Genomic DNA, 60,948 nt, shown 5'->3' with positions numbered 1-60,948 from the left:
TTTTCAAAAAAGAAAATGGGGTTGCAGAGACAGCATAATGGCTATGCAAAAGACTCTCATGCCTGAGGTTCTGAGGTTTCCAGGTTCAGTCCCTAGCACCACCATATGCCAAAACTGACCAATGCTCTGGTCTGCCTCTGTCTTTCATTAAAGTGAATAAAGTAAATGAGAAAGTGGACACAATATTATAAAAATATTTTTGAGCTGGGGAGACAGCATAATGGTTTTGCAAAAAAAGACTTTCATGCCTGAGGCTCCAAGGCCCCAGGTTCACTCCCAGCACCAGCATAAGCCAGAGCAGATCAGTGCTCTGACCCCAGTCTCTATCTTCCCCGCTGAATCTTTCTCTATTTATATTACTAAACATAAATATTAAAGAAATATTTTCAAAGACCAAAGATATAGAGGGAGCTGTGGAGTTAAGGAAAGTTTTATGGCTCTAAGGTAGACCACCTTATGCTAATTACTGCTGGGAAGAAACCTTTGTAGAACAGACTGGGACCTTCACAAACTACCAGCCTCACCCTCAATTGATCTGGGATGCTGTCAAGCTTAGTGGGAGTTTTAAATTGCGGGTTTTTTTTGTTTGTTTGTTTTCTTCTAAACTATCTTTACTTATTTATTGGAGATAGACACAGCCAGAAATCGAGAGGTAAGGGGGAGATAGGGAGAGAGACAGAGAGACCCCTGTAGCCCTGCTTCACCACTTGCAAAGCTCCCCCCGCCCCCCAGGTGAGGAAGGGGCTGGAACCTGCATTGTTAATGTGCACTCAACCAGGTGCGCCACCACCTGGCCGCGCTACCGGGTGATTTTTAAATTGCAACCCAGACCGAGGGCCATCGCAAGAAGAGGAAAACAAACAAACAAGAAAACTGATGTTAGAAGAGTTTAAAATGTTGGAGCACAGGCCTAGTGTAGCTGAGAAGGGTCACGCTGTGTCAGCCAACAAATAAGGCTAGCGCTGCTCGCATTCACTCATTTTATTTTATTTTTTCAGTTGCAATGTCCACTGTTTCCTCTAAGAGTCTATGAGGCTTCATAGGAGTAACCCCACTTCGGGAGAGAGAAGAAAGACCCGCAAGTCTGCAGCTGCCCGCAGCCTCTGACCTTGATCGACCCCGCCCGTCCGCCCGGTCTCCGGCTGGGGAGCCGCCAGCGCGCCCGCCCGCCCAGAGCTCAGGTCCGCATTGCGCGTGCGCAGAGCCGGCTGGGCCGCGCGAGCAGCGGTCCCCGCGCAGGCGGCCACGCGCTCCCGCCCTCCGCCGGTTTCCGCTCCTCCTCCCTTCTCGCGAGCAGATTCTCCCCGGGCGGCCCCGCGGGAGGGAGGCCGAGATGGCAGATGAGATCGCTAAGGCTCAGGTCGCCCGGCCTGGCGGCGACACCATCTTCGGAAAGATTATCCGCAAGGAAATTCCAGCCAAAATCATTTATGAGGATGAGCAGGTCGGCGGGCACCGGGCACCGGGCACCGGGCGTGGGCAGGCGTCCCGGGACCCGCCGGCTTCCCGCAGATGCCGTGGAGGGCCCAGGGTCCCCGGGCGGGACCGGGGCGGCTGCGAGGCGGCCTGGCGGCGCGTGCCGGCGCTCCGGTTACGTCTTATCAGCCCCGGGCGCGGGCCAGGCTGCCGGGCGCCCGCAGGGCCGCTCCGTGGGGTCCGGGCGCGTGTTTTGGGGGAGCCGGTGGGGTGGGGGTAGGTGGGCGCGCCGGGCCCTTCGCGACGGCTGCAGCCAACTCCGGGGCTGCCCGGGGCCTCGGCAGTGTCGGGAATCTTGCAATCTCGCCCGCGCTCTGCCTGACAGGGAGTAACCCGATCGTGCCCTGCCTCACTCGGGCCCAATCTCCGCGATCTCCCGCGCTGCGCCGGCCCGCACGCCGACGAGCGGCTCCATGAGGCTGCAGGGGTCTCGGGGGCTGCTGGGGGGGATCGTGGGGCCGCAGGGGGGGGGGGCTTCGAGGGGCGTCTTGGGGAGGCAAAGGGGGGGAGCTGCTGGGGGATCGTGGAGGCCGCAGGGGGGCCGCGAGGGCCGCCCGGCTCCGCCCCAGCAGCTTGGACTCCACCCTCGTTCTGTGTGCTACGCGGTGTTAATGGACCTGCTTCCGCGATTTGCTTTTCTTAGGGTTCCCTTCCGGGAATATTTTTGCACCTGAAAACAGCGGAATGAGACTCACTTTATTATATATGACAGGAAACAAATTTTATCCCCCGGAACTGAGGAGGTAGTTTTTATATGACTCTCCCTTGTAGGCGAAATGCTGTTTTAGAAAGGCCAGCGTGTTGCTGTGACTTAGAGACAGTGCAAAAAAAAAAAAAAAAAGATTTTAGTAGATGGTTAACTGTGCTAGAGGCTCTGGCCGTCTGAGAAAGCTGATGTGAGATAGAAACAGATTTGTAAACTCCTCAAATTAACAGTCAAGAAGTAGGAAAGAAAAGATGAAGCATTCGATTTATACTATCTGTCATACTCTCAGGTTTAAAACTTCACCTGAGCTTTGAGGAGTTTGTTTTAACTTTGTCACTAGTGTAAGGGGCATTGCTTTGCTTTAGAATAATGCTTATGTGCCTTAAGTCATTTCAGATCTTTTAAAAATAAATCATTAATACTGACCTTTGAATCACTGCAGGTCCAGTAACTGAACTGTGTTACACAACCCAAATCACACTGTATTTTGTAAGGAATACCGTCAAATAGAATTATTCCTGAGACATAAACAACGATTATGTTAAGCAGCATCCACTTTCAGTATTGAATAAGAGCTAACATTTATGTGGTATGAAATTCGTTTAAATGCCACTTACCCTCTTTTTTACCATAGAGAATCTGTCTATTTCTTAAACAGTTGTGCAAAATGGGGGAAAAGAAAGGTATTAAACCAACTATCAGACATACAAAACCGGTCACTATGTAAAGGAAAACTCAGCCACCCACCCTCTCAGGAAATCCACATAGCCAGCGCTCCTGACTTAGGAAGTTGGGGAGGAGAATCAGAAATTTCCTTTGGAAATGGTGTATGTTATATATGATAGTCAGCTAAGGAATGAAAAACAGTTTTAGTTCAACACGTTAGGGTTGGGGGAATCCAGGATCATTGCAGTGGAGAGGACAAATGAAAAAAAAAACACAGTGTGACTAGAATTTAGGTAACAGATTGAAAAGGTCCTTAAGGCTTAGCATGTCTGATTTCTTCTACCTTTTGCATCTTAGTCACCATCTCAGTGGTTTTCCCTGACCACCCAAGTTAAATCAGGTTATTTTGTAATAATTTATTTCGCCCTTTTGAGGTTTCTTTATAATGTAAGACCTTCGGTTGATCAAAGACAATTTTCCCACTAGTTTGCAATTACAGGGGGTGGGGGAACCATAGAGTATGTCCGTGTCTGATTTCCTAGCATCCACTACGGTTAATCGGAAAGAGTGATAATCTTCCAACACTGATTGATATACTAAAACTTTCATTTTTTTCCTTTCTTTAGTGTCTTGCTTTCCATGACATTTCCCCTCAAGCGCCAACACATTTTTTGGTGATACCTAAGAAATATATATCCCAAATTTCTGTGGCAGAAGATGATGATGAGAGTGTAAGTAACTTTACTAACACAATATATTTTCTTGCATTTTAACTTAGGAGACTAAAATTTAAACTTAATTGTGTATATATATATATATATATATATATATATATATTTAAAGATTTTACTTATTTATGAGAAAGGAGGAGAGAGAAAGAACCAGACATCATCAGGCACATGTGCTACTGGGGCTTGAACTGGGGACCTCATGCTTGAGAGTTCAAAGCTTTACCACTGCGCCACCTCCCGGACCACTGTATTTTTAATTTCTAGAGGGTGTTACCAGAACACCAAGAAAATCATTAGGGCTTCATTGCAATATATAGTTTGATTTCAATTAGAAATATGCATATGCATGTGTATTGAGAGACATGGTATGCAAGACCAGGAATTGGTATGCTATGTGATTGAATTAGCAAAAAGTAAAATTGAGAATACTGAAATTATGGGTAAAATTCTATCTAGTGAAGTATGTAGGAGGATGATTTATAGAAAAAAAATTGGAGGTGTTACTAAAAGTTTCCAATATGAGAAATTTCAAATCAAGTAAATTATCTCTACTTTAAGTAGATATCACAAAATCCATGTGAACCTAACATGAATTTAACATTGTAAGTGAACCTTTGTGATTTCAATTGCAAACACATGTATCTTGTTTCCTAAAAGTTTAGTTTGTACTTTCTTCCATTCTTTCTTTGTCTTCATCTCTCTCTCTCTCTCTCTTGCCTTCTTTCTCTCTTTCAGAGCACTCCTCAGCTCTGGCTTATGGTGGTACAGGGATTGAACATGGGACCTTGGATTCTCACGCATGAGGGTCTGTTTGCATAACCATCATGCTATCTCTCTGCCCCTGAAAGTTTGATTATTAAATCCATAAATCAGAACAAAGTTTGGCAGTTTATTTACTGTGGCCCAAATCTAGTAGTGCTTCTGTTTTTGTAAATAAAGTCTTTCTGGAACACAGCCATTCTCATTAGTTGTTGATGACTTTTTTTTTTTGTATTACAAAGGCATTGGAGTGATTTTAACTGACTATGTGGTCTGCTTGTAAGCCTTAAAATATTTACTATATGGTTGTTTGTAGATAAAGTATGTGGACTTCTAGAGGCAGCCACCCCAAAACAAGGATGGATTGATATGGTTAGTCAGAATCTATTATTTAGTTCTGAGGAAGGAATTAGGAAGCATGTAAAAGAAAGATAGCATGGAAAGTATAACCCTGGAACCATAATATGGTTATATAGACTTTACTATCTTAGATCATAATGAATGAATAGTATACTTAATAATTATAGCCCTAGGGAGTCGGGCAGGCAGGTTAAGCATAGGTGGCGCAAAGCGCAAGGACCAGCGCAAGGATCCCGGTTCCAGCCGCCCCCCCCCGCAGGGGAGTGGCTTCACAAGCAGTGAAGCAGGTCTGTAGGTGTCTTTCTCCCCCTCTCTGTCTACCCCCCCATTTCTTTCTGTCCTATCCAACAATGACATCAGTCACTACAACAATAAAACAACAAGGGCAGCAAAAGGAAATATTTTTAAAAATTAAAAAAAAATCAGAGCAATGATCTGTTAAAAAAATAATAATAATTATAGCCCTTAGTGGCCAAGAAAAAAATAGAATTATTTTGAATAAATGGTACTAAGAAGACAGATTTAAAAAAAAAAATTTATTTTTATTATTTAATTATTTAATTTACTAGGACAGAGAAATTGAGAGGGAAAGGGGATAGAGAGACACCTGCAGCACTGCTTCACCACTTGTGAAGCTTTTCCCCTACAGGTGGGGGCCAGGGGCTTGAACCTAGGTCCTTGTGCATGGTAATATGTGCACTTAACCAGGTACGCCACCACCCATTCCCAAGAAGACAGATTTAAAAAAAATTATCTTTATTTATTTGATAGAGACAGTCAGAAATTCAGAGGGAAGAGGGTGATAGAGACAGAGAAGACACCTGCAACACTGCTTCACCACTCAAAGCTTTCCCCCTGCAGGTGGGCACCTGGGGCTCAACCCTAGGTCCCTGTGCATTGTAACATGGGTGCTTAACCAAGTGCGCCGCCACACAGCCTGCAGAAGACAGGTTTCTTAATGAAGAAAGTTTGTAAATTTTCACTATAGTCTCTGTAAAGTGGTTTTTCAGTGAGGATTCATCTAGTTCCGTGTTTTTCACAGTTAGAATTATTTTCTCAAAGGAAATTGTACTACCTGCCTGAGTTTCTAAGGCCTTGTCCCCCCCTCCCCCCAAGCCTTGTCTTTTTGTGTTTTTCTTAAAAGGGAAGAAAGTCAGTTTCCTGAATTCTGATAATAATAAATTGAAAATGCTTCCATAATCCAGGGTTGTGGTGTTACTTTTATAGTACTCCCCCCCCCCCCAATTTACGTGAAACAGTGTTTTTAAGTAATGTGAAACTATATAATTTAAGGTAGTAATACCCTGAATGTCAAAGAGAAATTCAGGTGTGTTTTCTCAGTACCAATATTTGTTTACCTTCTGTTGCCTGGGGAAGTCCTGTGAGACTGGTTTACCGAGTGTAAGATGTTCTGGTCTATAAAATACAAGGTTAGCTCCTCTCAAGAACAAGATTGCACTTTGATTCATTCAAAACAGGTATAAAGAGGAGCAGTTCAGTACATGAAAATATGATGGTTTGAAGACTTTCCCTTACCATTATTCTCTTAATGAAAGCAATGACCAAAGGGATTAAACCCATGTCTGAGGAACATCCTCAATATTTTGAACATCTTAAGGTGGAGATGGCATTATCCTTTGTTGATGGTGGGTAGAAAGAGGACTAGCTTAAACTTTAGCTGGCCAACTCACCTGTTTCAGTAAAAGAAGAAAAAGATACTGTTATTCATTTAATTTCTTTTAAAAATTAATTTATTTTTAATTTAAAAAATAAACTTCCTAAGGCCGAAATTTTGACTCTGATAAAATCTAACTTATATTGTTTTGGACAGTGTAAATTTCTCCCTCTTTTATAGGCATCTTAAATGTTAAAAAAAAAAAAAAGTAAATATAGGATACCAAGCAAAAAGGTTCTAAAGAAAATACTCAGAAGTGGAATTTTTGGATCAAATGCTATTTCTAGTTAGACTTTTTTTAGGAACTACTATTTTCCTTAGTGCCTACACTAATTTACATTCACATAAGCAGTGCCCGAGGATTCCCTTTTCTCTATATCTCCCCTAAATTTGTGATTTTTCTGTCTTTTTATACTAGCCATTGTAATAAGTGAAAGGTGACAATTTCACTGTGGTTTTGAGTTATGTCTCCCCAATGATTAGCGATACTGAACAACTTTCCATGAGTCATTAACCATGCATATCTTCTTTAGAAAAGAGTCTAGTCAATTTCTCTGCCTATTTTTTTTTTAATATTTTTTTCTTTTTATTTTATTTATTTATTCCCTTTTGTTGCCCTTGTTTTATTGTTGTAGTTATTATTGTTGTCGTTGTTGGATAGGACAGAGAGAAATGGAGAGGGGAGGGGGAAGACAGAGAGAGGGAGAGAAAGATAGACACCTGCAGACCTGTTTCACCGCTTGTGAAGTGACACCCCTGCAGGTGGGGAGCAAGGGCTTGAACCAGGATCCTTATGCGGGTCCTTGTGCTTAGCGCCACCTGTACTTAACCCGCTGCGCTACAGCCCGACTCCTCCTCTGCCTATTTTTTAAAAATTTTAATTATTTTAATAAGAGAGTGAGAGACAGAAAGGTAGAGTGTGTGAGAGAGAGAGACATTGTCACTTCCTGCTTATGCTGGTGCTAGGGATTGAATTTGGATCGTTAGAGCCTTAGGCATGAAAGTCATTTCGCATAACCATTGCTATCCCCTCAACTCTCTTTGTGTATTTTTTTTTTTTAATTTAGATTATCTTCTTTGTTTGCTGTGGGGTTGTACTCATATTTGTACAAATATTTCCCTAATGTGTCAGGGAATAAACCCAGGGCTTTTTGCATGTTCAGTACTACTGAGTGGCCCTGCCTCCCTTTATTTTTTTTAATTCTGTATACTAAGATGGGAAGACACCAAAGTACTCTTCTTACCACCCATGGAATTTTTTTTTTTTCCTTAACCTGTCCATGTTGCTTTCATTGGTGCTGAGGGTAGATTCCCCAGCCCTTACACATTAAGGTGTGCACTCTGCATGCGACACTATGCTATATTACCTGGCCCACATTTTATTTTATTTGCTAGGATGGTTTTGGTAACTTAAAAAATGTTTATTTATTTATTTATTTTCCCTTTTGTTGCCCTTTTTAAAAATTGTTGTAGTTATTATTATTGTTGTTATTGATGTCATCGTTGTTGGATAGGACAGAGAGACATGGAGAGAAGAGGGGAAACAGAGAGGGAGAGAGAAAGACACCTGTAGACCTGCTTCACCACCTGTGAAGTGACTCCTCTACAGGTGGGAAGCCGGGGGCTCGAACCAGGATCCTTATGCCGGCCCTTGCGCTTTGTGCCACCTGCACTTATCTCGCTGCGCTACCACCCGACCCCCTGCCCATAAATTTTTTTTTTAAATTTTTTTTATTTAAGAAAGGATTAATTAACAAAACCATAGGGTAGGAGGGGTACAACTCCACACAATTCCCACCACCCAATCTCCATAACCCACCTCTCCCCTGATAGCTTTCCCATTCTCTATCCCTCTGGGAGCATGGACCCAGGGTCATTGTGGGTTGCAGAAGGTAGAAGGTCTGGCTTCTGTAATTGCTTCCCCGCTGAACATGGGCGTTGGCTGGTTGGTCCATACTCCCAGTCTGCCTCTCTCTTTCCCTAGTAAGGTGGGTCTCTGGGGAAGCGGAGCTCCTGGACACATTGGTGGGATCTTCAATCCAGGGAAGCCTGGCCAGCATCCTGGTGGCATCTGGAACTTGGTGATTGAAAAGAGAGTTAACATATGAAGCCAAACAAATTGTTGAGCACCATGAATATTTTTAAAGTAAATATTAAGGGCCAGGTGGTGGTACACCTAGTAGAGCATGCACATTACAGTGTGCAAGAACCTGGGTTTAAGCCCCCAGTTCCCACTTGTAGGGGTAAAAGCTTCACAAGTAGTGAAGCAGTGCTGCAGGTGGTTGCTCTTCCTCCCTTTCTTTTTTTTTCTTTTTTCTTTTTAGTTGCCCTTGTTTTATTGTTGTAGTTATTATTGTTGTTATTGATGTTGTTGGATAGGACAGACAGAAATGGAGAGAGGAGGGGAAGACAGAGGGAGAGAGAAAGACACCTGCAGACCTGCTTCACTGCCTGTGAAGTGACTCCCCTGCAGGTGGGGAGCCGGGGGCTTGAACTGGGATCCTTAAGCAGGTCCTTGCGCCTGGCGCCACTTGTGCTTAACCCACTGCACTACCACCCAGCTCCCTCTTTCTCCCTTTCTATCTCCTCCTTCCGTCTTCTCTCTGTCTCTATCCAAAGTGTGAAAAAAGAAAGAAAGAAAGAAGTATCAGACATTTCATTTTTGATAGAATGCTGTGATAATTAGCATTCATAACAAAAAACAAAATTGGACCACATTCTCATTCTTTGTCTAAAAATCAGTTTAGGAGCAAGAAGGCTGCTCACCTGGTAAAGCATGTGAGGCCCTGGGTATGAGCCCTCACACCAGGCTTGGAAGCACAACAGCAGGAGAAACCCCAGGGATAGTGAAGTGCTGTCATCTGTCTCCCCTCCTCTGTCTTTCTCTTTCTCATTTAAAATATACACAAAAAATTGGCCTAGGAATGATGGGTAATGCATGTATAAGTCCTTTCTCACTATCTCTCACACATGCATAAAATAACTAAGTCTCTAAGCATTAAAACCATTTTTTCCCCCATATTATGGACATGGATATAAAAAGATAAGTAAGATTCTTAAAAAAAATAAATAAGGGAGGGGTTCTAATCAAAGATTAGTGGTGACACTTTACCCCCCTCAATTACTGTATGATCCATCAATTCTGGTTCTGGGTATTTATTCAAAGAGTATGAAAACACTAACATGAAAAAATAATATTCAACCCCATGATGATAGCAACATTATTATTTTAGGGGGCCCACCAGGGCTATTGCTGGGGCTCCATGCTTGCACAATTCCACCACTCCTGGTGTACTTCTTTCTTTTTTTTAGATAGAGGGTGAGAGACAGGAAGAGAGGTGAGAGACTCCATAGCACTCACTGTTCCACTGTGTAGTAGCCAGAGGCTCAAACCTGGGTCTTGGTGCTCAGTAGAATGTGTGCTCTACTGAGTGAACTTTCTCTTGGCCCCTACAGCATTATTTATAATAGCCAAGATGATGGAAACAACCTGGATATCCATCAGTGGATGAATGAATAAAGGCAATACACATTGGCACACAATGAACTATTAGTCATTAGGAAACCAGAACTGGCAAGATAGTTCATTTGGGAGGGTGTCTACTTTGCCATGACTACAACCTAGATTGAAACCGGGCCCCCTCCATACTGAGGGAAAATTTGATCTTTCCCTCTCTCCCTGTGCCTCTGTCATTCTTTTAGTCAGAAAAAGTCATCCAATGTTGAAGGCCTGATGACAATAACCACAGAAAGGAAATCTTACCATTTGCAACGAACGATTGATCTCGAGGTCATTAGGCTAAGTGAATAAGACAGATAAAGACATACCATATAATTTCACTTATAAGTGGATTAAAAATCAGTCCCACCTTTAAGATTTTCAGTGTATAGGCCTTCACTTCTGTGCTTAAATTTATTATTAAGCATTTAAGATTTTATTCTTTTGATGAAATTGTAAATAAGATTGTTTCTCAATTTCTTTCTGATAGGTCATCTCTAATTTATATGCAATGAATTTTTATGTATTGATTTATTGAGTTTTTGGATTTCTTCAGGGTTTTCTATATTTAAATTAAAAAGATTTTTTTTTTTTATTATTGGATAGAGACAGAAATTGAGAGGGGTGGGGGAGAGAGAGAGATGGAGAGATGGAGAGATACCTGCTTCACCACTTGTGAAGCTTTCCCCCTGCAGGTGGGGACCAGGGGCTTGAACCAGGGTTCTTTGCACTGTAGTGTGTGCACTCAACCAGATGTACAGAAACCTGGCCCCAGGGTTTTCTGTATATAATAACATGCTATGTGCAAATAGTAACAGCTTTACTTTGTCCTGTCAACTTGGTGTTTTTAATTTTTTTTTTAATATTTCAATGTAGTGGTTTATTTAATGACAATTTGTTGTAAATCACCTGTGCTTAAGTTTTTTTTTTTTTTTTTCCAGCTTCTTGGACATTTAATGATTGTTGGCAAGAAATGTGCTGCTGATCTGGGCCTGAAGAGGGGTTATCGAATGGTAGTGAATGAAGGTGCAGATGGGGGACAGTCTGTCTATCACATTCATCTTCACGTTCTTGGAGGTCGGCAGATGAATTGGCCTCCTGGTTAAACATGCTTTAAGGATAGTTTTCCTTCTCTAGGCAATGATTAAGTTTGCAAGTTCCAGTGTATTGAACAGTATACTTGATTTTGCCTATGTATGGAACAACAAAATGTTAAAAGCTCATAATAAAATACACTGTTGCATATTTTATCATCTCTGTATTTGACTTACTATTTAAAAAACATACTTGTTGGAATGTGTGAAAGTGACATTAGCTGATGAGATTTCTTATTTTGTCCCCCAAAGAAGATGTAACATAGGAACATTGCTAAAATATGATGACTGATATTTGAAGACAGATTATGGGATTTTTTTTTTTTTGTCTCAGCCCTGGTTTATAACGGTGTGGGGGATTGAACTTGGGACTTTGGAGTCTCTTTGCATAACCATTATGCTATCTTCCCATCCCAGATACAAGACTTTATGAATTTAAGCTTGGCTTTGTAATGTCCTTTTAGACTGAAATACTAGTCCAGATTTTCTAATCCAATTCATATTTATTTATTTTAACTTTTTTTTTTTTGCCAGCATGGTTTTTATCACTGGAGCTCAGTGCCTGCATGACTACACTTGCTCCTGCCAGACATTTTTTTCTTTCTTAGATAAAGAATGAGACAACAAAAGCTAGAGAGTCAGAGGACATAGAGTGTAGCACTACTCCACCACTCATAAAGATACCCCCTTCAGGTATTTCCAAGTGGAACCCAGATCCTCACACTTGGCTGGAACCCAGATCCTCACACTTGGCTGGAACCCAGATCCTCACACTTGGCTGGAACCCAGATCCTCACACTTGATAATGTGTGATAGTTTTGAGTATAGAAAAATACCTCCCTCCAATATTTCACCTGGACTATTGGGGTCATATGGAAGAAAGAAAATAGATTTGTCTTAAGCTCTGATAAGCACATGAAGCTACACATTAGTATTCTCTTACTCAAATTCTGAATATTTTACTTACTGTAAAGACTTGAAAAGATTTTACTTAAAATTCACTTACCAAATTGAAAACTCACAATTTTACATATATATATGTGCACACTAGCAAAAATGCTTAAGGAAAAATCTTAGATTCTAGTTTCTACTTATATAGACTGACAACCAGACTTTGTACTTTTAGTCTCACCTATCATCCTAGACAACCCTTTCTAAGAGTGTGGGGTATATCGCTTTGCTTTTTGACTTTCCTTTATCTAAGCACTTTTTTTTTTTTAAAGATTTTATTTATTTATTAATGAGAAAGATAGGAGGAGGGAGAAAGAACCAGACATCACTCTGGCACATGTGCTGCTGGGTATCAAACTCAGGACCTCATGCTTGAGAGTCCAAAGCTTTATTATGACTGTACCACCTCCCAGACTACAGCATTTTCTTATTTTTTAATTATTATTATTTTAATATTTATTCCCTTTTGTTGCTTTTGTTTTATTATTGTAGTTATTGTTGTTGACATTGTTGGTTAGGACAGAGAGAAATGGAGAGAGGAGGGAAAGACGGGCAGAGAAAGATAGACACCTACAGACTTCACTGACTGAAGCGACTCCCCTGCAGGTGGGGAGCCGGGGACTCTAACTGAGATCCTTGCACTTTGCGCCACCTGTGCTTAACCCACTGCACTATCACCCGACTCCCCATCTAAGCATTTTCTAGGAAGATTACAGAATTTATTAGGTATTTCTTGGCTACTTTTGTCTCCTCATTCTCCATGTGTTTTATTTTCCATCTATAAAAATACTTTTTTTTTAAAGTAGGGTTTTACACATTTAATTGAGAATTTTATAATTTTTTTACTTTGTTAGTGGTTTTTAAATTGTTTATTTGGAGGGAGATTAAGGATATTGACTATGCCATAGCCTAACTCACTAGGGAAAGATAGAAATAGGCTGGGGGTATGGATCAACCTCCTAGCATTCATGTTCAATGGAAAAGCAATTACAGAAGCCAGAATTCTTACCTATTGTACCCCAAAAAGAATTTTGGTCCATATTCTCAGAAGGGTAAATGATAAGGGAAGTAAGCCAGAGGGCTGTGTACCTCCACTGTCACTAGTCATCTCCCTCAGGAACAACATGATGGTACCCTCTGTGGGCCCCTACAAGACCTTGCCCTTAATGTAGATCAACAAGGGTAGGGAATGTTCCATTCTCCTAAGGGAGGTTGGATAGCATACATTGCCTGTCAGCTGAGGATGATGGGTGCTGAAATTAGTGCAGCCTGGAATGTTCCTAGCTGTGACCACAGAATGTGAGCTCAGACCTACATACAGAGGTTACATAGGTTCCTGTGCTGACTATGGGCCCCAGATTAAATTGATGGGGTTTACAGTAACTATATACTTTTCCCACATTTGGGAGCTACTTTCTTTCCTGATCCAGCTTTCTAGTCCTTTTTCCAACTATGACACTATCTCCCTAGACAATAACTTAGGTCACCTGCATATTAGATGTCCGACTCGGGCAAAAACTAGTAGAGCCATGGGCCCCTTAGAATATATCTAAAATAGACCTACTAGATTTTTCCAAAATGGAGACCCCAAATTTATCTGTATATTATTGCCTTTAGGTTCATGATTAGTCAACTATTTGTTTTTTAAATCTATAATTTTTTTTATTGTTGTAGTTATACTGATGCGATTATTGTTGGATAGGACAGAGAGAAATGGAGAGAGGAGGGGAAGACAGAGAGGGGGAGAAAGATAGACTCCTGCAGACCTACTTCACCGCCTGTGAAATGACTTACCTGTGGGTGGGGAGCCAGGGCTCAAACTGGGATTGAACCCGTCCTCGTGTTTCCCGCCATGTGCTCCTAACCTGCTGTGCTACTGCCCAACTCCAATTAGTCAACTATTTGTTCTGCTTTCTATCTTAACTCTTTTTCAGCCACCAGGTTCCAGATGCTACCATGATGTCAACCTGACTTCTTGGACAGACGGCCCCACCTTCCCAGATCCTTACCCACTAGGGAAAGAGAGACAGGATGGGAGTATGCATTGACCTGTCAATGCCCATCTTTAGCGGGGAAGCAATTACAGAAGCCAAACTGTTCCACTTTCTGCACCCCATAAATGACCCTGGGTTCATACTCCCAGAAGGATAAAGACTTGGAAAGTTATCAAGGGAGGGGATTGGATACAGAGTTCTGGTGGTGGGAATTATGTGCAATTGTACCCCTCTTATTCTATGGTCTTGTCGATATTTCCTTTTTATAAATACAAATAAAAAAAAAAGTGTCATGGAATGGTGAAATCATGTCTGTATGAGGCTCTAGATTCTCAGGAAAAAAAAAAAAAGGAAAAAAAAATGTCAAAAGGCCCTTCTAGCATTATCCCCTGACTGTTCTAAGAGTAGCTTATTAGAGTAAGAACCAGAGTGCCACTCCAGCATATACAAGATGAAGCAAATCCTGTGTTTCACCTGCTCAAGCACCTTTCTCAGGACCAGGAGATAGCTTAGGGGTGAAGTGCATGTCTGATCTCTGCCATCACGGAAAACATCAGAAAGGAGGTCCACTTCAGGGAAGGAAGGTGGAGGGGTGTTTTGCTGCCTCGCTCTGTTCTTTGTCTTTCTTTCCTAAGGATATGGAATGGAAAAATTGGATGGTGGTGGTGGTGGTGGGGTGTCACTGAGTGTTTTGTGTATGTGTGTACACATTTAGTTTTATTGTAACAAAGCAACTTGTACATTTTTAACATTTAAAACAGCCTCTTTTGATTTTTAATTTTTTATATTACTGAATTACATGTCGACAGGGTTTTGAATCCACACAATTCCCACCACCAGAGTTCTGAATCTTCACTCTCCCCACTGCAATCCACCACAGTTCCCCTAAAGTTTTAGACATGGGCCAACCATCCTCTCTCTACAACTATCTGTCCACATTTATCCATAGTTACCCCTTCTTTTTCTGATTCAATCCTCCCTTTCCCTCTAAGCCACTCATGACATCATAACTACCTCCATATGTCCCTCTCCTTTTCCTTCTCTCTCTCTGGGTGCTGATGGAGCTGGAGTGCAGAGTCTTTTTATCTTCATCCTATCACTTCTCCCCTGCTGGGAGTATGGATCAAGGTTGTTTGGGGGGAGCAGAATGTAGGAGTTCTGGCTTCTGTAGCTGCTGAACATGATGAGATGCTGAGCATGGGTGTTGACAGGTTGATCGATAACCCCAGCCAAACAGCCTCATCTTTCCATTGAAAACAAAACAAAACAAAACAAAAATTAAAAAATAATCAGGAACAAAATTACAATACCAAATAAAATTCTGGTTTTGCTGATTCTGTCATCGAGTGCCTGCGGTCAAGTCATCATTAGGAGATAATTTTTAAAAGTGTCATCTTAACAGCTGTCAGGATGTCCACGAACATCACAATTAAACATGCCAAAGGAAAAGCTATGTTGTCAAAATGCCCACTTAACCCACCCAACATCTCAAACCCACCCTTTGCTGACATTCTATAATCCCATTTTTTTAAAGTTTTTTTTTTCATTTTTTTTAATGAGAAAGTAGACAGACATGCTTAAAAATACTAAGTGTCCATATTCACATAGAGACACAGTGTAATCTCTGAACCCAATATACATAGAAAGGACAAAAAAGCTAGAATTCTATTCAGTACTACTACACAGGGGCTTAGCACCTTCTAGCTTCCAGCAGAGCTAAGGGAGCTGAAGGTTTTTCTTTTTCCCCACAGAGCATGGTAATATTGATTCCATAATTTTTTGCTGAGAGGAAGGGATAAAAATTAATTTGGAACAGAAAAGGATAGAGATTTTCTTCAACTGTATTCTGCTCAAGGTATTTTGAGAACCATGATATAAAAGAGAGAAGAGACCTCAAAAATAGGGTGACTGGGGGTTGGGCTGTACACAGTGGGTTAAGCGCACCTGACTGCAAAGCACAAGGACTGGTATAAGAATCCTAGTTCATTACTCGGGTGAGACCTTTCCTTTCATAGTATACTCTAAGTCCATCTCAGGTGGTTCACTTTCTAACAAAGTCCCAAAACCTAGATATACACCAGTTTCTGTGAGAGAGAGCATATGTTCACACGTATCCGTAAACTACTGCAAAATACATACCTGAAAGCAGAAGTACACTAGAGTTTGCAGTGAGTACCCCCCTAACACTTCCTCTCCACTATTCCAAGCTTTGGGTCCATGATTGCTCAACAATTTGTTTGGCTTCGTATGTTAACTCTCTTTTCAGTCACCAGGTTCCAGATGTCATCAGGATGCCGGCCAAGCTTCCCTGGACTGAAGACCCCACCAATGTGTCCTGGAGCTCTGCTTCCCCAGAGACCCATCCTACTAGGGAAAGAGAGAGGCAGACTGGGAGTATGGACCGACCAGTCAACGCCCATGTTCAGCGGGGAAGCAATTACAGAAGCCAGACCTTCTACCTTCTGCAACCCACAATGACCCTGGGTCCATGCTCCCAGAGGGACAGAGAATGGGAAAGCTATCAGGGGAGGGGGTGGGTTATGGAGATTGGGTGGTGGGAATTGTGTGGAATTGTACTCCTCCTACCCTATGGTTTTGTTAATTAATCCTTTCTTAAATAAAAAATAAATTAAAAAAAGTAAAAAAAAACCAAACAAACAAAAAGAAAAAAAGAATCCTAGTTCGGGCGGTAGTGCAGCGGGTTAAGTGATGGTGGCGCAAAGTGCAAGGACCAGCATAAGGATCCCTGTTCCAGCCCCCGGCTCCCCACCTGCAGGGGAGTCGCTTCACAAGTGACGAAGCAGGTCTGCAGGTGTCTATCTTTCTCTCACCCTCTCTGTCTTCCCCTCCTCTCTCAATTTCTCTGTCCTACCCAACAATAACGACAACAATCATAACTACAACAATAAAACAATAAGGGCAACAAAAGGGAATAAATAATAAAAAATATTAAAAAAAGAATCCTAGTTCGAGCCCACAGCCCCCATATGCAGGGGGGGGTCACTTCACAAGCCGTGAAGCAGGTCTGCAAGCGGCTTTCCCCCTCTCTGTCTTCCCCTCCCCTCTCCATTTCTCTCTGCCCTATCCAATAACATCAATGAAAACAATAGCAATAACAGTGATTCGGGAGGTGGCGCAGTGATAAAGCTTTGGATTCTCAAGCATGAGGTCCCGAGTTCAATCCCCGCAGCACATGTGCCAGAGTGATGTCTGGTTCTTTCTCTCTCCTCCTTTCTCATAAATAAATAAAATTGTAAAAAAAAAACAAAACTCTAATTCTGAGGTCAAGATGTTTAATAGTTTATTTCTGATGCCAAAATAAAAATAAAAAAAAAACCAATAGCAATAACAACAACAAGGACAACAAAATGGGAAAAAATGACCTTCAGGAGCAGTGGATTCGTAGTGCAGGCACTGAACACCAGCAATAACCCTGGAGGCAAAAAAAAAAATCCCCCAAAACAAAAAACACCAGGGAATTGGGCTGTGGCGCTGCAGATTAAGCGCAAGTGGTGCAAAGCGCAAGGAGCTGCCTAAGGATCCCTTTTCAAGCCCCTGGCTCCCCAACTGCAGGGGAGTCTCTTCACAGGCGGTGAAGCAGGTCGGCAGGTGTCTATCTTTCTCTCCCCCTCTCTGTCTTCCCCTCCTCTCTCCATTTCTCTCTGTCCTATCCAACAACGATGACAACAATAAAACAACAAGGGCAACAAAAGGGAATAAATAAATAAATATTAAAAACAAACAGGGTGACTGAGCACAAGGGGAAAAAAAAGACTGCAACTTGCTCCTAGGGACTGAGGAAAGTTGAAAAAGGCTGGACTCCATCAGTGCTCCATTTGTCATCTTCTTCATCTTTTTCCCCTTCATTCCCCTCATTATCATCTTCATCTTCTTCACCTTCATTCTCATCAATATCCTCCAATCCTTCATCATTATCATCATCATTATATTACTCTTTGCCACCTTCATCATCATATGAGGAACCAAGTAGTGTTGTGGATTTGGCCAAATACCATCTTTAATGACCTCTCCTAACTCACTGCACTTGCATCAGAATGGTCAGTAAACCAGGTAAAGAAGATCCCTTCCCACTAGTTTTATTTTGTGTATGACTTGAACGTTTTGTCAAATCCTTTTCAGATTTCTATTTGATTTCAGTGGACTTTGAAGAAGGATCACCACTCTCACGCAGATGAAATTCTTTGGAAAGAACTTTATTTTCGAAGTAAGGGTTTTCATCAAAATAGAAATATATTCTGTAATCTGATTTACTATCTTCAAATTTTGTCACTTTAACTCTTGTCAAATAATGCAGTACCTCTTCATTCTCCTCCCCAAGCAGTGCAGACACTTATGGATGACTGACAAAGGTTGTTACGCTAAAATCTGGGATTTTGGCAATCAATTCTGACCTCTTCTGAAAAAATGGTTGGTGGAGTTTGTTATATTTCCATTCTACCTTTAAAATCGCTTCTCTGTTTGTTAAGTCTGTCTGTTTCATTCTGTACTTCATCAATATGTTCAATCGCTTCTCGTTGCTCTTTTTCTAAGGTCTTGTTGGCCCTGTTGTGGTTGGAGTTCAGCTCCATTTTACTGACTGGCAGCCAGCGCTTGCTCACAAGATACTGCTTGGTAGGCGGTTGCAGAGGGTGTGGGGAGCACTAAGTGTTTTTTGTATGCAGTAAATCCTTAATTCATTCCTTGGTGTTGCACTGAAAAGTAGAGGAGCTTCTTCACTGGCCTTGTAGCATTTTACCTCTGTATCAGTGGTCACTACATGTTGGAAGAGAAACTGCCTATGTGGCTTTCCAGAGTAAACAAAGAAAGGAAATCAAAGTAGATATTGGGAATGAAGTCATAGTTTCTTTTAATCATTGCTAGCCAGTGTTTGTAATATGGAAAACATTCAAGCGTTCTTGGGACTGGTCCAAGCTGCTACTACCATTTGGCAATATTCACAAACAACAGGAATCTCTTGTCACTGAATCAGCTATTTTCTGTGGATCATTGGAATGGGTGCAACTTTAATTCCAAGGAGAGCTCTTTCCTTGCAGCACTCAGTTTGGGTGCTCTATCAGTAATCTTTCTTTTTTTAAATTTTATTTACATATTTATTTTTTTATCTTTAAAACTTAAAAAAATTTTATTTATAAAAAGGAAACACTGACAAAACCATACTATAAGAGGGGTACAACTACACACAATTCTCACCACTAGAACTCCATATCCTATCCCCTCCCCTGATAGCTTTCCTATTCTTTAACTCTCTGGGAGTATGGACCCAGGGTCATTATGGGATACAGAAGGTGGCAGGTCTGGTTTCTGTAATTGCTTCCTGGCTGAACATGGGTGTTGACAGATCCATACTCCCAGCCTGCCTTTCTCTTTCCCTAGTAGGGTGGGGCTCTTGGGAATAGGAGCTCCAGGGAACATTGGTGGGGTTGTCTGTCCAGGGAAGTCTGGTTGGCATCATGGTAGCATCTGGAACCTGGTGGCTGAAAAGAGAGTTAACATAGAAAGCCAAACAAATTGTTCAAATCATGAACCTAAAGGCTGGTATAGTGCAGATGAAGAATTGGGGGGATCTCCATTTTGTAGATAGCTAGTAGGCATATTTTAGTTATATTCCAAAGGGCCTGTGGCTCTACTATTTTTTTTTTTTTTTAATGAGAGAGACACAGAGGGAAAGATACAGAGAGAAAGACCAGAACACTCTCAGCTCTGGCTTATTATGGTGGTGCTGGGGGGCCGAACCTGGGATCTTCAGTACCTCAGGCATGGAAGTCTTTTTGCAGAGCCATCATGCTGTCTCCCCAGCCCTCAATATTTCATTTTTCTAGTCACTTTATCACTTAACAAAATAACAGGTAACATATTTTTTAAAGCCTGAGGGCATGGGTTCAAGTTAAATAGAATAATAAGTGCAAGTGTTGATTTAAACTATATATCAATCCTTTGTTCACTTGTAAGGAAAATTATTTGAGAATAGTGACAATGACAGTAATTGCCCTTTAAATAGAATAATTTAATAAAGGTATCTTTGCTGTAAGAGTTTATTAAGTTTTCTCCCTGAATATATTTATCATAACTATTAACAGAACTATAGGTGGCTCAAAAATAGAGTAACTTGTAAATGTATTTGCTTACTTAGAGTAAATCCTGGTGTTTCTATAGTGGGTTGTATCTCTGTCTCATACTAAAGATGATTTCAACTTGTTCTAGAAAAGAATTCAGAACACATAATACATAAACAATTACATTAATTTATTATAAATCAATAATTTCAGGTAAAAAAAGAATTCAGTCAGTTTAACATGAATTTATTAAATCTTGTTTTAAGATGATCTGAAAAGTTGATGACTCTATATTAAAGCCAAGACTATTGAGTTATAATTTAAATAAAGTGTGATCTCCTTCCCTCCCTCATTTCCTAGGCAGAGAGTGTGAAAGAGATCACAGCACTGAAGCCTTGCTCACTGTGGCCTCGAGGCTGGCTGGCTCCTGTGCTGTAGTAAAATAGAGCACTACATAAGTGAGCCATTTCACTGGCCCTACTTTTTTTTTTAAATAAGTAACTTTATGAGTTGTGATGAATTTACACAATCTTGTACTTATCGTCGTGATTGAGGTATAGGATATTTTAGTTATTCCAAAGAGATTTTTTAGATCTTTTTGTAATACATACAAGAGGTGATGGTAGCTTGGACTAGTATGACAGTAACAGATCTGATGAGAAGTTATTAGATTCAGCATTTGTTTTGAGAGTACAGTTTACAAGATTTGCCAATAGGTAAAATATAGGCATGAGAGAGGAAAGTCAAGGAAGGACTTACTGTTTCTCAAAAATCTGTAGACTGAATAGGCGGTTGTGTTGCTTTTGCTCACACCAGTCACACTGCTGTGTTGTCCTGGAGAGTGGAAGGTCCAGATGATTTTAGTCAGATATAGCTCTGTTGATACTGGCAGTCAGTGGGGCTCGCTGGATTCCCCTCCGTCTGACCCCACATTCTCCTATAGGCTATACCAGCTTACATGCTGATCACATGGTAGGAAACCTTTGCAAAGTTAGGTTATAACAATTCCAACTTATTAGTGCTCATGATTTTGTTTTTTTGGTTTTTTTTAAATTTATTTATTTATTTAAGAAAGGAGACATTAACAAATTCATAGTATGGGGGGGTACAACTCCACACAATTCCCATCACCCTATCTCCATATCCCCATCCCCTCCCCAATAGCTTTCCCATTCTCTATCCCTCTGGGAGCATGGACCCAGGGTCGTTGTGGGATGCATAAGGTGGGAGGTCTGGCTTCTGTAATTGCTTCCCCACTGAATATGGGCATTGACTGGTCGATCCATACTCCCAGTCTGCCTTTTCTTTCACTAGTAGGGTGAGTCTCTGGGGAAGCGGAGCTCCAGGACGCATTGGTGGGGTCTTCAGTCCAGGGAAGGTTGGCTGGCATCCTGATGGCATCTGGAACCTGGTGGCTGAAAAGAGAGTTAACATACAAAGCCAAACAAATTGTTGAAGAATCATGGACCCAAAGGTTGGAATAGTGGAGATGAAGTGTTGGGGGGTACTCACTGCAAACTCTAGCGTACTACTACTTTCAGGTGTATATTTGCCCTAGTTTATGGATATGTGTGAACATATGCTCTATCACCTGGAACCTGGTTTATATCTAGGTTTTGGGACTTGGTTAGGAAGTGAACCACCTGGGATGGAATTAGAGAATACTATGAAAGGAAAGTTCTCACCCGAGTGATGAAGCTGAAGGGTTGTCGTTCCACACCTGAAGTTTCTGGACACAGTCTGAAGTGAAGCATGCTAGGGTGGCACTCGTTGCATTGATTAGGTTGCAATCAGCGGATGCAATATTATTTGATAAGAATTGTGAGAAGCATATGGGAAAGTGGGCCCTACCCTAGGGTCCCAGGACTGGGGGAAGTTTAGGCTCTATAGTGGAAATGTGAGGTTCCTGCTGTCTTAGGGTTCAAGAAGACAATGGATAGTTACTGTTATCATCACATGATTTAGTAATTGGGTTAGCTTTGAAAAGTCCCTTTGTTAGACATACAATAAATTTTTCCCCCTCTCATATTCATTAAATAGTGATTTATATTACTACAATTTAATAGGTGTGTACATAAACACCATTCCCATCACCAAAAGATTGTGTCCCATCCCCCCACCCCCATCCCCACCACCACCCCCGCTGGTCCAGGAAGCCGGATGTCCACCCTCCCCCTCACCACAGGGTTTTTACTTTGGTGCTCTACTCTCGATTTAATCAGGTCCTGCCTTTAGTTTCCTTTTCTGATCTTCTTTCTCAGCTTCTGTTTATGAGTGGAATCATCCCATACTCATCTTTATCTTTCTGACATAGCTCACTTAACATAATTCCTTCTAGCTCTGACCAAGATGGGTCAGAGAAGTTGAGTTCATTGTTCTTAGTAGCTGCATAGTATTCCATTGTGTATATATACACCACAGCTTTCTCAGCCACTCATCTGTTGTTGGGCACCTGGGTTGCTTCCAGGTTTTAGCTATTATGAATTGTGCTGCTATGAACATAGTAGTACACACCTCTTTTTGGTTGGGTGTTATGGAGTCCTTGGGGTATATCCCCAGGAGAGGAATTACTGGGTCATATGGAAGGTCCATGTCTAGCCTTGTGAGAGTTCTCCAGACTGCTCTCCACAGAGGCTGGACCAATTTACATTCCCACCAGCAGTGCAAAAGGGTTCCTGTGTCCCCACATCCTCTCCAGCATTTGTTGCTGCTGTTCTTTTTGATGTATGCCATTCTCACAGGGGTGAGGTGGTATCTCAATGTTGTCTTTATTTGCATTTCTCTGACAATCAGTGACCTGGAACAGTTTTTCATATGTTTGTTAGCCTTTTGGATCTCCTCTGGAGTGAATGTTCTGTTCATATGCTCTGCCCATTTATGGATGGAGTCATTTGCTTTTTTGGTGCTAAGTTTGCTGAGCTCTTTGTATATTTTGGTGATTAGTCTCTTGTCTGATGTATGGCATGTAAAGATCTTCTCCCATTCTGTGAGGGGTCTCTTTGTGTGATAGTTTCTTTGGCTGTGCAGAAGCTTTTCAATTTGATGTAGTCCCATTTGTTTGTTTCTGCTTTAGTCTTCCTTGCAAATGGGTTTGTTTCGTCAAAGATGTCCTTGAGGTGTAGGTGGGAAAGTGTTTTACCAATGTTTTCCTCTAAGTATTTGATTGTTTCTGGTCTAACATCCAGGTCTTTAATCCATTTGGAGTTGATTTTTGTTTCTGGTGAGATAAAGTGGTTCAGTTTCATTCTTCTGCGTGTTACAACCCAGTTTTCCCAGCACCATTTATTGAAGAGAGCCTCCTTCTTCCATTTAATACTTTGGGCCCCCTTATCAATGATTCGATGTCCATAGGTGTGGGGGTTTATTTCTGGGCTTTCAATTCTGTTCCACTGGTCTGTGTCCCTATTTTTGTTCCAGTACCATGCTGTTTTGATTATTATGGCTTTATAATAAAGTTTGAGGTCTGGGAGTGTGATGCCTCCATTTCTGTTTCTTTTCCTCAAGATGGTTTTGGCAATTCTAGGTGTTTTATGGTTCCAGATAAATCATTGTAGTTTTTGTTCTATTCTCTTAAAGAAGTTTGGTGGAACTTTGATGGGTATCGCATTAAATTTGTATATTGCTCTGGGGAGAATATTCATTTTGATGATATTTATTCTTCAGATCCATGGTGCTCATGATTTTGTATGTTGGTGGATAGCTGAGATGACTTAGCCTGTTCCAAGCTGCCTTGTACCTCAAGTTTCTGCACAGAATAATGTTCAGTGCAGGTACATGCTACAAGGTCCCCTGCCTAGGCTTCAGAACTCACATGTCTTTTTTTTCTTCTACCCATATCTTACTGGTCTATGCACGTTAAGAGGCCAGCCTAGATTTTGGCAAGCTGTACCTTACTTATACATGGGCGAAGCAGAAAAGTCACATGACAAAGGGAAGTACATACATGGAAAAGTGGGAAGGAGACATAGTTACTAAAAAGTCTACACCATCACTGTGTTAACTCAGCTACTTCCTTTCCATCCTTCTGCTATTAAGACTACTTTTCCCCCCCTTTTTCTACCAGGCCATTGCTGGGGCTCTGCTCCTGGTGGCCTTTTTCTTTTTTCTTGGTAAGAAAGTTAGAGATAGAGAGTGACAGAGAAGGACGGGGGTGGGGGGAGAGGCATAGAGCAAAGGAAGGCCCCACAGCACCGCTTAGCCACTTGCCCCTGCAGTTGTGCACATGTGGTAGTCAGAGGCCCAAATCTGGGTCACTGTGCTTGGTAACATGGGCATTCTACTAGGTGTGCCACCTCCTGGTCCCCAGAGTTCATGCTTCTTCCTAAGAGAAGACAGGAATGCTTAAGGTAGAAGAAGTCTGAAACCAACCCACCTCATATGTTGCAGAATAGCCTAAAATGATTGATTAGCTTCCATGGCAGTAAAGCAGTCTGGTTGCCAGTGTGTAAAGCATTCACAGCCTGACAGAAAGGGACAGTGGATGTGGCAGGTCCTCTGAAGCTTTCCTGAAGGGTCATACAGGCATTTAACTTGACTGCTGCAATGCATCTGGAAAACAAGTGTACCCTAAAAAAAAACGCTATAGTGGGTGCCTAGAACAGTCTGTAATTTTAAAACACAGTAAGTGTGCTTTTGTTGATTTTCTATAAAAAACATGTTCTGTTTTGAATATTATCTATCATGGCTGAAGATTCTTTTTTTTTGTTACCAGACATATCACTGGGACTTGGTGCCTGCATGACTACACTGTGGAAGATTTAAAATTTTAGTCTATTTAGAGCAGTTCCACCACTCACATGCCTGTGTCATAATTCATTTCTGGAGAATCTTATTTACGTCAGTGCATCTAGAAGGTCCATCTAGGTCTCCTAGTCATTGGTCTCTACAACCTACTGGAGACTTAAAAAAATTTTTTTTTTTGTCACTGGGGTTATTGCTGAGGCTCTGTGCCTACAACACCTCCATTACTCCTTGGGGACTCTTTTCCCTTCTTTTCCTTGGGTTTGGGGAGATAGCATAATGGTTATGCAAAAGACTTTCAGGCCTGAGGCTCTGAGGTCCCAGGTTCAATCCCCATTGTCAGCATTGAGTAGTGCTCTAGTCTTTCTTTCAGTGTACCTTTATGTTTCTATCTCTTTCATTAAAACAAAAAAAATCTTTAAAAAATAAAGATAGAAGGTGAGAGACAGAGAGAGGGTGAGAAGGAAAGAAAGGAGAGATAGCACAGCACTGTTCCACTGCTTGCAAAGCCTCCCCAACATAGGGATCCCCACAGGGTGGCTGGGGGCTCAAACCTGGGTCCTTGATGATGGTGAAGTGTGTGCTTTACCAAGTATTCTAGCCTTTTACCTGAGACCTTTGTGACCTCATTTAATCATTGTCCACTGATCCCTGTAGACAGGCATTTTATAATAATAATTATAATTTTGTGATAATATCAATAGCAGTTGATATTTAGTGCTGCTTATAGAATAGGTACAGGCTATATATGTTAATTGAATATTGTAAAAATAAACACCCAAATCTGTGTAGACCTGTCACTTTCTGTAGTATTTGGGTGGTTTGGGGGAGAACTGAGTCTTTTTCCAAATGTATATTTTTAGATGATAGCAAGGAAAACTCAGAAAAGAAGAACAATCGAGTTGTTACATTCCCAGTAGAGTTCATATGTTATCAGGTCTGAGAATCCAGGTTCAAGCTCTCAGCACTACACAGGAACTCCTGCACTCAGGAGAATTTCATGAATGGTGGAACAGTGCTGTGTTGCCTCCTATCTATCTATTGATCAATCTATCCATCTATCATTTAGCTGAAATTATAAATGAAGAGAAAGAGTCTGCTGGGAGTGGTGGTGGAATTATATGGATCCAAAAGTCCCCTGGGGGTGGGGGGAATGTCTAATGAAGCACTCACATTCTAACTGGGAAGACAGGCATGAATAAAGAGTACCTATGCAGATAATACCACAGCCTAAACTAAACCCCAAAATCTAGAGTACTGAGTCACTGATAGTGTTGCCACTGAGTAGGGGAACCACACTTGCACTGCTGTCACCCTTGGTATTCAGTGCTGGGTCTGACTGCTGGCAACACAGTCAATACTATCCCTGCCAACAGGATACTGCTGCCACTGACACCAGAAGTCTCGACTGTCTTTGTTTCTTTGTGTCATTAGTTTCAAATTCAAAATCCCAGGTGAGTGTATCTGATTGGCAAAGCCTAAGTCCCCAGCTGGCAGAGAAGCCACAATACTAGGTGTCTGTTCATTTCAACTTCTCTCTTGGGACGCAAGGAATCCCTAAATAGAAAGGGAAAGCAAATGCTGAATGTCAATAATTACAACTCTCCACTGCATGCATAATGCTCTGAGCAAATACTACAGGAAGTGACAGATATCTTCCATCTCCCAAATATTATTTTAAGAAATTAACTGAAGGAGAGTTTTTTTTTTCCCCAGGAACAGTTATAGGCAATATATCTTTAAGAAGTAGTTGGGTGGGATGTTGATACATTCCAAGACAAAATAGTAGTAAAGTAGCTAGTTAAATCATCCTATATACCACAAGTACCAATGTGTTAATATTGACAACAAGGGCTTGGACTTCTCATCCTACTGTCACAGGACAGTTACAGTGGTAAGTGAGTTTTAGGATTGTGGGGGTAGTTTCATTTGATTGTCTGTATTGTTGAACATCTTAGTGATTAGCCAAGATTTCTAAATTATTAACTCAAGCTCAACAGCTTTTTTAGTTGTTGTCTTTTTTTTTTTTTTTGATAGGACAGAGAGAAATTGAGAGAGAGGAGGGGGGAAAGGACTCGTATCCTGTGGTCATGAGTAAGGACATCCCAAGTTGCACCAATTTCGGGATCCATCTTCCTCAGGTGGTAGATAGAGTATGTTATCCAGCCTCCCTTCAGAGGGTAGAACATTCTCTACTACTATTGATCCACATTGAGGGCAAGATCCTATGGGGACCCACAAAGGATGTGAGTTCGGACCTACAGGGATGCAGAGGTTACATAGGCTCTTATGCTAAATACGGGACCCAGATCAAATCGATGGGGTTTAAAGTCAACAATATTTGTACACTTTTCCCATATTTGGGAGCTACTCTATTCCCTGATTCAGCTACCTAGTCCTTTTTCCAGCCATGACATCATCTCTCCAGACAATAACTTGGGTCCACCTGCATATCAGACATCAGGCTCAGGCAAAAACTAATAAAGTCATGGGCCCCTTGGAATATACCTAAAATAGACCTACTAGCTATTTCCAAAACAGAGACCCCAAATCATCGTCTGCAATATTCCAGCCTTTAGGTTCATGATTTGTCAATAATTTGTATGGCTTTATATGTTAACTCTTTTTCAGTCACGAGATTCCAGATGCTACCATGATGCCTACTGGACTTCCCTGGGCAGACAACCCCACCAAGGTGTCCTGGAGCCCCGATTCCCCAGAGCCCTACCCCACTAGGGAAAGAGAGAGGCAGGCTGGGAGTATGGAAACGACCTGTCAACACCCATGTTCAGTGGGGAAGCAATTACAGAAGCCAGAACTCCGACCTTTTGCACCCCATAATGACCCTGGGTCCATACTCCCAGGGAATTAAAGAACAGGAAAGCTATCAGGGAAGGGGATGGGATATGGAGCTTTGATGGTGGGAACTGTACCCCTCTTATTCTATGAAGCAGGTCTGCAGTTGTCTTTCTCTCCCCCATCCAGCTTCCCTTCCTCTCTCAATATCTAATAAAAAAAAGAACAAAAAAAAAAAAAAAAAAGAAAGAAAAGAAAATAGAAAAAATATCAGGCAAAGTTCACTTTCTACTGACTGGAAATACTTAAAAGTTAGCAAGTTAAAAGTACATTAAAAAAAAAAAAATCTCAGGCAGAAGCTGAAAAACAAGATCAGAAGAGAAAATACAAGTAGAACCTGAACTGGAATTGGTGTATTGCACCAAAGTAAAAGACTCTGGGGTGGGTGGAGGAGAGAATAAAGGTCCAAATAGGATGACAGAGGACCTAGTGGGGGTTGTATTGTTATATGGAAAACTGGGGAATGTTATGCATGTACAAACTATTGTATTCACTGTTGAATGTAAAACATTAATTCCCCAATAAGGAAATTAAAAAAAAGTACATTAAAAAATCAAGAGAGTAGAGCCTAAAATAAAATGTCATGAAAATGAAATGAAATTAACATTATTCAGGACCTTAAGCCTTTGGTTGTCTCTCAGGCCAGCTTGGAGCCACATGATCCTTGTGCCATTGATGTTGTTTGTTGGGTGTTAGTGATCATATGGACTGGGTATTGCTAAGTCTGCTCAGTTCTGATGTACAGGTGCCTGTGGGCACATATAATAGTGAATCCTAAGTTGATGTCCAGGCCCACTTGACTTTGGTGTCATAGCTACTATCAGGTACTTGTAACTACAACCACCTGATCTTGCTCAGACCTGTTCAGACTTGGTGCACTGGGAACTCACTTCCTCAAATTCCTACTGAAGTCTAGGAGAGCCCAACACTGGTTGCCATAGCTATTGCCAGGCATTAAGAACTGTGAACCCCTGGCCTCACCTAGACTTGCTTAATCTTGAAGTACAGCTACTGCTGGAAACCACAGCAATGAACCAGAGGTTGCTACATAGGCCCATAGACCTCAGTGCTATAGTTATTGCTAAGCACCTATGACTGTGAACAACTGATTTCACTCAGGTCTCTTAAACACAGCACACAGGTGTCTTGGAGCACTTGCATTAATAAATCTCTTATTGTACTCTGGTCAAACTTACCATCAAGTACTTGAAACCCTGAAGTCTTGGTCAATGCCCAGGTCTTAATGATCCTCAGCGCTATAACTTTGTTTCTTAGGTTTCATGGAACATTTTTTTTTTTGTCATGAGATTTTTTTTTTTTTTTTTTTTACTAGAGTACTGCTTAGTTTTAGCTATGGTGGTGTGGGGGATTGATCCTGAGACCTTAGAGCCTCAGGCATGAGAGTCTATTTGCATAACCATTATGCTGTCTCCTCCACTCATAGAATATTCTTAAGGATAGACCATGTAAAATGTAAAATGTAAAATGGTTGGTGGCATGACTGATAAAATGTTGGACCTTCAAGCATGAGTTCCTGAGTGTAATGCCCTGTATTGCATGGCCTGATATGAGTCATGTTTTGATTCTCTCTCTCTTACTCTCATAAATAAATAAGTAAATAAATCTTTATTAAAAGGAAAGACCACCTGTTTGGACATAAAAGAAATTTCAGTAAATTCAAGAAGCCAGACATATGTATGTTTTTAGAAATTAATCACAAAAATAAGGCTGCAAAAAATCTCAAACATTTATAGACTAGATAATATGGTACTGAATAAGGAATAAGTCAATGAAATAATCAAAGCAAAATTTCCTGGAAACAAGTGAAAGTGAAGGCACAAACTATCAGAACCTATGGGGCACAGAAAATCAGTATTAAGAGGAAAATTTGTAGCAATAAAGACTTGTATCAGGAAATAAGAAAAATCTCAAACACATACTCTAACCTCACACCTAAAGAACTAGAAAAAGAGAATAAAACATGAAGCTAAAAGGAGGGAAATTATAAAAATTAAAGGAATCACATCTCTAAGTCATTTATATCCTATCTTCTTGCATCTAGTAAAGTTACACTCAGATATTATGACTATTTAGTGTGGATTTATTATGAGAAAACACTGGTTCTTATTTCTACTTTGCCTACTGTTTCTCTTAGTAAAGGCCTTTATACTAGATGATTTCTGGTTCCCAACATTGTTTTCTCATGCACTTCCCAGTGTTTCCACAGAGGGGCAGAGTGACACCATCAAATGAACAGGAGCCAAGCACTTGACAGGGTTCTGCAGTCTAGAATGAAACCAGGAGAATGCTCTGCTTCAGGTTGTTCTTACTACAGTTAAAGGCCTTTCCTGTTGAACTTTCATGTCCCCTGAAGTTTTTCTCACTGTGTGTTCAATGTAAATATAAGAGCTCACAGTCTAGAAAACTGCCTTTCATTTGAAAGAATCAGTTCTTACTTTTTCTTATAGTAATGTCTGTTTGCTCTTCCATCTCTGTCTCTGACCCTCTATTAAAAAATTAAAAAAACAGGCTGCTAATAGCAGTAGAGTTGTTGTGTAGGCTCCAAACCCCAGAGATTACTCAGGTGGCAAAAACCAAAACCAAACAAAGCAAAAAGCAAACCATGTATTGAGCAATCAGCTCACAGGGGATTTAAAAAAAAACAAACAAAACAACCTTTTATTCAGTCTCTTCTTATCTGTCCATATTTGAGATCTTGGAAATTCTGTGATTGATTATAGTTAATTAAACTTTTTTAAAATTTATTTTTTATTTAAGAAAGGATAAATTAACAAAACCATAGGGTAGGAGGGGTACAACTCCACACAATTCCCACTACCCAATCTCCATATCCCATCCCCTCCCCTGATAGCTTTCCCATTCTCTGTCCCTCTGGGAGCATGGACCCAGGGTCGTTGTGGGTTGCAGAAGGTGGAAGGTCTGGCTTCTGTAATTGCTTTTCCGCTGAATATGGGCGTTGACTGGTTGGTCCATACTCCCAGTCTGCCTCTCTCTTTCCCTAGTAGGGTGTGTCTCTGGGGAAGCAGAGCTCCAGGGCACATTGGTGGGGTCTTCAGTCCAGGGAAGGTTGGCCGGCATCCTGATGGCATCTGGAGCCTGGTGGCTGAAAAGAGAGTTAACATACGAAGCCAAACAAATTGTTGAGCAATCATGGACCCAAAGGTTGGAATAGTGGAGAGGAAGTGTTAGGGGGGGTACTCACTGCAAACTCTAGTGTACTTCTGCTTTCAGGTATATATTTTGCACTAGTTTATGGATACGTGTGAACATATGCTCTCTCTCACAGAACCTGGTCTATATCTAGGTTTTGGGACTTTGTTAGAAAGTGAACCACCTGGGATGGGATTAGAGAATACTATGAAAGGAAAGGTCTCACCCTAGTAATGAAGCTGAAGGGCTGTCATTCCACACCTGAAGTCTCTGGACACAGTCTGAAGTGAAGCATGTTGAGGTGGCAATCATTGCGTTGATTAGGTTGTGATCGGCAGATGTGATATTATTTGATATGGATTGGGAGAGGCATGCGGGAAAGTGGGCTCTATCCTAAGGTTCCAGGACTGGGGGAAATATAGGCTCTCTAGTGGAGATGTGAGGTTCCTGCAGTCTTAGGGTTCAAAAAGACAATGGATAGTAATGTTATCATCACATTATTTGGTAATTGGGTTAACTTTGAAAAGTCCTTTTGTTAGAGTTTGCTGTATAGTACCCAGTATCTTGTATGTAGCTGTGCCATTGGTTGCTTCTGATCTACTTGGTCTAGGCTTTTGAGAGTCCGCATATCAAATACACAGCCTATATATTAAAAAAGACTCAGTCTGTGTTTTAAAAACTTCGAGACATACAATTAATAATCCCCCTCTCATATTAATTAGTGATTTATATGACTACACTTTACTAGGAGTGTGCATAAACACCATTCTCACCACCAAAAGACTGTGACCCATCCCTCCCACCCACTCCTATCCCCCACTGTCCCAGGAAGCTGCATGTCTACCCCTCACCACAGGGTTTTGACTTTGGTGCCCTACTCCATATTTAGTTAAAACCTGCTTTTAGTTTCCCTTTCTATTCTTCTTCCTCAACTTCTGTTGATGAGTGGAATCATCCCATACTCATCTTTATCTTTCTGACTTAGTTCACTTAACATAATTCCTTCTAGCTCTGTCCAAGATGGGTCAGAGAAGGTGGGTTCATTGTTCTTAGTAGCTGTATAGTATTCCATTGTGTATATATACCACAGCTTTGTCAGCCACTCATCTGTTGTTGGGCACCTGGGTTGCTTCCAGGTTTTAGCTATTATGAATTGTGCTTCTATGAACATAGGAGTACACACCTCTTTTTGGTTGGGTGTTATGGAGTCCTTGGGGTATAACCCCAGGAGAGGAATTACTGGGTCATATGGAAGCCTTGTGAGAGTTTTCCAGACTGTTCTCCACAGAGGCTGGATCAATTTACATTCCCACCAGCAATGCAAAAGGGTTCCTTTGTCCCTACATCCTCTCCAGCATTTGTTGCTGCTGTTCTTTTTGATGTGTGCCATTCTTACAGGAGTGAGGTGGTATCTCAATGTTGTCTTTATTTGCATTTCTCTGACAATCAGTGACCTAGAGCAGTTTTTCATATGTTTGTTAGCCTTTTGGATCTCCTCTGAGGTGAATGTTTTTTTCATATCCTCTGCCCATTTTTGAATGGGGTCATTTGCTTTTTTGGTGCTAAGTTTGCTGAGCTCTTTATATATTTTGGTGATTAGTCTCTTGTCTGAGGTATGGCATGTGAAGATCTTCTCCCATTCTGTGAGGGGTCTCTTTGTTTGGTTAACAGTTTCTTTGGCTGTGCAGAAGCTTTTCAATTTGATGTAGTCCCATTGGTTTGTTTCTGCTTTAGTCTTCCTTGCAATTGGGTTTGATTCATCAAAGATGTCTTTGAGGTGTAGGTGGGATAGTGTTTTACCAATGTTTTCCTCTAAGTATTTGGTTGTTTCTGGTCTAACATCCAGGTCTTTAATCCATTTGGAGTTGATTTTTGTTTCTGGTGAGATAAAGTGGTTCAGTTTCATTCTTCTGCATGCTACAACCCAGTTTTCCCAGCACTATTTATTGAAGAGAGCCTCCTTCTTCCATTTAATACTTTGGGCCCCCTTATCAAAGATTCGATGTCCATAGGTGTGGGGGAATTAAACTTTCATCCTCTATTTTCCACTTTCTTTGTTTATTCTTTTCTTTTTTTTTTCCACTAAGATTACTGCTGGGGCTTGGTGCCTGCAAGATGATTCTGTTACTCGTGGGCATGTTTTCAGATAGAGATAGAGTGGGAGAGGGAAAGGAGAGAGTGTGGCAGAGAGAAGGAGTGACACTTGTACCACTGCTTGCGAAGCTGTCCCGCTGCAGGCTTGAACTCCAGCGCTTGATATTGTGTGTCCCCTATGGGCACAGCGACATCCAGCCCCTCTTTGTTTCTTAGGTCCCTCTTACCAGTGAGGTTATTAATACAGGAAATTAAAAAAATATATTTATTTAATTTATTTATTCCCTTTTGTTGCCCTTGTTGTTTTATTGTTGTAGTTATTATTGTTGTTGTCGTTGTTGAATAGGACAGAGAGAAATGGAGAGAGGAGGGGAAGACAGAGAGGAGGAGAGAAAGATAGACACCTGCAGACCTGCTTCACTGCCTGTGAAGTGACTCCCCTGCAGGTGGGGAGCCGGGGTTCAAACCAGGATCCTTATACCGGTCCTTGTGCTTTGCACCACCTGCGCTTAACCCGCTGCGCTACAGCCCGACTCCCTAATACAGGAAATTTTAAACCAGCAAAGAACCCAGGTTTCATGAAACTGCAATCTGTGGTTGAGATATAGGAGCTAGATGAGACTTACAGTGTTAAACAGCTAGCAGTGCTGTAACATTTTACCACAGAAAATGGCTAAGTATTAAGATTTTTCCAGTTCTAAAATTTTGTTATCTCTGCATTAGCAGGCTAATCTAAAGATGCCATTGTAAAGAATGGCAGCATTTATAACAGAGCCAGCTGGCAGAGTACGTTGTACTCATTAACAGTATGCTTCATTTTTGTAATTAAGAGGTAAATTTGCTTTAAGTAGGGCTAGGCTGAATTTAAATGTCCTTTTCTTTCTTTCTTTTTTATTAGTGATTTAATAATGATTGACAAGATTATGGGATAAGAGGGGTACAATTCCATACAATTCCCACCACCAGAGTTCCATATACCCTCCCCTCCATTGGAAGGAGCACTATTCTCTATCCCTCTGGGAGCATGAACCCAAGATTTTTATGGGGTGAAGAAGGTGGGAAGTCTGGCTTCTGTAATTGTTTCTCTGCTGGACGTGGTCATTGATAGGTTGATCCATGCCCCCAGCCTGTTTCTATCTTTCTCTACTTAGGTAGGGCTCTAGAGAAGTGGGGTTTTAGGACACACTGGTGAGGTCATCTGGCCAGAGAAGTCAGGACAGAATTAATTAGAATTAATAAAAGAATCTTAAAAGTCTAGCTTTGCCATACACACACACACACACACACACACACACACACACACACACACACACACACACACACACATTATTGGATAGAGACAGACAGCAATTGAGAGCGGAGGTGGAGGTATGTTGGTATGCATGAGACCCCTTCTGTTTCATTTGGTTTAAATCCCCCCTGCTTAACACTATTCTATTTACATAACCACTTCATTCTATTTACATAACCACTGTTAACAAGCACCACCCTCCCTCCAGGGCATTGGTGGTTCAGTGATAGGATTCTTACCTGCTCCGCCCCCTCCTTGTCACACTCTGATTTTCACCAGTCACTTTTCTCTCCACCCTCTCTATGTCACATCCTGTTTCCACCCTACTTGGCAAGTATATATAAAGACAGCATTGTGAGTTTTATGGTACCTTTAGTTTAGCTTAGCTCGGCTTAAATTGTGCTGCGTCCTGCATGAATAAAGAGATACTGCCTACAGCTCAACCATGAGTCCCTGGTCGTCTGTCTCCCGTCAGTGAAGCTCAGCCCGACAGATGTAGAGGGAAAAAAAGATAGAGAGACACCTGTAGCCCTGCTCCACCACTTGTGAAGCTTACCCCCCTGCAGGTGGGAACCAGGGGCTTAAACCAGGGTCCTTGAGCCTTGTAATGTGTGCACTCAATCAAGTATGCCACCACATGCCCTCCCCCAGTTTTGCTTTTAATTTAATAAGCTATTATACTGGGGACCTTCTGTGTACGAGGTTGCAAAAACCAAATTAGAATAGGCCTATTGCTTTGTATTATATATATTGACTTTGAGGAATATTACTCTTTGTGGAATATACTCTGCTTACTCTTTTCTCTCTGGGGATAAAAAAAAATATAGGGAATGATTTTCTTGTATGTCCACATAAAAGAGCCACAATATCTGTGGTTTCTCAGAAGTTAGAGCCTGTTTTCAGATCATAATTTCAATATTGGCAGAATCTTTTTCTACACAAATGACTTCCAAATCCACATCCCTAGCTTTGAACCTTTCTGAATTCCAGTCAAAACTCCAACCACTTAGTAGAAATGAATCTGGATATCTTGCTCACCTCAGTTGAACTTAATAAGTGTCATCATTATCTTCTCTTTACCTTAGTAGACTTGACTAATGGTGAATATCACTGTTGTTTTGTTCAACTACTTATTTCAGATGATCTTATTGGGAGAAACAATGGTTTACAACACAGTTGCTGACACATAGAATTATTTTAGATTCCTCCTTCCTCAGAGCTCTTGATCAGTCATTAATTCTTCATAACTTCTCTAATTTTAGATTCCTCCTTTTGAATTTTGAAGTCATCACTTGAGGCTTAAGCTTTTATCGTCTTTCTTTAACCTTCTCATTTGCAGGTTTGCTCTCCTCTAATCTAATTAATTTTCACATTAATCTCCTGAGAGCACTACTTAGGTGTATTAGGAATCTGTAGGTCAAAGGTAATATAATTCTATTTTTCATGGAACTTAAAAAAAAGAGCCCTTTCTTTATTATTTAAAGGAATGAACAAAAATTGATATTCAAGGATTTCTGGCCTGGTTCTAATACATATTTCCAGCCATTATCAGTAGTATCTGCATGCAGCAGGGTTGGCAGTACATACGTGACTTTACAGTACTCTTCCACACTGTGTTTGCTGCTGGCTTTTGTTCTTCTTTGTATTCATGTTTTTTTTCTGTATTCATGTATTACTACCTTTTTTCAATTGATTATTCTTTACTTGATTCATTTGCACTGGTCTTGCCATTGTCCGAGTTAACAATAATGTCTATGCTTATATATGGCTTTGTGTGGATAATTGTGCCATTTGATTTGTAATTTTTTATGACCTTTTTATTTATTTATTTATTTATTTATTCCCTTTTGTTGCCCTTGTTGTTTTATTGTTGTAGTTGTTGTTGTTATTGATGTCGTTATTGTTGAATAGGACAGAGAGAAATGGAGAGAGGAGGGGAAGACAGAGAGGGGGAGAGAAAGACAGACACCTGCAGACCTGCTTCACTGTCTGTGAAGCGACTCTCCTGCAGGTGAGGAGCTGGGGGCTCCAACCGGAATCCTTAAGCTGGTTCTTGCGCTTTGTACCATGTGCTCTTAACCTGCTGTGCTACCACCTGACTCCCTGATTTGTAATTATTATTATTTTTTGTTGTAGTTGGGGCTTCACTATTTTGGACTGACCTCTTCAGATAGGAGAGAGGAAGAGGGAAAAGGAATACTTCTACATTACTGATGGGAATGTAAATTGGTTCAGTCCCTGTAGAAGACAGTCTGGAGATACCTCAGTACATTAGAAATGAACTTATCCTACAATCCGGCAATCTCTTAGGGATCTATCCAAAGGAAAAAAGCATCCTATCCATAGAGACCTATGTACACATATGCTCATAGCAGCAGTGTTTGTAATAGTGTGAACATGGAAGCAACCTGGAAGCCCAACGACAGGTTAGGGGGTAAGAAAGCTGTAGTACAGTGGAATACTGCTCAGTGATCTTTGGCGGAGGAGAATGGTAGTTGAGTGGGCACAGTTTGGGGAGTCATAAGGGATTACAGAATTTACACCCCTGTACATCAACTTTTCCTCAACAAGGTGATTAAAAAACAAAACACAATCTATAATAATAACAATCAAAGAGGGATGGACAAATGTAGAATTTGGTTGAATTTAATATAAATCAATGAATGTATTAGTTAAAAAAAAATAGGAGTAGGTAGATGCAGAAGGTAAATTGTCAGCTAGTACTAAAAACCAAACCTTTGAACTGGTATTCACATTGGGATATACATACAATAAAACAAAACACAAATTACTCTGTTTATCTCCTTCCTAAACACTCACCTTAGGAGAAATATCAAAATCTATGTTGATGAAGGTTGGGGAGATAGAGCATTGATCGCATACCTAACTTACCTCCCAGACCCTGGAGGTTCCAGGTTCCCTTCCTGGCACCACCATATGTTAGACCTGAGCAGTGTGCTCTGGTATTTCTTTCTCTCTTCATTTGTCCCTTCCCCTCATGAAAATAAATAAAATATATTTAAAGACTTATAGTTATAGAAATGTTTGTATCTATTAAAATTACTTTTATTCACTCTAAAATGTGCCATTATTATGCAGGTAATCTTATAACACTTAATCCTCCCACATAGATGTCATAAAAGAAAAAGATGACTTTTCTTTCTTTTTTTAATGCTTTGAGTTTTCATTTAAAACAGTATGATGCTGGAAGAGAGATTTACAATAAACTCACTATGTTATTTACTAAGGAAATTTTACTTTCATCAGGGGATCATAATTCGTTTCTCTCTCTCTGTGCATTTATATTTCTGAGAAGTCTTGTGATTGGAAGGAAGTAGGGAATTAGAATACCTTCTTACTCCATAGGGAGAGAGACTTTTCATTTTTTTTTAATAGTGCATGTTACCAATGGGATAGCAAAATCAAATATATTTCTTGGACAGAGATTGTGTCAGTCTAGTCTGATTATTCAAACTGTGATCAGTCCATTTCCATTTTGCTTCTACAGCTGGATGCAGTTTATATTTCAAAGCCTCAGAAAACAAAGGTTACAAATTTTCTAGTTTTAGATGGGGTGGGAAAACTCTTTGATGTTTTTGAGTTGAAAATTATGCATCAGAGAAATGGAGTTAAATATGTGTGCTAGAAAAAAATTATAGCCTAGTACCAAACTTGGATAAAAAAGAATTAACAAAAAACCAAAGGCCCTGCCACTCAACAAACATATTTAATTTAATTTACTTATTTTTCCAAAGCAATATTAATTTTACATTGGTTTAAAACACTGTAGAATTTTCAAAGTTGAGTCTTACATCTAGGTACGTGTATACAACTCACGTATACGCAAGGTATGTGCATACAACTCTAAGTTCCTCTCAATTTGGTAACACTTGAGAGTCCCATAGTTTGGAGTCAGACTGAGGCATCCTATGGATCTCAGTGTCAATAGAGACTACAACAAAGACAAAAAAAAAAAAGATCATTTCACTCATATGTCAAGGTAATGACAAAGACAAAAACAACCAGTTGGGTTCTGACTGTGGAACTGAGGTCAATAGAAGGAAAAGGGGAAGGACGGGGTGTAGAAGCAAGATAGCTAACTGGGATAGTGTGCCTACTTTGTTATGCATAAAGCTCTTGTTGGAGACCAGACTCCTCAGTGCTGGGAGTCTATTTTTCTTTTCTTTCTTTTTTTTTTTTTCCCCCTTTTGTTGCCCTTGTTGTAGCTTCGTTGTGGTTATTATTATTGCCCTTGTTGACGCAATTCGTTGTTGGATAGGACAGAGAGAAATGGAGAGAGGAGGGGAAGACAGAGGGGGGAGAGAAAGACAGACACCTGCAGATCTGCTTCACCACCTTATGCCAGTCTTTGCGCTTCACACCACATGCGTTTAACCCTCTGCGCTACAGCCCGACTCCCTCCCTTTATTTTTCTGTCTCCATATCTTTCTCTATCTTTTTTCTTTTTTTTTTTTTAAATAAACCTTATTTAATTTGATAGAACAGAGAGAAACTGAGAAAATAGGGAGTAGAGAGGAAGAGAGAAGGAGACAGACATCTGAAGCACTGCATGTCATTTGTGAAGCTTCCCCCTGCAGGTGTGGACCAGGGTTTTTGAATTGGTGTTTTTGGGCATGGTAATATGTGCACTCAACTGGGTGCACAATCTCCTGGCCCCCTTATTCTCTCTTAACTATCAGAAAAAAGTCTGTGTGGAGTGGTGGAGTTCTAAAGACAATGGCAACAATAATAAAATATTTGTAGAGTGTATCTGATACACTCTGGTGGGCCTGATAATCTAACATATCTATCAGGAGATGTGTAACTGTACTCCTAAAACATTTATAGTCTGATAAACCAACATTAGTAGCTTAAGTTCAAAGAGAGTCAGAAACAAGAAAAGAATATTGAATATAGGTAGTGGGGAAAATCAGGTAACAAAAATGTATTCCTATTAGGCTTTCATCAGACTTCTGAGCAGATGTTCTATAGGTCAGAAAAGAATGAAAGGATATATTTAAAATATTCAAAGATCATAGACTACCAGCAAAGAATGTTATATTGCAGGTCGCTCCAGATCTTCTCCCTCCCTGGCCAGTGGTAGTGGGGGATCAGAGTGACCCCTGGGGGTCACAGGTTGGCCCTGGTCTAGGGTGATGTGCATGGAAAGGAAAAATCCATGTCAGACTTGTCCAGCTCTGAGAGAAGCCTCAGTGGGACAACTTGTTTATTAGGGATACAAGCAAGCAGATATACCTATAGTCCAGAAAGAAGATTGAGGTAATCATTAACCCAAACACAATGCAACACAATGCATAGTTACATCTTGACCTACAAAGTATTTGATCATGACTAGAAAGTTACCGTACAAGGCTTGGTCATGAGCTCAACAACGCAGTTTTCTCTGGGAATAAATTACAGGCACATCAGTGTGTGTGGGGGGTAGGGAGCAATTGAATAAGATCAGGACATTTGCGGTGGTTTTCAAGTTGTCCATGCACAATACACAGTAATACATGGTCTTTGTTTTAAGGGGACAGAGTGGCATGTACAGCAAGGTAGCCCTCGTCTGGAGAAGCCATCTGTCATTAGTTCATGAGATCAGGGGGGACCTGCCATTGTCTCTACCCAGGAAGAGAGAGAACTAGGGGTCTATCGACTCAGAATCTCATGGAAACTGTGGCCTGGACTTCCTGGACAGTGGGCTCACTTCCCACATTATAGCCTGTAAGAGTGTTCAGATATAAAAGAGAACTAAAAGCCTTCAAAGACAAAGAAAGTTTGAGGTAATTTGCCAACATTAGACCTCTCCTGCAAGAAATACCGAAAGTAGCTTACCCATCTAAATAAAAAGAAAATGAAGTTCACAAAAAATTGAATAATGAACTAACTAATGAGATAGAACACTAAAGTCATAATGATAATAAAAAATTTTCATAGATCATTAATTACCTTTTTAAATTTCTTTATTGGGGAATTAATGTTTTACATTTGACAGTAAATACAATAGTTTGTACATGCATAACATTTCCCAGTTTTCCATGTAACAATACAACCCCCACTAGGTCCTCTGTCATCTTTCTTGGATCTGTATTCTCCCCACCCACCTACCCCAGAGGTTTTTACTTTGGTGCAATACACCAATTCCAGTTCAGGTTCTACTTGTGTTTTATTTTCTGATCTTGTTTTTCAACTTCTGCCTGAGAGTGAGGTAATACCATATTCATCCTTTTTTTTCTGACTTATTTCATTTAACATGAATTTTTCAAGGTCCATCCAAGATTGGCTGAAAATGGTGAAGTCACCATTTTTTATAGCTGAGTAGTATTCCATTATATGTATATACCACAACTTGCTCAGCCTGTTGTGGACATCTGTTGTTGGACACCAAAGTTGCTTCCAGGTTTTGGCTATTACAAATTGTGCTGCCAAGAACATATGTGTACACAGATATTTTTTGCATTAATTACCTTTAATGTAAATGGACTAAATGTATCAATCAAAAGGCACAGGAGGTGGCTTATCAAGTAGGACTCATACCTTACCACACTTCAGGCTCTTGGTTCAAGGCCCAGCACCACACTGTAGCACTACAGTCAACACTGGAAGTGAAGGGAGGACTCCGTGGATGGTGGTGCTGTGCTATCATGTCTCATCCTGTTTCCCTTCCCGTCCTTTTCTTTTAAAAAATTAATTGACATGTTTATTTGATAAGACAGAGACAAACTGAGAGTGAAAAGGGATAGAGATGAAAAGAAAGACACAGAGAGAGAGAGGGCCGAGTGGTGGTGCACCAGGTTAAGCACACTTAGTATGAAGCGCAAAGCCATTCCTAGGCATCCCACCTGCAGGGGGTTTGCTACATAAGCAGGTCTGCAGGTGTCTATCTTTCTATCTCCTCTCCCCTCTCAATTTCTCTCTGTCCTATCCAACAAAATTAAAAAAAATGGCCACCAGGAGCAGTAGATTTATAGTACAGGCACCGAGCTCTAGCCATAACCCTGGATACAGAGAGAGAGAGAGAGAGAGAAAAGAAAAGGAGAAGAAGAAGAAGAAGAAGAAGAAGAAGAAGAAGAAGAAGAAGAAGAAGAAGAAGAAGGAGAGAGAGAGAGTGAGACAGAGAGAGAGAGGGAAAAGAAGAAGAAGAAGAAGAATGAGAGAGAAAGAGAGAGAGAGAGAGAGAGAGAGAGAGAGAGAGATGGAGAGAGAGAGGGTGAGGGTCCTGGAACACTGTTTCACTACTTGTAAAACTTCCTTCTTTTAGGTTGAGGACTCGGGTCCTTGCACATGATAACATGTGCACTTAACTGGATGTGCCACCACTCAACCTTTCTATTCTCTTTCTTTCTCTGATATAATGTAGTATAAAAATTGACCTGTGAGGGGTCGGACGGTGGCGCAGTGGGTTAAGCGCACGTGGCGCAAAGCGCAGGGACCGACGTAAGGATCCCAGTTCGAGCCCCCTGCTCCCCACCTGCAGGGGAGTCACTTCACGGGCGGTGAAGCAGGTCTGCAGGTGTCTATCTTTCTCTCCCCCTCTCTCTGTCTTCCCCTCCTCTCTCCATTTCTCTCTGTCTTATCCAACAACAAAAGCAACGTCAACAATGGCAATAATAACCGCAACGAGGCTGCAACAACTAGGGCAACAAAAAGGGGGAAAAATGGCCTCCAGGAGCGGTGGATTCATGGTGCAGGCAATGAGCCAAGCAATAACCCTGGAGGGGAAAAAAAAAATTGACCTGTGGAGTCAAGCGGTAGTGCAGCGGGTTAAGCACACGTGGCGCCAAGCAAGGACCAGCGTAAGGATCCTGGTTTGAGCCTCGGCTCCCCACCTACAGGGGAGTTGCTTCACAAGCAGTGAAGCAGGTCTGCAGGTTATCTTTTTCTCCCCCTCTCTGTCTTCCCCTCCTCTCTTCATTTCTCTCTGTCCTATCGAACAAGGAGGACATCAAGAACAACAATAACTACAACTGTAAAACAATAAGTGCAAAAAAATATTAAAAAAATATTAAAATATTAAATATTAAAATAAATATTAAAAAAATTGACCTGGAGGCATGCCCATGGTTTTGTATATGCTTGAGGCCCTGAGTCTAGTCTCTGGAAAAACACTAAAATAAAGAGAGAATGACCAGGTAAACCAGTAGAACCTCCACTTTATAAGAGACTCACTTAAGCTAAATAAAGAGTAGAAATTGACACTCAAAGTCAACTGAAAACTTAAAAAGGCAGGAAAATTCTTACTTGTATCAGGTAAAACAGACAAACAGACTTCTAGTAAGAAAAAACAGCAAGAGACAGAGTTGGACATTAAATACTAATACAAGGATGAATATAATAAGACTACAAAACAAATATTAGTCTATATTCACTTAATACAGCAGCTCCAAAATCTATACAGCAAAGTCTAACAAAGTCTAAAGGACTTTTAACACCCCAACAATGGACAGATCATCCAGGCAGAACACTACCTGTTAAGCAAAGACCTTAATGGCAAATTAGACAAAATGGTTTAGTAGATAATTACAAAGCAGTTAATGCCCAAACACTAGAAAACACTCATTTCAAGAGTTTACAGGACAGTCTTAAAGATAGATAAAATACTGGGACACAAAACTAGTCTCAGTAAATGTATGAAGATTTAAATTGTACCAAACTTCTTTTTAGATCATAGTGGTATGAAAATAGAAATCATCCAGAAGGAGAGTGTAAATCTACAATTTTTTTTGGGGGGGTTGTGAGATAGATCACCCCACAGGATGCACATTTTACCACGGTAGAGGACCTGGGACCACCTGGGAGTATCAGACATGACAGATGCCATGGTGTCTTTCCTTTTCTCTCTCTGTTTCTGTCTCTCTTATCCTACCTGTCTTGTTAAAAAAGAAAGAGTCCTCTGGGAGTGCTGTGAAATCCTGGAGAGCAAACCCCTGCTCCTCTTTGTGGAGAATGAACAACTACTGGATCAATGAAGAAATCAAAGCTCAAATTTAAGAAAATCCCTAGAGATGAAGGAGAATGAGAGCATGGCTTACGGAACCTAGGAGATACACAAAACACAACACTAAGGGGGAAGTTTATGGGACATAGACCCACTTCGGGAAACAAGAAGACAGTTAAATATTTATATTTATCAGCAAATCAGTTTATACTTAAAAGAACTAGAAAAAGGAAGACAAAGTAGACTGGAGGAAACAACACAAATTAGAGTAGAAACTAATAAAATAGAGATTAAGAGAAAAAAAAAATCCTAAAGTCAATGAAACCCAGAGATGTTTTTTAAAATATATGAACAAAAGTAGACGAACCAACCTTTAGCCTGAATCAAGAGAGAGAGAGAAAGAGAGAGAAATGGAAAATAACTTGTAATAGAAAATTTATCTCATCTTTGATACTTAATGTAGCAATAAATTGGTAGTTCTTTACCTCTGGCAACCACCAATATGTCCTCCATTTCTGTAAGTTAAGTTTTTGAAGATTATACCTATAAGTGAGACAGTATAATATTTGCTTTTGTCTGGCTTATTTCATTTAACATAATGTCCTCAAAACACACCCATTTTACAAACTCCATAATTTTCTTCTTTGGCATGGATAAAATTGCATTTTATACAATTCATTTTATCTCTTTATGTCTTATCAAGTAATCTTTAATCTTTGCTGAAAGCTGGGGATATAGCATAGTGGTTATGAAGAGACTTATCCCTGAGGCTTTGTGATCCCAGGTTCAAACTCCAGCACCACCGTAACCCAGAGTTGAGCAGTGTTGTGACGAAAGAAAGTATGTAAAAAGTAAACTAAAATCTTTGATGATCTTTACTTGACTCCAGTCTTTTCTATAGCAGAAAAGCCCCCCCCCCCGAACAAAAACAACAACAATAACAAAATCTTTAACACAAAAGAACAGAGAGTGTCAGAAATTCTGGTTTTAAATCCATGGAGAGAAAGAAAATTCTCAGGGCCAGGCATTGGCTCACCTGGTGTTACCAAGCTTAAGGATATGGTTTCTGGTCTCTGGTCCCCTCCTGCAGGGAGAAAGCTTCATGAATGGCGAAGCAGTGCTATCTGCTCTGTTTCTCTCCCCTTCCCTACCCCTTTCCTCTCAATTTCTCTTTGTTCTACCAAATAAGATAAAGTTTAAAATAAATAAATACAAAGTAAACTTTGCTGGGCTAGCTTTGAGGATGGGACAGAGACGACCAGGGACTCATGGCTGAGCTGGGAATGCAGTTCAGTCTAGCTATTCTCTAATCACAAAGCTGTCCTATATATCTCCTGAGGCGGAAGTGTCAGGAAGAGGAAGTAAGTAGGATAGGGGGTGGGGAGAAGGAAAAAGCGGAGAACCAGTGGGGATTAAACCAATAAAAACAATGATTATGTAAATAGACCAAACGTCAGTCAAGCAATGCAACAGAAGGGGTCTTAGAAGCAGAATTTAGAAGCAGACCAACAAAACTTAATTAAAGAAAGTCATCTTTCACTATTGGTTCTAGTTAGAAGAATACTGGGGAAGGTTTTTGTCCCCTGGTTAGGTCATATGCTCAGCCTGAACCACTTATGGGTCCAGAGAAAATGGAGACTAAAATGACTTTCTTTCTTTCTTTCTTTCTTTCTTTCTTTCTTTCTTTCTTTCTTTCTTTCTTTCTTCCTTCCTTCCTTCCTTCCTTCCTTCCTTCCTTTCTCTCCTCCTTCTTTCCTTCCTTCATTTCTTTTTATTTGATAGGACAGGGATAAATTGAGAGAGGAGGGGGTGATAGAAAGAGAAAGATATGGATGCAACACTGCTTCACTGCTCATGAAGCTTTTTCCCTGCAGGTGGGGACTGGGGGCTTGAACCCAGACCCTTGCACTTGGTAATGTGTGCACTCAACCAGGTGTGCCACTGCCTAGCCCCTAAAATGATCTTTCTAAAGAAGAAATTCAGATGGCCCACAGGCATGAATAAATGCTCCATCTCACTTCTCATTCGAAAAATGCAACTTAAGACCACAATGAGCTATCACCTCAGAACTGTGAGGGCAGTCTATATCAACAAAACAGAAAATAAGAAGTGTTGGTGAGAGAAAAAGGAACTCTAGTGCACTGTTGGTAGGAATATAAATGTGTACAACCCCCTATGGAAACTAGTTTGGATAATATTTAAAACAGATAAACATGGACATACCTTGTGATTCAGAAATACCACTCCTAGGCACATAAGCCAAAGGACACAGAAGCAGTGTTCTGAAGGAATATATACACCACCATGTTCACAGCTGCATAATTTATAATAGTCAAGGAATGGAAATAACCTAAGTACCCAACAATAAATGACTGGAGAGAAAATTCCTGCTCCCCTTTGTGGAGAATGAACAACTACTGGATCATAAAGAAGTCAAAGCTTAAATTTAAGAATATATCTGGAGATGAAGGAGAACAAGCAGTTGTGGGATATATATCCATTGGAATACTCCACAATCAAAACAAGATAAGATTGTATCATTTAAAACAAAATAGTTCAACCATGGACAATGATGTTAAGTGGAATAAGTAAGGATGTAAAGGACAACCACTGGATGGTTTTGCTCACACGTAAAACACAGATGACTAAAGTACAAAAACTTTCCAAAAAAAAAGTTAGCCAACTGCCTCTTGGCCTTTGTGAGCACTAAGGGGGCGGGGTGGGGGGGAGGCGACACAGAATTTTGTTGAAAGATACAGTGATTTGCATGTGCTATATATATGGCTATGAAAATAGTCTGAAATCTTATATTTTTGTATAATAATGTTAAATCACCAATCAAAGTGACATTAAAATCATCTCAGTCTTAGTCTACATGTTCATCCTATAATCATGATACACTGAGTCTGATAAGTGGAGGGCAAACTTGTTGAGCAGTTATCTTAATAATTCTCCCAAAGAAATGACTACAACAGCAAAACAATACACAATATCATCATGTTAAAAGAATTGCTGAAATGGCAAGAAATTAAGAAACCTATAGAAGCCACAATAGAGCAAACTAAAGAATTCAGGGGATGGCTTATGATCTAGCCTGAAAGAATCTTCTCAGTTACAGAGAAAGAGAACCACTATTTTGATTGTGACATCGGGCTCAAAAGAGAAGATATGTTTTATTATAAGCTTAAAAATAAAAGCATGGCTTGAATATATGATGAACAAGACCATAAACATGAACTGACAAGAACAAGAGTCAAATAGAAATCATTTCTTAGATCTTTTTAAAAAATATTTATTTATTCCTTTTTGTTGCCCTTGTTTTATTGTTATAGTTATTATTGTTGTTGCTATTGATGTTGTTGTTGTTGGATAGGAGAGAGAGAAATGGAGAGAGGAGGGGAAGACAGGGAGAGAGAAAGACGAACACCTTAAGACCTGCTTCAACACCTGTGAAGCAACTACCCTGCAGGTGGGGAGCTGGGGGCTCAAACTGGGATCCTTATGCCGGTCCTTGTGCTTTGAAAAAATTTTAATTATATTTATTTATTTGATAGAGAAGCCAGAAGTAGAGAGAGAAAGAGGTGGTCGGAAAGGAGACAGACACTTGCAACACTGCTTCACCACTTGCAATGCTTTGCCCCTGCAGGTGGAGACCAGGGGCTTGAACCTGGGTCCTTGAGTATTGTAAGATGTGCTCTCAACCAGGTGCGCCACCACCCAGCCCTCGCCCCCCATTTCTTATCTTGTTCTTAAAAGATAGAAGGATGACCATAAGCCATTCCCATGTGTCACTGATCATCTCTGGGGATTCTAAACTGAGACTTTTATTTTTATTTTTTTATTTAAGAAAGGATAAATGAACAAAACTATAGGGTAGGAGGGGTACAACTCCACACAATTCCCACCACCTAATCTCCATATCCCATCCCCTCCCCTGATAGCTTCCCTACTCTCTATCCCTCTGGGAGCATGGACCCAGGGTCATTGTGGGTTGTAGAAGGTGGAAGGTCTGGCTTCTGTAATTGCTTCCCCACTAAACATGGGCATTGACTGGTCAGTCCATACTCCCAATCTGCCTCTCTCTTTCCCTAGTAGGGTGGATCTCTGGGGAAGCGGAGCTCCAGTACACATTGGTGGGGTCTTCAGTCCAGGGAAGCCTGGCTGGCATCCTGATGGCATCTGGAACCTGGTGGCTGAAAAGAGAGTTAACATACAAAGCCAAACAAATTGTTGAGCAATCATGGACCCAAAGGTCGGAATAGTGGAGAGGAAGTTAAACTGAGACTTTTAAAGGCCTTGTATAAAACTGACCTTCGACACTCTATGTCATTCATTTCTGTTTCTTTATTTACGCTTTCTACAAACATACCATGAACCCTAGTGCTTTTTCCCTTGAGGAGATCACAGTGCAGGAGAACTCAGGAGTACTTTCAAATCCTGATAATGATGGGTGGTGAGTATTCAGTACAAGAGTGAAGCTAGGGTGTAGGAGTTTAGGAAGAAACCCTCAAGTCCACCTGGGTAATTAGGAATGGTGCCACACAGTGACTTGGAGGCTGACTTTTCAACTCAGGCATTTTAGGAAGTGGGAAGAGTATGTGAGATAGCAGCAGGCTCAGGAAGAAGCAGGATGCATTTGGATTAATTTCTAGAGGTTCTGTATTACTATTTCCAAGGGGTGTGTGTGTATGTAGGGCACATAGAAAAAGATACAAACACAGCCAACCAGCAGGAAGTAGGCCCACAAGAACTTGTCCTGTTATGTTTAGGAGCTAAGGTTTTACCATACAGGGTTGAGCACAGGTGTCACAGTACTTATGGTTTGGGTAGTGAAATGACTGATGCTACAGGAACAAACAATGGTAGTGTAGCAGCTATGCAACAGATCGGAGGTGATGAAGGATTAAACCAAAGCAGCAAGAGGATGAATCAGAGATACTATAGAGGTTAAATTTCCATGACCAGAAGTCCAATGAAAGAGAGAAAGAAAGGCCAAGAACATGTTCTGTTTTCTGGCATGGATGATTTGAAATAGATTACACTTTGAATATAGTTAGATTTATAAAACAAAAGTTAAATGTATGTCTAGAGATTTTAACTTCAATTTCAGTATCACTTTATTGAGGAAATGTTGATTTATAGGACTATTGCTATCACGAGAGTACATTTCCCCAAGATAGGTGTCAGTCTGTAAGAGAATACACTTTAAAAATTATAGAGAACTGGGACAAAAATCCCAGGAAGGAGAAAAATGACCTGCATATTTTAGTTGAACACTGATAAATGTTGGACAAAAGTGGGTAAAGGATGACTTTTAGCAAGGATGAGGGCTACTAAAGTGAGCCAAAGGGAGAAGAAAAGGGATTATCTTAGTCTCCTAGTACCATTAAATATGGATAGGATGAATGCCCAAGAGCTTATTTAGCTTTCTCTAGAGACATAACTTTTTTCACTGCTCCTATGAGATAAATGAAAAGTTATTGCACATAAACTTGCATAACAAAACAAACCAAACACTAGTCAACCTATTTTTAAGACTTTGGGAAAACTATGGTGACTGTCCTTGTGGGACTAGGAACACAGAACTTTGGTGGTGGGTGTAGTGTGGAATCATATCCTATTATTTCTAGTAAATCACTACTAGATCACAAATACAAAACAATTTAAATATTCTGTTATTTTATTAGTAAATAGTGGTTTTTATCCAAAGAAAGAACACAATTAGACTTTATCCTACTAGGTTAAAGTTTAATTAAGGTGAAACATGGACTGGGTGTGGTGCATTGAAGGGACATTGGTATCCTGTTGTGTCTACTAGACTCTAGCCAAGGGGAGATGAGAGGTTGTGCCTATGTATTAAAGACTATACTGTAAACCATTGGCCCCCTCCCCTTATGGATCAACCTGCCAATGTCTGTGTCCAGTGAAGAATCAATCACAGAAGCCAGACCTTCCACCTTCTGCACCCCATAAAGAATTTTGGTCCATACTCTGAGAGGGGAAAAAAAATAATAGGGAAGTTTCCAATGGAGGGGATGGGACATTGAACTCTAGTGATGGGAATGGTTTGGAATTGTATACCTGTTATCTTACAATCTTGTCAATAATTATTAAACCACTAATATAAAAAACACATTGATACCTTTCCCCCCACCAAACGAACAGAGAAACAAACAAACAAAAACACCACAACACATTAGAATGGCTCAGGAGTTTATGTAGAGCATCAAACTTGCCTGTAAGGGGCTCTGAGTTTGAACCCTCACATCACATATGTCAGAATGTTGCTCTGTTTTCTCCAGGTGTCTTTTTGTCTCTCTTATATTAGTAAATAAATCTTAAATAAAAAAAAAAACCCAAACAAAACCACAGCAGGGCAGATCTGAGATGTAGCTCAGTAGTAGAGTACATATCTTGCAGGTATGAAAGTAGATCCTTGGCAACATAAAATCAAAAGCAAAGTGAAGCAGAGCAAAACAGAAAACAAAACAAAAACAAAAAACAAAACTCATAATAGATAACATCAGAAAAGAAAGACAACAAAGAGTATAGTAATTAAATAAGCATAACTTAAATTCCACCTAAACTTAATAGACCCACTATTCATCCTTTCAGGTGACTTCAGTTTTTCCTAGTTTAGTGTAACCCTAGAACATATACATTCAAATCTGTAATTTTCTAAAGAAAAGTGGTCAAACATTATATGGGGGTATGGGTGATGGTGTACCTGGTTGGGTGCAAATATTACCATGTGCAAGGACCTGGGTTTGAGCTCCTGGTCCCCTCCTTCAGGGGGAAAGCTTTACAAGTGGTGAAGCAGGGCTGCAGGTGTCACTCTTTCACTCTCCTTCTTTATCTCCCCCTTCCCTCTTAATTTCTGGTAGTCTCCAATAAATAAAGGTTAAAAAAAACAACAACAAGAAACTATATTGTTGTTGTTAGGTTTATTGGATTTCCTCCATCTTTCTCTCTTTGTCAGGTATGAACCATAATGATGAACTGAGTCACACCTTTACATTCATTATCTGTGCTACTGCAGTTCATGCTTCAAGCTTAAATTGTACCTCTTAACTTTTCCTCTTAGTCCTTTTCCCTCCATCATTCCCCATATTTTTCACATTGCCCTATCTCAGCATGCCATCACATTTAAAGAGTTGATCAACCGGAAGTAATTTAAAATTATTTTGAACTTTTACTTATCTATCTCAGAGAACATTAATGGTGATCCATTTCAGAATTGACAGGTCCACATTTAAAGTCAGTTTCTTACCCATGTTAAATCTATTAAAGAATAATAAGATAAAGTCACTTTCATATTCGCCTCATTTTTTATCTCTCTCACAGCTACATCAATGTTTCCATGGATTTATTTCCTGTCAGATTCCTTAGTTTTATGCCTTCACTTATGACTTTTTTTTTCTTTTCAAAATAGGGTTGTAGTTTGAGATTCTATTGGCATTGATTATAATGCCCTTAAACTTTCAATACTTTATTATAACTATTTATATGCTTATTTCTATAATATAAATCAGCCACTCTCTATGAAAGTACCCTAACTTACTTAAGTGTTGGAATCAGGCATGAGGAAGGACTGACATTATAACCATTGCTTAGGGAATTATGCTTAACTTTGAGTCTATTCCAAAGCCTAGAGTGAGTGTTTATAAAAAGCTGAAAGTATTGAGACAGTAAAATCCTGCATGATAAAATCTAAAAGAGTGGTGAGAGTTGCCCCATTCATTGCTATTCACTAACTGCAGAAAGGATAAATAAATGTACTTTCATCATGTAGACTGGAATTTATTTTAATGTTTTAAGCTCCAGAGGTTGTAATGTAAGTCTTAACCACAAGCTAATGCTTTCAACTTGAAATTATTAACACAAACTTTATGATTCATATGTTCCTAAGAGGAATAAAAGGATGAGGAGGTAGGGCGGTGGCGCACTGGTTAAGTGCACATAGTACGAAGCACAAGGACCCCTGCAAGGATCCAGGTTCAAGCCCCTGCTCCCCACCTGCTGGTGTGTGTGTGTGTGTGTGTCTGTGTGTGTAAGGGTGTGTGTGTCACTTCACAAGCTATGAAGCAGGTCTGCAGATGTCTACTTTTCTCTCTCCCTCTCTATCTTCTCCCCTCCTCTCTCAAATTCTCTCTGTCCTTTAAACAAACAAACAAACAAACAAACAAAAAACCCCCAAATGGCTGCCAGGAGCAGTGGATTCATAGTGCAAGCACTGAGCCCCAGCAATATCCCTGGAAGTTCATTGTTTTCAGCCCATTTTGGAGGAATCAAGTTAAGTGAGATAAGTCAGAAACAGAAGGATGAATGTGGGATGATCTCACTCATAGACAGAAGTTGAAAATCAAGATCATAAGAGAAAACACTAAGCAGAACTTGGACTGGAGTTGGTGTATTGCACTAAAGTAAAAGACTCTGGGGTGGATGGGAGGAGGGTTCAGGTTCTGTAACAGGATGACAGAGGACCCAGTGGAGGTTATATTGTTATGTGGAAAACTGGGAAATATTATGCATGTACAAACTATTGTATTTACTGTCGACTGTAAAACATTAACCCCCCCAAAAAAGGAAATAAAAAATAATCCTGGAGGCTAGAGAAAAAAGAATAAAAAAAGGAATAAAAGGAGGCAAAGATCTATTCTAAATTCATCTGCTGGATTAAGATTTTGGGGGACTTGTCATTTATTTTGATCCAGGAAAAAAAAATGAGTATCCACTGTCAGTTCAAATGTTATAAGCCAGGGTTCACTTGAAACCAAGCAAGATAGTTGCAGTTAGAATATTCATGTAACTCTGTATTGGCTCTGTTTTAAAGGACACAGAACATGAAATTTATGCAAACAGTAAATGTATACTTGATTATTTTTCTCTTTTTAAAACTTTGCTCATATATATTATTGCCAACTCCCTTGTCATTTGACTGTGTTTTTTTCTGGGTAGCTTTCTATAATTTTTAAAAAACTTGTATTCATTTTTTTTTTTTTGCTGGATAGAGACAGCCAGAAATTTAGAGGGAAGGAGGTGATAGAGAGGGAGAGAGACAGACTGCTTCATGGCTCACAAAACTCTCCCCTTTTAGGCAGGGAACAGGGGCTTGAACCCAGATCCTTGCACATTTAACAAGTGTACTCATCCAGATGTGCCACCACCCAGCTCCTCAGGGTAGCTTTCTATTTGATTTAATGAATGTATGAAATTGTTTCTTTGGTGTGGAGATGTGCTTTGGGTGCCAGAATATGAAGATTCTATTAACATACATTTTAAGTCAGGAAATCAAAAGAAAAAAACAAAGAGCAGAATTACAGCTACACTACTGGACAACAGTCACAGATTTTTTGCAAACAGAAGTGTATTTGAGGGCCAGATGGTGGCAAACCCAGTAGAACACACATGTTACAAGCCCTCAGTCACCATATTCAGGGAGGAAGTTTCACAAGTAGTAATGTAGTGCTGCAGGTGTCTCTTTCCCTCTCCCTCTTTTCCTCTCTATCTCCCCCTTCCCTCTCAGTTTATCTCTGTCTCTAACCAATAAATAAATAAAATATTAATAAAAAAGGGTTTGGTATATTGCACCATAATAATGGACTCTAGGGTAGCAGGAAGTGTTCAGGTCTTGGAACGTGATGGTGGAGGAGGACCTACATGGGGGTGGTTTAGAGTGTTATTTGGAAAACGGAGAAATGTCAACACATATAGAGCTACTGGGTTTTTCTGTTGACTGTAAGTCATTAATCCCCCAATAAAGAAAAAAAAACATAGGAAGAAAAAAAAACATAAGAAGATCTAATTTACTTTATTAAATGATTCATGAATAGGACAGTACCTCATCTAGTAAGTAGGAATGTGCTCCAAAAATATGTACAAAATGAAAGTTTTTATAGGCAGAAAGAGAGTAAGATAAGGAAAGAAGGAATGATCTCAAGCTTATTTAGCACACCTGTGGGAATGGAAAATGTCTTGTAGCAGATTATCTAATTTTTCCTGGAAAAATTTTCCTGGATAAATTTTCAATGGAAAAAATTACCTCATTTATGATGACCAAAAATATTAAAATGATAATTTAGTGACTACTTACATAGGATTATTTAAATGGAATATATATATATCATATTTTTTCCAAGCCCATTTTATGCAATTGATATAAATTATTTTACCTTAATTTTAAAAACATAGTCTTTTAAAAAATTGCATTGGTTTTATCATAAATTTGTATTTAATCAATTGCACCTCTTTATTCCAGTAATAAGAAAATATATCATTTATGGGCCCTTATATATTTTTTTATGTTAAAATTTTATTTTCAAGTGAGTATGAAGTATTTAAACCAGTGATTTACTTAAAATATTTATTAATTTAACAAGTGAGCAAGAGTGAAATAGAGAGAGGGTGGGAGAGATCAGAGAGCCACTTGGTCATATGTGATATGAATCCAAAGCTCCTGGAGGCCATTTTGTCCATTGTGTTGTTGTCATCATAGTTATTATTGTTGTCATTATTGTTGTTGGATAGAGAGAAACTGAAAGAGGTGAGGAAGACAGAGAGGACCTGCTTTACCACTTGTGAAGCGACCCCCTCTCAACCCCGCAGGCCGCAGGTGGGGAGCTGAGGGCTCCAACTGGGATTCTTGCGCCAGTCCTTGCGCTTGGTGCTATGTGTGCTTAACCCCGTGTGCTACCGCCTGGCCCCCATCTTCATTTTTTAGTTAAAAAAAAAATCCTCCACCCAGCACTGGGGTTTCACACCTACATGGTTCCATTGCTTCTGGTAGACTTTCCCTAAGTGCATGGTTCTTCCACTTAGTGACTAGGGCTTGAACCTGCCTTGAGCATGGTGAAGTGTGTACCCTACTGGTTATCTCCTGGGTCTTACACTTTTAAAGGTGACCATATGGGAGAACCATGGCATTGAAGGAAAAAGTCCACAGATGGTGGAGAAGCACTGGAACTTCTCTCTCTTTTTATCTAAAATAAAAGAATGAAAAGGCCTACAGATAGGAGTGATGGTACCCCTGGCGTTCACTGCACATACATGTGGTCTATCTCACACTAAAAAATACTGTCAGTGAATGATCACTGAAATGTCATCAGGGAAAATACAAAGACATTTGCACAATTCATGACCTGGCCTCCATGATCAGATTTGCAGTCACCTCTGTACTGTCTTGCTAACCCCCTTACTCCTCTACCACACAATGTCCTCTACTACACTCTCAGGTCCCAGAATTGAGAAGCTGACCATTCTCCTCAACTTTTCTATGGATGCTGTTTCCTCTGCCTTTCATATTCTTTTTAAAAAAATTTTAAAATTTATTTTCCCTTTTGTTGCCCTTGTTTTTATTGTTGTCGTAGTTATTGTTCTTGTTGTTATTGATGTCAGTGTTGTTGGCTAGGACAAAGAGAAATGGAGAGAGGAGGGGAAAGAGGAGGGGAAGACAGAGAGGGGGAGAGAAAGAAAGGCACCTGCAGACCTGCTTCACCACCTGTGAAGTGACTTCCCTGCAGGTAGGGAGCCGGGGGCTCCAACAGGGATCCTTACACTGGTCCTTTCGCTTTGTGCCACATGCACTTAACCCGCTGTGCCATTAACATTCTTCCTTCATTAAATGAGACTATGGAGTGGGGCCACGGATCTGTATTCTCCTGTAAGTTCCTCTAAATGATTCTGATAAAAAACAAACAAACAACAACAACAATAAAAAACATCTCAAACAAAAAAACCAAACCAACCAAACAAAAAACCCAATTCTCTGGCACTATCATGTGACACCTCTTATAACAACTTTCTTTTACACATTATCCTCAATTATGTATGGTGTTATTGTGGTCTTTGGTCCCTTCTCTACAATTTTTTTTTTATCTTGTCACTTGTTCTGCTGTTTCATAGTGAGACCTAGAATTACCTGAGAGTCCTGAGTGCAGAGTCTCTATCTTGACTCTGGTTATTGGCTCAGTGTGAGCAGAATGGCCAGGTGTCCTGTTCTGATAAAGGCAGCACCTAGTAAATACCTCTTTTCCTGGTATAATCACTTTTTGTTTTCAAAGTCTCTTAGACTGAATAATAAATTATGATGATCCTGGCTACAAAAGTCTCTTGATCAAATCCTTCCTAAGGGCTTGAAGATTTTTAATCACTCACTATGTGAGAATTTTACTTTTCTCTTCTTGAAGCAGGAATAATGAATAGGCTGTGATTACCACCTATTATTACTAAATTGCCTACCACTGTAACTCATTATATGAAGGTTTGTGTGTCCCTTTCCTAGAAGATAAACAACACCAGAGAAGAGAAAACACAAATCTGGCTGTGTGCTTCCCCACTGTACTGACTTGTCTTTGGTCTACCAGAGAAAATGAAAATAAAAGAACTCTATCCCTTTTCAGACCAAGTGTCTGAAATTAAATAATAGATTTGTGATTGAATATAACCATCAAAATGCCAGGGTCTGGGAGGCAGCTCACTCATGTTTGATCCTTTAAGCACCTAATGTGAACATGAATGCTGGATTCACGCTGTGTCTCTCCCCTCTGTCTCTTCCTCCCTCTCTGACTCTGTCTGAAATTAAAAAGAAAAAAAAAAGAATTCATTGTGCAATCTTGTGCAAAACTAAGGAAAAGAGACAAATAAGAGCAATAAAAATGGTTCTCAAATGTATTAGAATTACAGTACAGATTAATTGTGTCTGCCCTAGAGGGAAAGACATTATTGTTATATATCTAGCCTTTTAGAAGCACTTTACCTGGTTGTGTTAATGCGGCTTGGGTAAAGTTGTAAGCAAATCTCTCTGATTTGCTTTTATGAACCATTGCGCTCTTTCAGATTGGGGATCCAGACTGCTCCAGCAGTAAATAATCAGGCCTTCAGCAAAGGCCAGCAACTATTGAGTCTTTCATTCCTTCCCTTCTTTACTTCCTTCCTTCCCTTTCTTTCTTGAATATTCTTTTATTTTATTTATTATTGGATAGAGACAGAAAAAAATTGAGAGGGGAGGGGGAGGTACAGAGGGGAAGAGAGAGAGAGAGATACACCAGCAGCCCTACTTCCCCATTGATGATGCTTTCCCCCTGAAGGTGGGGACCAGGGTCTTGAACCCAGGTCCTTGTGCACTGTAATGTGTGTGCCCAACCAGGCCACCACCTGCCCCCCACTGAGTGTTTCTTAACATTTCTTTGGAATAATATATAATATAATATAATATAATATAATATAATATAATATAATATAATATAATATAATATAATATATTCTCTAGAGACAGAACTTTTCTCTACTTCCCAATAGGGTATAACTCTTGGATATAAAAATACAGTAAGTATAAATAGAAGAATTTTTTTTACCCATGTACATAACCACAATATAAACACTACCTTGAGTTTGCCATAATGTTACTACTGGGCTGTGGGAAAAGTCATAGAAAAACAAACAAACAAAAAAAAACATGCCTTTTCTGATAACCCAGTATTTGAGGTTTACTACCATCACTGTCACATTACCAGTGAGATAATTTGTAATACCTCAAACTTAACAGCAACTTAGGTCTCCAGCAACAGATGAGTGCCTAAGAAAATTGTTGTGTAATGCCCATGTTCAGCAGGGAAGTAATTACAGAAGTCAGACCCACCTTCTGCATCCTACAATGACCCTGGGTCCTTGCTCCCAGAGGGTTAAAGACTAGGAAAGATTTCAAGGGAGATGATAGGATACGGAGTTCTAGTGGTGGGAATTTTGTAGAATTATACCCCTCTTATCCTATGGTTTTGTCAATATTTCCATTTTATAAAGAAATTAAGAGAAAAAAAGGAAATTGTGACATATATACACAATGGAAGACTACTGGCCAATACGAATGATAAAGTCACCTTCTTCACCTCATCTTGGATGGAGCTTGAAGGAATCATTCTAAGTTAGATAAGCTAGAGAGAGAAAGATGAAAATGGGATGACTTCATTCATGGGCAGAATTTAAGAAATAGTAAAATGAAGGAAAACATAAAGTAAAACTTGGACTGGTTGGGTGTACTGCACCAAAGCAAAGGACTCTGGGGTAAGAGGGCTGGGAGAGGGCTCAGGGGAGGGAGGCTTTCAGGTTCTGGTACATGAAGCTGGGGTGGAAAGTGCTTTGTAGACATCTATCATGGAGAGATGATAGATTGTACTCATGTGTCAACAATTGTACTATAATTGTAACCATTAACTTCCAGTAAAAAGAAAGAAAGAAAGGAATGTATATAGATAAAAAGGAGACAAAGAGAAAGACTTAGAGAGTGAATAAAACATTTAATTGACTGGGCTTTTATTTTTTTAGGTTAGAGAAATAATTGTTCATTGCACTTTGATCTTAAAACAGTAGGTGGCTCCGTAGGCCCAAAATGGTTGAGAGAGATATTTTGTAAGGATAGTGTATACAATTCTAGTTCTAGCTTTATATACTTTATGTTTTATTTTAATGATATATATATATATAGATAGATAGATAGATAGATAGAAGGATATATATATATATATATTAGAACCTGCTCAGGTCTGGTTTACGGTGGTGGTGGGGAATGAATGTGGGACTTAGGAGCCTCAGACATGAAAGACTCTTTTTTTTTTGCCTCCAGGGTTGTTTTTGGGGCCCAGTGCCTGCACTATGAATCCACTGCTCCTATGGCCATATCTTTATTTATTTTTTTATATAGGACAGATAAATTGAGAGGGGAGAGGAAGACAGAGAAGAAGAGAGAAAGACACCTGCAGACCTGCTTTACTGCTTATGAAGCTACCCTCCTGCAGGTGGGGAACTGGGGGACTCAAACTGGATCCTTACACTTTGCCGGGATAGCCTGAGGGTACTTCTTCCCGAGCTAGTGCTCTCTGGGTTGGAGAGAACTCAACTGGAGCTGATCTAGGCTGCTGTGTGGGAGAGGGATCAGGAACGCGTGCTGCACCAACTTCCGCAGGAGATACACTCTGGAACTCTCGGAGCTGGAAAGCAATTTCCAAGTGTCTTTAATCAGAAGAGCAGCTGTTTTTATACTCTCCAAGTAGGGTGGAAACAGGATGTGATATAGAGAGGGTGGAGAGAAAAGTGACTGGTGAAAATCAGAGTGTGACAAGGAGGGGGCGGAACAGGCGAGAATCCTATAACTGAACCACCAATGCCCTGGAGTGCTTTATGTAAAAGTGATTTATGTAAATAGACCAAACCTTTGGATCAGTAAATCCCTATATAGCCATATGGATAAGAAGAAGCCAGGGGGAGATGGCAACTACCCAACATCTCCCCCTTTCTTTTTAACTTTTTGCCATAGTATCAGGAGTGTGGGGCACTTTGTGAGGCAGGGAGACTGATAAGAGGCACACCTTTTTTGGGGTTCTACTGTCCCTCCTTGCTCAACCTCTCCGTGGAGAGAGAGACTAACAGGATTGACACACCCCTCAGGCTCAAGCCCTTCCAAGCTCAACCATATCCTCACAATTCCCCAACATCTTCCTCTTACTTAATGGCCATATATAACTGGGTCAATGTCTGTAAAAGGCTTCATCTCTGTCAGGGGAATAGCAGTGTAGGGGTGAACGGAAACCTGTTGGGAAGAAAGCAGAATGATACTGTGTAAGTGTCTTCAAAAATAACTAGCACAAGACAGGGAGGGATAAGTAAGAGTAGCAAGAGACAGAGTGAGCCTGATGGGTGGAGGAGTGGGGGCCTGATAAGCCGAGGGGCTAGAGGGGTGATCTGGCATTGCAAAATCCCGAGTCAGCCTGCTACAGTCATTCTTCAAGAAGTCCAGGAGTATAAAAGGAGTGTCCAGCAAGTTCTATAGAAGCATCAGTCCAATGTCAACGGCCAGGAAATAAATGCCACACGTCTATCTTGATGGAGGAGGACGGCCACCGGAACTTTTCTTCTCTGTAGAGAGTGACCTGGAACCGCCAAAACATGATGGGCGAAACAGAAGCAGGAAGAGCAGACACCGATGGTTGAGAGAAAGGCAGTAGGAAAGTCTTGTCCTTCGGAGTCTGTGAATCAGGTTCTCCAGATCGTGTCAGGTCACATCATGGGTTTCTGGGGATGGCTGTAATTGTGGGTGATGTCAGAAGTCAGGGGTCTAAGATGGATTTCTGGGGATTCTATATGAGCAGATGCTTCTTTATGCGAAGGCTTGTCATAGCTGTAGTCAATTACTTATGAAAAAACTTTGTAACAAATTAGAAGTTTACTACAATTGATAACTCAATGATTATAACTGGTTTAGGTATCTTTATAATTTTGTGTAAAGGTCATCTTACGTGACCTCATGTAGCAGTCTTTATATAGCAAAGTTTTCATACCGAGTTTAAGTTACATATATTGATTCTTGACTATTTTTACATTGGGTTTTTAAGCAAACTCAGGTTACTAGAGTTAACACATTTTAGTGACTTTTTTTTTTTTTGGTACATTTACAATATCAGATTGATGCCAAATTTGTTGTGGATTAATTTCCACAAGATAGCTTACAGGACATTTTTGGGGGCCCTCCAAAAATGTCCTGTATAGAGAATTTGTATTTTAACTTAGGAGATGATGAATTGTCACATTGAATATTTAGAGTTTTACCTTAAACACTCAGTTACTTAAATGAATTGATTTTACCTCTTCTCGTAAAAATGTAACTTCGAAGTTACGATTTAACTGTCAAGTTAATGTTTACCAAACTTGAAACACGCATATTAAACATATAGTTTATAACACACAGGAGGAGAAAAACTTGTAAATAAGATATATCATTTCAAATGTGAATTTAGAACTACTGTCATAGTTGAACCATCTTTACTCACACAGTTTAAGACTAAACATTTCATATTGATATCAAGACTTAAAAAAGAAATCAAAAGGGGGAATGAACAATTTTTGGACTGTTTCTGGACGTCTCCAGAAACCATGGCTGCGTCCAGCCGTTTTATATAAAGTCAGTTAACTTTCAGAGTACTCTGAGCACAATGGGTCATACAAAAATTTTGGTCACTCAACTCACTCAATTTTTTTTTTTTTTTTTCACTCACTCACTAAACACAACTGGCCAGTCATAGCATAAAACATTCATTCGGGGGGGTGGGAGAGTTCTGTGAATCAGATTTTTTTTTTTTTGATTCTGCCATGCTGTATTATGGATCCTGGGGTGCATCCTGTAGCCAGTCCTCTTGCAGCCAGTCTTCTTGCAGTGTTTCTTGTTCTTCAGGGATATCAGCGCCATCATGTGGGTATTGCCGGACATGGCGGGCAGGAACCCAAACAGGCTTGGAGTAATTTTGTGGAAAAATACATGCGAAACCCCTCCCCATAGTCAACAGGGGGTCAGGTCCTTTCCAAATTTTATCAAGTGGGTCTTTCCATTTGACTTTAATAGCTGGGAGGGTGGGTGGTGTTTGCCAATGAAGAATTATAGGAGGTTGGTCGGAGTTTTTGTAAATATTAAAGAGATTTAATGTAGTTAAGGCTTTTGCCAGCTGGATATTAGGGGGGTACATTTCCCCTTTTTCTTTATTTAATTGAGCCTTAAGAGTTTGATGGGCCCTCTCAACAATGCCTTGTCCCTGTGGATTATACGGAATGCCTGTAGTATGAGTAATGTTCCAGAGGGAACAAAAATCTTTAAATTGTTTGCTGGTAAAAGCAGGTCCATTATCCGTTTTAAGTTGAAGAGGTAAGCCCATTACAGCAAAACAGGAGAGCATATGGCTTATAAGCTTTTTTGAGTTTTCTCCAGTTTGAGCTGTAGCCCACATAAACTTAGAGAAGGTATCAATTGAGACGAACACATATTTTTGTTTGCCAAAGTTAGGTATGTGGGTAACATCAATTTGCCAAAGAGCGTTGGCTTTTAAACCTCG

The 60,948-nt window shown here is 40.3% G+C and overlaps 1 protein-coding gene and 1 pseudogene across 1 annotated transcript; one reads left to right on the top strand and one right to left on the bottom strand.

The window, feature by feature from the left end:
- Positions 1–1,208: 1,208 nt before the first annotated feature.
- HINT1 (histidine triad nucleotide binding protein 1) lies at positions 1,209–11,122 on the top strand. The gene is made up of 3 exons (XM_007532521.3): positions 1,209–1,444; positions 3,475–3,579; positions 10,814–11,122. Exons 1-3 carry the CDS (start codon positions 1,334–1,336, stop codon positions 10,976–10,978), a joined length of 381 nt encoding a protein of 126 aa, XP_007532583.1. The 5' UTR covers positions 1,209–1,333; the 3' UTR covers positions 10,979–11,122.
- A 4,479-nt stretch (positions 11,123–15,601) lies between these two features.
- Positions 15,602–47,412, bottom strand: LOC103121970 (protein SETSIP-like; annotated as a pseudogene).
- Between the last annotated feature and the right edge of the window lie 13,536 nt (positions 47,413–60,948).

This window comes from Erinaceus europaeus, chromosome 2 (genome assembly GCF_950295315.1).
Source record: "Erinaceus europaeus chromosome 2, mEriEur2.1, whole genome shotgun sequence".
Taxonomy (NCBI): Eukaryota; Metazoa; Chordata; class Mammalia; order Eulipotyphla; family Erinaceidae; genus Erinaceus; species Erinaceus europaeus.
The sequence above is the reverse complement of the archived record's forward strand: the minus strand, read 5'-3'. Positions and strand labels throughout refer to the sequence as shown.

What these genes read in the sequence shown, in the direction of transcription:
- HINT1 (XM_007532521.3), top strand. Translation starts at nt 1,334, where the DNA reads ATGGCAGATGAGATCGCTAAGGCTCAGGTCGCCCGGCCTGGCGGCGAC. An exon ending in TCATTTATGAGGATGAGCAG is followed by an intron (nt 1,445 to 3,474) that starts GTCGGCGGGCAC and finishes TCCTTTCTTTAG; the next exon opens with TGTCTTGCTTTCCATGACAT. An exon ending in CAGAAGATGATGATGAGAGT is followed by an intron (nt 3,580 to 10,813) that starts GTAAGTAACTTT and finishes TTTTTTTTCCAG; the next exon opens with CTTCTTGGACATTTAATGAT.